Consider the following 60,151-nt stretch of genomic DNA (forward strand, 5'->3'; position numbering starts at 1 on the left):
TGGAGCAAAGTCAGACCTTTTTCCTTCTGTGGCTCTTCATAGAAGTTGTACTTCACACCGGTTTAAAAAGAATTTACAAAGAACACCTTCAATTCAATACCTTCCTTCCATCATGAGCAGCCATATCGACTGCTAAACAAAGCCATGGAGCTCATCTCTGCCTGTGGAATGAAGTCAAAAGCACAAGACCGAGTTGTGTCCATCTTAGTCAGCTGCCTGTAGTGTGACTTTCTCTAAGTCTGTCTGATTGTCTGCCAGCTCTCATGCCAGCTCTGGCCGCGCCTCCATTTCTCCACGAGATGCTGTACGTGCTCGAATGTATTCGCTGGTCTGAGTTGCTCCCTGACACCCGCTACCCCGGCGCCACCTCCGTACCGCCAGGAAGGTGTTTAAGCCGTACACACCTGTCACCAGGAAGCCAAAGATCTGCATACACATGGAAACAGGAAGCACAGTTACAATGTCTGAATAAGAATGGCAAACAAGGCAAACCAAATGCTACAAGAATACTCAGTTCCTGAACTTTAACAGGAGCCATTTTTCAAGTCTGATGTTGTAAAATCTGCTGTTGCAAAAAAAAAAAACCTTATCAGTATACCTATAGTAAATGGAATTAATCTGTTTTGTTTTTATGCAACTGGAGACCAAAGAGAAACACAAATATTGTCAATTGGTTCTTAGTACTCACCAGTGCTGCTATTTCAGCTCCGGTGTTGTGGTTGATGCAGGCCAGCACGACAGACGACAAGAAGAAGAACAAGGTGCTGGCAGCGGTGTTAACCAGGTCCTGCAAGAGGGAACAAAAACATGCAAGATGACATAGATGCTCAGGGGCATCTTACATGTAGATACATTTAAAACTAGTGAAATTCTAAAGCTTTCAAAATGACACTTTCATTACTTTTAATTGTCATTATATATATATATATATATATATATATATATATATATATATATATATATATATATATATATATATATATATATATATATATATATATATATATATATATGAATTAAATACACAGTAGTTACATTCCCCATATTTGGAAATTTATGTCTGATGGAATGTATCTTTTTGGCTCTGTGGTGTCAGCAACAGTTGCCCCATCCCCTGCTACTCCTATTGGTTAAATCAGGGGATGCTGCAACCAATTATCATGCAGCTGGAAACATTAAAATTCAGAGGCTTTGAATTTCAGGGTTTACAAAACACTTTTGCTTTCGTGCACCCGACGATGTGTGTTGAGTGCTATTTGATTTGGTCTTCATGTGTAGTTTTCAGGCATTGTCCACCTTCAAAGTCAGGTTATCAGTTTAATTTTTGCTCTTGTTTTCCTCTATGTTTATTATCTTGTTTAGCATCACTATCAAGAGTGTGTGGAGAATGAAAGACTTTACTGCACGGTGAAGAGGCAAGAAGTAAAAACAAAAAAAAGCTGATCCACAGGCAGGATAACAGGATAACATGATGAGTAACACAAGACTAAAAAGGCAAGAAAACAAAATTGAGAAACAAAATCATGATAATAAGGAATACAAGGTATCACAGTAATAAGAATAAACAAAATAACAGGGACTTGGCAAAGAACAACAAAAACTAATGGTATTTATGCTGAGGGGACTAATGACAATATGCAATATGTTAGCTAATGAAATATAGGTAAGCAGATAGTAAACTGAAGCAACAAAGTAACAGGCCCTACAAAACTAAAACAGGAAGTAAGGGGAACCACAACTAATCACACTGCACTGAGACACCCAGAATATTTTAAAAAATTCATTACACAAAACACAGGCATATGAAGCAACATAACTAACAAAAGGCAAATATAAAACCCATACCCACTGATCATGACAGTCTTAGCATCTTCTTGTGTTGTTTTAATTATATCTCCTTTTCTCCATTTTATGTTTTACTTATGTTGATGGAAATGAGGGTTATTACATCATTTGTTTTGGACCAAATAGCTACAGATTCAAATTGTATTCCTATTAAGGGTTTGATTCCTACTTAATCTGTGAACTGTACAAAAGGCTACTGAACAACTGCATGCTTGCATTACCCACACTTAGATAAACTTAAGTTCCTATAAACATATCAGTATATGGGCAAAGTATCTTTCCTTGCTTGGTTCAGCTGAATTATTGAAGCATCATTGTTGTAATTGCTGCCTCCTGCGTTCTGCAACACAACACACCAAAAATTTTTCCTCCAGTATGAAATGATTGTAATTCCAAAGCAGATCAAAGTATGAAAGTAACAGCATCTGAGTATTACATTACTAAAATGGACTGCTCCTGTTAGTACAGCAGAGCTGTAAGGATGCCTGCTGACACAGCTGCTGCAGATCTCCTCATACTTAAAATATCTGTGGTCTTTTGACACAAATCAAACTAAAACCTGCCTCAGAAACACATCCTGGATAATGCTGCGCCCTACTAAACAAATACAGCATTTGTTTACACCCTTCCAAGTAGCCCGTTTGCATCGTGGGGCTTCACCATAATACCACAGAGGGAAAAGAGCACCTCATATTACACACAAACACACACGCACCCTTCCTACAGACAAAACTCCATCCCCCACCTTTTAATGCATGAGAAGGAGAATGAAAGAGACACCCCTTTCTCATGTTTTACACTCCTTTCTAACAGTAGGGAAAGGGTTAAAAGGGAATTGCCCGTCATGGCCCTCGTGATCCGATGCATGATTGTAATCATTGCAGACATGGTCTCTCATATGACACACAGGGCACATACAATGGGGAAGTCACAAACACTGACCACACAAAAGTGCATGCATGCAGAACAAATGAAGCACACAACTCAGTATGGCACGAAAAGTCCGATAATATTCCACCAGTTCAGTTGTTTAATCACTAATCAATATGGAGCCATATTACCACATGCTAACTGGAACAATTGATCAACACCAGAATTATGTTAGCAACCTTTGGCCAACCTCAACATACAATTTCAGCTTCAAACACAACAAACAATGTTCACGTTGTGCATCCACCTCTATCTCTCTTGCCAAACTGGTTAAACAGCAAACTGTCTTCTATATATTAACCCTCCAGAGCCCTTTTTTCAGCACAAAAGCTTTGGCACAACTTTATGATTCCTGGTTCTCTCAGGATTTGGTAGGTTCAGCTCCACAGGGGATTCAGATGACCCTCAGCTTCTCTGCTTTACTTTCTATCACAAATCACATTTTAACCAGCCAGCAAAAACCTTAAATAACACAACCACATGCTGAACCAAACCACTGGTATGCTGGCTTACAACAAATCATTCTACCCTCCTCAAACTGCACACGTTTACAACACTAAGTGGCTCCGCTTTTAATACCATCGATTTCTGGAATTTCATAGATTATAATTCAAATTTTAACAAGAAATACATTTTTAAAAAAATGTGACAGATATTGATAGCTTGTTAGCTTATTATGCAACAACACAGCATGCAACAGGAGTTCAAAAGTGTCCGTTCAAACAAGACTAAAAAATAAAAAAAAAAATAAAAAAAAAACACCCAACACTGAAATGAAGGGCAGTATTTAGTCAGTCAAGTCTTCATTTAAATCATTTAAATCATCAGTTAGACCAAAGAAGGAAATGCGGCCAAACTAATTTGTGCAAAAAATAAAAATAGACCCAAAGGCTAAGTAAGGCTAAGGTCAGTCTACAGGTAACTCTGGTTGTGCTCAGCTGCAGATTTGAATGCAAACAACTACAGGACACAGTGCCTGTTTGGTGACTGCATGAAGGAAATGCTCCATACCGAAAGAAAAGAGGGAGACTGTGCATGCTAAACACAGATCAAGTTTGTGGACCAGTCGGGGAGGTCACAAGAAATCCTTGACTACGTCAATGTCTTTTACAGTACCTCCTGTACACACTTTCGTGTCACGTGGACCTTTCTACATGAGATAAGAGAGTACATACAAGGTGCAACACCAACATAAGCCACCGTTGGCATCTCTCTTTGCAAAATAAGCCTCACTGTTTTGAGTGCATACTTCTTGCTTGTACAGAAAAAAATGGAGATATTGCTTCTTCAGTGCTTGTTATCTGTTCCCTACTGCTCTGTTATTCTATATTTCTGCAGTGCTGTCTAGTTTGAAAGTGGAAATACTCATTGAAGTGTAACTATGGAAAACATAAAAGCAGTGACGCAACACTCACAATGAAATCTATTCTGTAGACAGTTGGCATTCACAGAGAGCTCCTGAGCTTTGCATAGACATAAAACATTTTCTCTACCTTCAACATTTATTCTAGGTTCACTGAGAGACACCTGAGAGAAAGTAGGTGAGTATTTTGCGTGGGTTGTCTGCTTGGGTGGCAAGCTGTCCACACCAAGAAATATATTGGATTGCACTTTTGGATAAAGTAAATAAAACTAGCTTAAGTGGTTTCTGGTCTGGACCAATGATAGATTAATGACTGAAGCTTATAATAATAACAACCACAACACTAAACTCTGAGCTTATCTAACAGAAACAACCTTTAATAGATAATATCCTTATATGTGTCTGTAATAGACAGTTTTAAATACATCATGTAGCTGTCCATTCCTCAAGCAATAAAATAAAAACATTTATGAAGAGGATACCTTTAAAATTTTGAGAAAACTTTACCAGTAGAATAACTTATTGTACTCAGCATCATAGCTATTGTAACGTTCTTATTGTATTAACCTATGTGTATGTAGGAACCATTTGTCAGTTTACAAATGAGATGACCTTATACTTAATATTCTTTATTATTGGCAAGCATTTCAAGGATACAAATTTTATTAACTCCACATACTCTGAACACTGTACATTGATTGTACCAAAGCATATAGAAATACACTGCTTTTACACAGGAGGTGAGTGGTCCTAACCTTGATATACGACAAACTAATATTAAGATTTTTACATGTAAAGGTTCCAGTCTGTTCTGACTTGTTGATGAAGACGGGACGTCTAGTTGACAATGTGGAAAGTAAAAATGTCTTTAAGCTCGTTATGTACCGCCGTTTCATCACATGGTAAATTGTGTCATCCTCTGCACTGTAAAACAACACTGTAAAACAAAACAAACAGTGTTTGCACGTATGTATTTAACTGGGCTACAACTACAGAGAAGGCAACATATAACTTCTGAGCTTGACCTTTATCACTTGGGATTTGTCCTTTGATAGCTTTTTTTCCCATTCTTTTTTGTGGCGCATTTAAAGGACTTCATATCTTATCTTTCAATGTTAAAGACGCATAATGTAACTTTTTGACCTTAAAACATCCCAGACTTCTTCAATGACACAGTGACATCGATCATGTGCATTTCTACAGCTGCTGCTACCCAGCGTCCCGAGGCTCAGACGCCACGCTACACAACCTTTACATCCAAGAAGCGACATGACATTTTGCTTTGAGGTAAAATAAGGAACTGGCAGTTTTGAAAATGGAATTTCACTGATTCAGCAAAGAAACACAAGAAGATTAAAAGAAAGAAAGGGACAAAAGAAGAGTCATTGTAGGATTGTCTTTTACTGGCTGGAGAGAGCTAACAGGTCAGGTAGGATACAAGATGGATGTCGAATTAGCTGTTGATAGAGGGCATGTGACGGGGAAAATGGCGAAAGTTCTGTAGTGTGTTTTTAAAATGTCTAACAATAACAAAGATCTACAAGAAAGAAGCTATTATGTTTTTATCACCTTAAAATGAATAATGTACACCAATTTCATGGGCACATATATGAAAGTTCAGTTCAAAGGGTGGACAATGGGCAAAACCAGCAATTATGAATTTGTGAAATGAAAGATTGTATTTATATGTAAAGGAAAATGGGACATAACTTGACATCATTTAATAAAAAAGAGGAAAACTACATTTAGGATATGAGAAAGCAGAAACTCATAATACACATTTGGTAACTTTTTCCAGATGGAAATCCGGAAAGCAAATAAATGTATTTAGAGTATTACAAGTTGCTTGTTTTCTCTTCTAAAAGTTACTTTGCCAACCAATAAAAATGCAACTGTTACTCAATAGTAGACGCTTACTTATTTAAGATGGTTGCTATCTCTTGACCACTAGATGGCAGTAACTGTTGCACATTGTCCCTTTAAGTCCTGAATTTAAACGTGAATAAAGAAAATAGTGCGGGATCCGGTTCAACCTTTCAGCCACTTGGGAACTTTACCAGGACTGAATTAATTTCCTTGTGGAAGAGGAGCAGTGGGTTCAAGGTACAAGTTTCCTGCTCTTTCCTGCCAAAGTCATTATAGAGGGTGAATTGGAGGCAATAGGATCATATGATTAAAAACTTCTCTGCTTCAACAACTCTGTACAAGCTGGGTTACTCTCAGTGTCAGTCCACAGTGTGTAGCTGGGGAACAGAGGAAGTCAGAAGAAGGGTTAACTATTGGTTAACATACTTAAATGTGTACTTGTGGTGAAATTCCCAGGGGCCCAGGGTGACTGGAGTAGCTTTGAACTTGATAGACACACACAGCATGACTTTGGGGCAATATTGTTGAGCACTAGCAAGCATTGTTGGCTTGTAAGCTACAGTTTGGAGCAGGAGCAAATGATACAGGATATGAAAAGTAACACCTATGGACTGAATACAATAGTAATAGAACAAAGAAAGCAAAATAAACTCTATGACATAAGAAAGAGCTCTCTGTTCTCACTCAGTAGCTTTCTAAAATATAAATAAACTAGTCCATAAAAAATTCTTTTCCATCAAATTCACACAACCAAACTACAACTTAGTGAAGTTTCACCTTATAGTCAGGGTAACACTGACAGTAACAATACACAAATTACAAATTACAAATAATAATGTATATAAGACACAAATAATTTTCAATGGGGCCCAATGAAATCATCAGAACTGTAAAGCAATGATTGAGGGAAAACCTGAGCAGGATGACTCAGTAGAAAATAAAAAGGATTTCATATTGTATTTGCTACTATTTTGTTCATAAACATCCATTAAAAGTTCCTAAATAAGCACTCTTTAACACACCCTGGATTCTTCAAGAGAATAAAACATTTTCATTTGGTGTTGTGCTGCCAAACATAGAAGCCGGAGCCCCGCCTTTCCTTCATGTTTGAGGTGCAATTCTGACATTACAGTAATCGGACGGCTGTGGTTGGAATCAGACTTGAGGCATATGTGAGCTATGTGTGTTAAGTCTAAACCCAATGTGGCCCATGGAAATATGGCTGGAGACATTTTTGCTACTTCTGCCTGTATAAAAAAACATAAAGATGCACACACATCCAAGCTGATGTTGGTGAGGATGCTTGTAGACAACTACAGGAAGCCAGGCAGCCATGCTTTTTTTTAACAGGTTTATGTAGAGCTCGGGTGGTTCAGTTTATGCCAGGATGCTAAAGCTATACTGACGCTCTTTGGTGAGTGTTGTTAAAGATGCTGACTGACTTTGATGTTTTCTTAAATGCACCTCTTCTGCTGACTTAAACAGTTAAAGGTTCATTATGGCGACATTTATCTCTTCGTGACTCAGAAACCTTTTCCCAACAAACCTCCAGCTGTCAATGACTTAGCCCGTCGCAGCTGATATCACATAGTGTCGTGCTAAACATCAACACTGCAGAATTTGGACATTGTAGAATCTTTCCCTTTCAGTTATTTAGCTAAAAGAAGATTTTTCTACATATATTTTTCTACATATTCTATGTCCTTTTTAGACATAGAAGATGGAAAGTGCATGGTTTGAATCTGTTAAAGCAGCAACATTTAGTCAGCTGTATTTTATTTATGTTGCTTGGGGTTTCATTCAGACATTCCCACTACAGTGATGGAGAGAGACAACGTGCAAATGCAGTACTTTTCATTTACACAAGATTGAATCACATGAGCACATGAGCCAGAACTTGAACTTGTCAGTTTCAACTTGTCAATACCTTGCTGTTCTTGCAATAATGAAGAAAGTCATTATAGTTGTGGCCACTCTAGAAAACATTAGAGCAAGGGACAGGAGATAATCTTGGATGCAACTTTGGCCTCTTTACAGATGCTGGGAAACAAAACCACTTTAGTTAAACCATCTAGTGCTGGAAGAAGAAACCATGGAGGAGGAAAGTAGGAATTGAGCTGTTATTCATTTACTTTATAATACACTCATTATTTAACACTGGACAGTAGATCATGAGCCATAACTTTTTGAGCATGTTAATCCATTGACTGCAGCCATACAGATAATTGCTGTGTTTAAATACTGCATATACATTTCAGCTTCAAGAGAAGCGATCACAGCATTTATTAGGGTTTAAGGTTGACGCATCATCTGATCACTGGAAATCTGTGACGTTTGAAGAGGTCTAAACATTTATCAAATTAAGTTAATAAGTCAACTTTGATACAGGAATGGGGCCATGCCTCAACCACACCTCTAGTCTCCGGAGTAGCCATATTTTACTCTCTTTACTTCTTCAACTCACTCTCTTTTGACCCTACGCTCTCCTCTCCCTGTTCTTCACCTCCTCCATTCCGCATTCAATATTTCATCCATTCCCTGTGTTTTCGTCCAGCCTTCCATTTTCCCACCTGCTCATCTCATAATTTCTCTATTGCTCCCCCATCCCCTACCCCCCTCCATCTTTCTTTTTTGCTTCCTCCTTCCATCTATCTTTGTTCATCTTTGATCTATCTTTTCTTTCTACCTCTACCGCAGCCATTTGTTTTGGTCTCACTCGTATTATCAGCACATTTTTCTTCCCCTTTTCTACCTGTCTTTTTACGGGATCATCTGTGGGGAAATGTTGTACTACTTTCTTTTTGATTTTAGTTGGCTTTTACACTGTACTTTACTCAAGCATACCAAACAGTCTGAACAATATCATATAGTTACAACTGCTTGCTAAACCATAAACCAAGAAGAAACTTGAAGAAAATCAAGCTCATTGGCTACGGTTCCATGATGTTTTTTAATTCAGTATTAATAATTCGGAATCAACGTATTCTCCTACGAGTTTAAATGAAAATACTAATTCGGAATGGAGGTTCTTGTGAAACGCGTCCTCACTTAATTCCTCTTTAGATCGACGAGTTTGGAAGGGGTTCTAATTGGACAGAGGGCGCACGTGACATATCCCGGAAATAAACAAAGTCGGCTCCCTGCTTCTCATCTTTTCAGTTGTAACTTGTAAAAACTACATAATAAGTACAAGTTTTGCCACTATTTTTATTATAAATTTGAAGTACCAGCTCAACACGAGCATACTACTTCACTTTTTGCAGCAACTGAGAAGAAGAAGAAAGACAGACCACCGAACACAGGAGGCAAAACAACGCGAGGCATCGGGACAGGACAAGGTAACGAGCATGTGCAGAACGACTAGAATCAACTTTGAGCAGAATTAAGGTTTACATGACAGAGGAATTAAATAGTTGCAGTGCCTTTGTTCAGAATTAAAATGCAAATAAATCAGCCACTTACATCAGAATTAAGTTTAATTCCAAATAGAAACTTGCATTACAGTATGTTCAGACCAAACGCGTTTAGAGCGTCAAGAGCGGCAAGTTTCCATGTAAAGTCTATGTGGAGGCGTGGCAAGTGGGCGTCGAGCTTTCTCGCATCACGTTTTGAGCGTTTTGGGCGTTCCGTGCGTCAAAAGCCAGAGATGGGCAAAGCTGAACTTTTGCCGCTTGAGACGGGGCGTCAACCAATCAGAGCGATCAGCTCGCAGCTCCTGGAGGATTTCTGTGGTGAATCCAGACACGGGGCTGAGACGCCATTACTCCACGCAATATTTGGGATAACCATTCCTTGCTAAAAAGCTGAATGTTACTGATTTGGCAACGTAGCAGGATACGTTGCCTAGCAACGCTTTGTTTGGGGGGGGGGGGGGGGGGGGTTGGCGGCTCTTGTTGCATTAACAGTGACTATCACTGCCCTACGACAATGTTCTCTAGCTTTATTTATTAAATAAAACCAAGCCATTGCTCTACTGAATCCACCATCATTCAAACTGACCAGAAGGAAAGCGCCGCCTCCCTCCTCTCTTTTCCTCTCTTTGCCGCTCCCTCCAGATAAGCGGCAAACACGGCAGGAGCGTTGGGAGCGTTTTGGGCGTCAGACACAAAAGTGGCACTTTAGTGACCAGTGTCGAGCGTTCAGCGTTTTGAGCGTTTTCGACGCTCAAAATGCGTTTGGTCTGAACACACTGTTAGGAATTGAGTGTTTACATGGTCATTTTTCATCAGATTAAAGCAGAATTAACTTTTATTCAGAATTAAACAGGAATTAAAAGTCCCATGTAAACTGTTTGGCCAGTACTGTCAACAGTTCATTCACTGCAAAAAAACAACGGAGCAACAATAAATTTATGCAGTCTTCGGATTTCTTTTTTTTACTTTGATGTTTAAACTGTACCAGGGTTAGTTTAAAATGGATCAGCCATGTAAAATCAGAATGTAAAAAGCTGTAAAATTAGACCTGCAAAATGAGTGCAAACGGACTAGGATTTGATTAAAAAAGGCTGATATGAACATGCGTTTATTATTATGCCTCAATGCATAAAATGTTGCTTTAAAAGCAAGTGTCCTTGTTTTCTCCACATGACTGTGAGTTATCTTGTACATACCGTGAGGTTCCAGTTGATCTGAGGAACCTTGGTGTGGATGTTGAGACTGAAGATCAGCAGGAGAACTCCTGTGACCACAAAGGCACTGCAGCTGGCAAACTCGAAGAAGTAGACCCCTCCACAGGGAGAGCACATCATAATGGTTTCAATGCAGATGAATCCAATGAGTGACAGCACCTGAAGGGAGAGGGAAAAATGACAAGATAAACAATGTTTGAGTGTGAAAAGTAGGACATATTGGGTGTACTGTGTCTAGTACAGCATTTGCCAGAAAAGTTACATAATCAGCTTGATTAGTGAATTGTCTCTCTTGGCTGGAAAAGTAGGTCAACATGAGAAGCATACATTATCCAGGAGTAGAGCCCATTATTCAAATCAGACCAGTCGTGATCAGTCAGATCAGACTAACTCCCAACGTGTCGGGACTTATTTTTGCAGCGTAATCTCTTTTAGATAATGTCTGCTAAATTCAGCTTAATACAGAATGAGCTTTGTTCGTTTTAATTTTTTTCTTTTTAGAAAATAAAATCACAATCTAAAACTGCTCTGTGGTTAAACTGCTTTGAAGGGAAAAGGTCAATGTAAGTGAAGTCACTTCTGCAATTCAGTGAGTGTGGTACAATTCCTAACTTTCCATATTACAAAGTAATTGTCCAATGAATAGACCGGAGGCCATGAGCACTCATGAGCCCTGCTCTTGGCAGGCTATGATGATGCTTGCCTTCAACCAACATCCATCAAAAAACCACAGAATGGGAGGAATTTTGCTTTTGAGGTGGTCTTCTGCCATTGAGATCTCCAAAAAAAACCACACAGAAACGTCCAATTAGCTTTAAGCTGTCCAAAACCTGGAGACATAACAGAACTAAGAGGATGCCACTGACCTAAAGCAGCTCAAGTCATATCAGTTTACTAATATTCATGCAGGATGCAAGGCCCAGTTTCGACTGAACAAATAATATCGAGATACCAGAGGTTTCATGTAATGTGTATGTGTAATTGCACATGCATGCACTAAATCTTGTGTTGCGCAAACATTAAAGGAAGAAATGGTACATAATAATAGCCCAAACACTGAGACTGAGAACTGGAACTCAAGGTTTTTTGTTGACACACCACATTTTTTTCTCTGAAAATTGCAGCCATATTGCAAATATTTGTTACAGCCTCTGTTGAACTCATCAAGGTACAGCATTTATAGTCCAGCGCATACTCATCGCACAAACAGGAAAATCGTACTAAAATGAGAAAGATTTTCACAGAGACTACGATGGCAAACAATACATTTATAAATAAAAAAAAAAGATGTTTCTTCACCTACAGTTCAAAAAATGAGAAGAAACTAAGCACGGTGCCTATTTTTTCCAACTGTAAATGTAAAGCAGTATTAAACAAGAGAAAAAAAAACAAAAAATGTCACATTACACTACTACCTGAATAAAGCATCACTGAATAAGCAGAGTACGCACAAAGAAAGCTGGTGTACAAAACATCACAGTAAACTTTAAGTTTTGATCCCAGACACTCCACCGTGATCTGCAGAGCACTTTCTACACTGGGTCCTGTGATGGACTGGTGACTTGTCCAGTGCGAACACTATCTCTCAGCTGGTATTTGCTGGGATAGGCTCCAGCCCCCTGCAACCCTGTATTGGATGGATGAATGAGCGCTACACTTGGGCCAGCATGAGTGAGCCCACCCTTGAAGTGAGTTTTAAAACCACTCATTCCCAACATAAGTCTGTATTAAATAACCAACATAACATAAAATAACAGAAGGGCAAATTTACAAGAAGCCACCGCCCATAGGCTAATCAAAAACAATCCCTTCTTATGGATATCCCTGGAAGCAATAAATTTAAGGTATGGTACCAAATATGCAAATTTAAATGGTATCAGTAGAAGTCTGTCCTTATAAACACATTTAATTAGATGGTAAATAACATTCTTCTGCTGAATTAGCCATCTTTTTCGGAGCTTCAACTAGTAGCCACTGCGACAACATAACTGGAAATTAAATTTCAAGTCAATGGAGACAAATAGTCCTAACCTACAGGCATCACCCCATAAAAATTATGCTCCCTCTGTTGTGCCCTTACACTTCAGCACTAGGAAGTTGACTTTACGTTGGTGTGTCTTTTTACTTTCTTTTCATCAGCAAAAAAATTATTTACGTCAGTATTACGTCAGTAGGTGTTTGCAGTTTTTTTTCATTGGGAAAGTCAATAATGGGAACCCACAGTGACATAAGTGAGCTGTATTTATACCACACATGCTGCACAAATACCTAAGCTGAAGCAGGTGAGCTAGAATGGCCCAGAAATTGTTTAAGAACTTGTCCTGCAGTGAATAGAGACACTTGTTGGAGGTTTAATCCAAGGCTTCCCTTATTTTTATTAGCATCACAGTTAAGATTAAATTTATGGCCATATGTACAAATTAAAAACAGGCACATTGGAATATGATATAGTTAGGTTATCCAGGATCACATGGTTATTCAAAATCATATGCAAAATACAAACACTGCAGCGTCAAAGCTGTGGACTGAGCTGTTCCAAGTAGGGGGCCTAATGCTATGTCATTTTATTTATTCTCTGAATAAACACGGAGCTAACTCATAAACACTCTTCAGTTTTTTTTGCAAGTTTTTGCTTTCATGAAAAATAACCTTCGCAGATCTGCTCTGCATGCAAAGCTGTGATCAAGGAGCTATTACAATGGAGATGTAGTAAAAAATTGTCAGCTACTGTTCTTTTGATGCTTTTTCTTTCTGTGTCAGCATGTCAAAGAAGGCTCCATTTATAGCAGGTGAAAGGAGAACAATGACTTTCACAGTCAGTTCATGCAACTATGCAGGCTGCTTATAAATGACAAAAACTCCATCTCTGAACAGGAAAAAACATGAAAACTAACTTAGATGCTTCAGTTTTTGTCGATAAATTGAAAATACTGGCGCGAAATTTCAAAACCGCATCAGTGGATTTATATTATCGAGTAACATTTATTCTAAATATGGAACATTTGTACATTTTCTTTTAAAAACTCTGAATTAGCATTTGACTCAGAACGAGTTTGGTTTGGGTAAAGTTTAACTGAAATTTGTGAACAAGCCAAATACAACACATTAAATGTCGTGCTTTTACACATAAAAGGATTAAAAACACTGTTATAGTTGCTCCCAAACAAAGGATTATCAAGCAAGTGATTTACATACAACTTGGAACGATGACGTAAACTGCAAACTCTAGACAACTATCCACATGTCTTCTATTTGTTTTCAAAAAGATATTGAAATTTGTGAAGGATTGTTGTAAAATACTTTGCTTTGGAAGTAGCAAGTAGTCACACATACAGGAAATACTAAGTCCTACAAGTAAAAGATGCATTACTATCATTTTTATAATTGCAATTCAGCTCTCGAAACGTGAGTTACTAACAAGCCAAAATTAATCTGATACCAATAGTTCAGCACATTACAAGTGTAAATAATCTTAACACTTGCATTCATTAATACAATTTAATAAGTATATCTGTCTCATGTTGAACTGTTTTTATCTCATTGGTTGATGCTGCTGAATAAACCCAAACAAAAGAACCCTCCTCCTCTCCGCTTGCTCTCAGCAGCTCAAAAGGCAAGCATACAATCCGTTTTAATGAGCAGGGTGTGCTCTGTTCCTAACAAACAGAGTATTGTCTTTTGACTGGCATTAATTAAGCCTGAGTGGAGGAAAAACTCCTTTTTATGACAATCAACTGTCCATTCACGCAAATGTTTGGCTAAAAATACAAGAATTCAGTATGGCCAGCCGGCCCATTAAGAGTGACACTCTTACACAAGGGGAAGAGAAAGCAAAGCTCCTGATCCAGCTATCGTTGGGACAAAGGTTTCATAGTACAGCTGTTTAGGCTTCAATCGATGGTGCAGTTGGACAGCAGCCTGTCTCTGACAGCAACATACCTAAAAGGGTTACACCCAAAAGAGGAGGGCTGTTTGAGCTGAAAGATGATGTCATGTCTCTAGAGAAAAGCATATTGCTTCCACAAGGTCCCTGTGTAGCAGGTGTTAGGCAGTCATAGAGAAGGAGGAGGGGGATCACAAGCGCCTTGCTGGATCATCTTGTAAGCAATGATTTGATGTCAACCTTCGGCCCAATGTAACCTGTTCCGTGTGTGTGCACATGCATCGTCATGCACATCTACACTCTTTTTCTTGCCTGACCTACATGATGGCACATTCTAATCTTTGGGATTTAACACACTATTAGTTGCCTTTAGAGGCATATTGGGACTCTGATCCCCTTCCTATGCACCATCTGTTGTGGATAGAGAATTCAAGAGGGAGAAAAGAGGCCTTGCTGTGAAGGCTACGCAACATTATATGTTGCCGTTCTATAGAACTTCCAGTGAGAAAAAAAAACCTAAAAATATTGAATGTGTGTTAGCAGGAGCCCACAGTTATCTATTAGATGGAAAAATGCAACCTGAATGAGGGTTAAAGTTCTACTCAAAAGGTAAGTTAAGTGTGTTTTTGCACACACGCACACACACACACACACACAACAATATGCATGCCTCCTTGTGTACACACAGAGGATCTTTGTTGTCTTTAGGAGTTGTTTCAAGCTCTGAATAAGTAACGCTTCAACCACATGAGAATGAAGCATGTGGCCCTTCTCTCAGTGGAGGAAGTCTGTGCTGACATTTGGAAGCATCTGGTAACTTCATTACACAACATCCCCAGAAAACGCCATCACTACCCTAATGTTGTTAGAAGAATATTTCTTTTCTTAAAAGAAAAAGATGGGAACTACAATTTTACAATAACATTTCATTATGAAAGCAGAAAGCTTGCTGTAAACAAAGCAAGTTCGAAGGGATTTTTCTAAGGCCTATAAAGGCTTCAAATAGTTGTTGGTGTGCAGAGGGACACGAGGTGTAACACACAGACACAAACCTGCTGTTAGGACAGACACACCTCACTCAGATTACACCTGCTGGGGGTAGCTTCTGATCCGTGTGGGGCCAGGGTCACTGCATTCATCCGACGAATTGTGTAACTCTGAAAGCCAGTGTGCTGATGCATTTTAGTGCTCCAGCCTGACACAACTACACAGTAACTCCATTAGCACTTAGTCCTCCTCACCTTGGGAACCATTACAGTTTTTCTATCTATCTATCTATCTATCTATCTATATATCTATATATACATCCATCAAGAGATAACGGACATGTTGCAGTATGTCGAGTCACATATTACTTGCTTTTTTGACCCCCTGGACCAGAGACTCCTAGTTTTCAAGAGAACTACAGTCCAAATGTGCTTCAAACAGACCAGACTATCTGTGGAAGTGGAGCAAGGTGCTTAAGGCAAACCAAACAGTGCCAGTGTGAATGCACCTTCCAACCAGAAATGTAAGAGTTACACAGCTCTGTGTTGACTGCCTGAAATACTACAAATGCTGCTCAAATCAGCCTCAGTGAGAGAAAAGTGTCAGTTTCTCTATAATAGCTAGTCTAGTGCAAATGTCTTTTTGTCATAGTGTGACTTTCAGTGTTCCACGCCAAAGGAGTGAAAGAACGCTGCCAAAATCATGAAATCGCAACCTCGTATGGGTGTGGACAAAACTCTGAAAACGTGAAGGTGACCTGGAGCTATGAAACTCTGCAAAAACAAACAGCAGTTTTGCACTCAGAGCTCACATACAAAATAATGTTTGGAAAAGATTTAAACATTTTAAAAAAACTCAAGTTTCAAAACTTTTTTGCAGTTTTCAGATCTCATACAAGGTTTCAGAAGTTTTTGCAAACTAATGTGGGAGAACGACGCCATACTCTGAAAATGTATTACATGAAAAACAGCAAGGGTGCAACAAAAGGTTTGAATCTCTGAAAATGCGAGGCGGAATTTCTGTAATATGCAGGTTGCACTTGTGAAAAATAAAAATTCTAGTACAAAATTAAGCTTGCTGAGATTCAGACTTTTAAAATACTTTCCGTGGTTTCAAAACTTATTTTCAGACACTAGAATTTCAGGTTTTCAATTTTCAAACACTGACTTTTAAGGTTTCAAAACATTTTCTTTTGGTCTCAGATTATGGCAAGATTCTAATCCTATACTGTAGAATATGGTGGTGTTTCATTCACTATATAAACCCAGCAGTACTTAACAACTTTGATAAAAAAAAATTTAAAAAAAATAGAATTTAAGTTTTTCATATCTGTAGACACTCTTAAAACATAAATTGTATGTTTAAAAAAAAGGTTAAACACAAACTGCTGGTGGAAGAAAGCAGCATGGTTTGTGTCAGTCCATTTGCACTAAAAGTAATCAATCAGTTATAAATCTGAAATCTGTAAAAAGCTTATATATTAACGAGATACAACAACCAACCACAGCACAACCATCCATTAACCCTGTGTTATAAATGAATGAAAGAAAGTATCCTTGCCACGAGGTGTTTATTCAGAAACTGTTGTGCATTAGGTACTTTAATAACCCAACGCATGTCGTCAGCTCTTGTTTTTTATCTGTTGGTTCTACATTGTCATTACACTGCCTTGGCTGGCACATACTGAAATAATGAGAGGACCGAGCAGTAAAAATGAAAGCCAGTGGAGCTATTAAAGTCTGGCAGGAAGTCTTGTAGTCTCCTCAGAGATCCTGAGTGTAAGCTTGGATGACTTTCATTGGTCCTCTCCTTGTCAGCAGAGAAGAAATATAACGATCTCAACTGGAAAATCGCTATCAGAGGGGAACAAAGCATTGACACGAATGAGACAGTATAAACAAAAGATTAGTAATAGGATATAAGATAAGCTTGCTCAATCTATTTTCTGAGCTGTGCCATGACTAACACATTTAACTGCACATTTAAGAAATATTTAGAAAGTTCCAGCAACAAAGATGGCTTATTCAAGGGTTGAACTTAATTTAATAGTATTGGTGGCAGTTTAAAGGTTAACTGGATATTAAACCTTTTAATCCAGAGAAAAAAATCTCCATGACAATGACAATAGTGATGCTTTGTTTACACATTTAAGGATTAAATATTCTGTCAAATAAATCCCTAACAAAATCCAGTTTGATTTTTTGTTTTGTTTTGCTTTGTGTGTTGCTGCTTAAGTTAAGACAATGCTTAACATGTACGGACTTTGGCTGATATTGTTCAATGAGAAATGTGTTTATCTATCTTGTAGCATTCAGTAGCGCACAGTGTTGAATTATCCGTACTGGTGACACAAGAATTTACTACTTTAAAATGCTAACTTGCTTTACTTGTAGATTCACATCATGTGATGCTGCAAAGCATGAGCTGCCAAGATAATGTCAGTGAGTATGAGTCTTAGTAACAACCTGATCCAAACTTTTCCCATGCTGATGACAGGTGGCTTCCTATTCTTCCCTTTCCACATGCACATAGGTAAATATCACAGACGTGTACAGCAGCTCAGGCATACTGGGCCTGACTAAGCAACTAAACATTTGTAACAGCCTTTAAAAAACTTTTTCTCGGCCAAAGCAAGTGGCTATAAGGCTATAACAAGGTTTCTTAGGTTGCTTGCATTGTCCATAAACACTGATGGAGGTAATTACTACTCCATGTTTCCTGTTGCGGATACACACTACTTCATGTTCATGAGTGTGTAGCCCTGTGTTGCGCTTATTTGGCACAATAAGATGACAAATAGCCTAAGCTTAATAGATATTTCCTCCTCTGGTGACTTATCAGATCTTTGTTAGCCCTCTCTTTTTTTTTTTTTTTTTGCTTTGTTCATTATCCCACTTGATACATCTGGTAGGCATATACTGATTTATAATAGAAGCAATATGTTTGCCTGGCACAACTTAATGTTGTGCCTGGACAGTACATAACATATAGCAAATATATACAGAGGCAGTGCACCAATGGTATATGTAAGGACTGAAATGGCCAATAGCTGCTTACTAGTGAAAAAGTACAACCAAAGGAAATACTAGCTCAATTATATAAGAATATCTTACATCAGAAAGGATAGGCAGAACAAAATAGAGCATAAAATACTACCCATGTTTGTTAAAGAGAGTTAAACGGTTGGTAATGGACTAAGGTGTGAGCTGATGCTTCATGTCCTCACCTCTTTATCTTCATATGACATGTGAGACACTTGGGCTTATTACATATGAATAATAAATAAGATAATATTTCTAAATATGACAGCTCTTTCAGCCCTTTCCCTGGAAACATATTTAGTCCATGTTATTGACCATCTGCATAAGTTCTTAACCCAAACTGTGCGTCGTGGTTTGTTTTACTTTCTCTGCTTTCCTACAGCTGCGCGTCTTTCAGCGTTGTTTTGATATGTGCTTAAACTTACCACTTCGACCACCTTTAAAATCCCAAAGTACGACCTAAGGTACTCCAAATCGCACCTCATTCCTCCCAAAACGTTCCGGGAATAGACGGGCTCCGTGGTGGGCTGATAAGGACTGCTGGCCCCGGAGATCATGGAAGTGTTGGAGGCCTCGCCGTCAAAGCCCTCCGTTTCCTCTGTGGTCCTCATGATTTCTGGAGAAGCTGGACTCTTTAGACTACCAAGTGTTACAGGATAAAAACGCACGCTGACAACGCGCCAGGATTTACCTTAAGGGCTCAGGTTATGTGACGGAAAGCACACTTTTGTTTCCTCCAAGCTGTGAAGAGAAAACAACCCAGGCAGTCCACTTTTCATAGCCGCCCCGCGGTGAAACGGCAGCGGGCGATGCTCTCAAACATGACCGGCGTGGAAAATATAAGGCTGGTTTCTGCTGTTACGCCTCTCTTCCAGGGAGCCTCTTATGACTGCCGTATGTTCGGCGGGTCACTTGTTCGATTCCCCACCTCTGTTTTACCTTTCATTTACGATTCTTGGGTTATTTAGGCCACAGCAAAACAGACGCCTGTCGAGCTGTGCGACTCGTCCATACGACTGGAAAACCGTCCAGCTACTGCAGCCTGGAAGAGTCCGGAGAGGTCCTTGTTGTCTGCTATTGTAAACTTAATGAGAGCAGCGTACAGTGAGGCAGCCTGTAGACGCTGCTTTGCTCTCTGTGGATGGAAAGCTGGCTTGTCCCCGCCCCTTTATAAAACTGCACATTCTTGAGAAGGCTCAGCGCCTGTTTTATTCCCTTACAGCCTGTAAAACGAACCCAGCTGGAACCACGCCGACAGAACCGAGCTCAGCTGCCTTTTTCTGGATCTTCTTTGTTTTCAGCCATCATTGCGCTTCAGCAATATTTTGCCACCAATTATTATATGTATGTATGTACACACACACACATATATATATATATATATATATATATATATATATATATGTTTATTATTTTCCAGAGGATTATATGTGAATGTTACTCTTGTTAGTTTGTATACAATTATGTTGCTGTAATCGATTTAAGTTTTGTTACGCAATAACCTACTTGCCTATAATGAAAATAACCAAAACAGTAACCAGAAAAATATTAAAAACACCTATTTATGAATGTCTCTCATTGTTATTGTAAACGTATTCGCCAAAGATAAGTAAAATCTCTCAAATTCAGGATTTTGCTTAGCTTTGTCAGTGAACTGGGCTTACCTGTTCATAGGTGCCCTCTTGTGGTCATTAGTGATATTAAAGGTTGTCACGGTGACGGATGAGACGAGATGCTGTAGGAGTCAGACGCCCAGTAATCATGCACCTAAATCTATTATTTATTTCTAAAGATTTCAACAGGGACGCCTGTGGGAAACATACGCTGAGGAACATCAACATTTGAACACAGCAGTATTTAAATCAAGCATGACTATTTGAAAGACAAGTTCAGATGATTTTAACTATTATCTTAGGTCAGTGTTTTTCCAATATTAAATGAAACTAGTTACAAGTCTTGTAACTAGTTTCATTTAACTAGTTGTATGTAGGAGACTACCTTAATATTTCGACTTTTAATTTAGATCTTTATTAAATGAATGAATGGACAGAAAAAACAATATCCACAAAGTTTGGATTCTTGGTTTTATTGAAGCCAGGGGTCTGAAAGACATTTTCCTTATCTTTGTCGGCATAAGAAGCTTGAATCCACATGGCAGCTTAGAGGTTACAGAAATGTGTTAAAAACATACAATCACATTTCTTAATTAATCCAGGACACAAAAATGCAGCCAGCCATGTGCTTAAAATGTATTGATATCCTGAATACAAAAAGACTGGAAGCAGAAGCTTAAAGTCTGAGATAGGTGAAGACCGTCAATAGTGGTTGAAGGCATTTCAGATAAGGTGTAAAGAGGCAGTTGCTTTCAATTAATATTTAAGAACAAAGTTATCAATGAAGAGGAAAAACATCCAATCTCTAAAATGAGCAAGTGCACACACCAAGCAGCATGAGGGCACTTCATTCCACTCAAGATAAATGCCTAATTTAACAAATGTGGGCAACCTATCCAACACACACCAGAGGGGGACATTTAAAATAATTTTAAATCAAATTTAGAGACCAAAACCATAACGTCATAAAGAGATGCTTTGTTTGAATGTCTACACAAACAAGGGGGGCAGCTCATAGTTAAATAGAAAAAAAAAATTATGTATATATATTTTTTTTTACCTACTTCAAAATGTCCCATAACATCCGGAGGAAAAGTGATTACTAGAACACTTACATATATATGTCACTAACAGAAATGGGTTTATCCATAGTTAACCACCCAGGGGTGTCTTTCATAACAACCGTGGCTAATATAGATACTTTTTTTTAAAATTTGATTTCCTTCCATTATTACATGTTTTAAAAAAGGTAAGGCAAAATAAACCTGTATCTTTAACTGTAGCAAAATGGAACAGAGTGTCCAAGGAAAAGTGCTTGCTTCAACATGTGGCATTTCTGCTTGTGGTTGCTCTTAAATTGTGCTTCGTCCACTTTGACAGACCTTCAGGTGCACATTCCACCCAATCAAAAAACAAAAACTACAAAATATTAAGAGCTTAATTTTGATCTAAGTACAAAATAACAGTAAGTAGCATTATCTGATGATGCATAAAGCAGATTATACACCAACAAGGTCTTGTTTTTGCTTACAGAAAAAGTTTTTACAACCTTTAGGCAATGCTTTTCTTTACCAGTTTTTTAAATGCAAGAAGTTTGTCATAGTATTTTCTTCATTCTGTAGAAAGTACAGACATATTTGGCCAGATAAAGCCTTTTCTAAAAGTTTATAGGGTGTCATTACAGTTTATAGGCAGGTCTGATGTGTGGAATGCAGGAACTCCATGCAAGAGCAGGATAAAGAAAATGGCCACAGGTTAATCTTATGGAAGACTAAAAATACAAATGCAGAAAATAGTGACTAATATGCATCTTTGGTTCAGTGTTCCAATTCACACGTTTATTTTTTGCTATTATTTAAATAGCAAAAAGCTGCTTTCTTCACACTTGCCATCAAATCTGTAAAAGCCACTCTACAACGTATCCATAGGATTAAGTAGGGCCTTTTTATATGGAGTTAACATTGAAAGTTTACACTAAATTAATCCCGGTTATGATGTCAAAATAAAAACCTAACAGATTATTTGATATGGTACAGTATAACCTTTGTAATTAAAACAAAACAGAAATTACATAAGACATTCAAGCAACCCCTTAAAGACACAAATTAGGAGCATTCCTGTGAAGGCAGGGCACCTAGTGTGACAAACTGTAAGCTGTACATTGAAGGCAAGGTTGTCATTTTAATAGGGCACTAAAGCAAAAAAGAGACCTGACTGGACAAAGGGTTCCTCTACTGGGATGTTTCTACAGCTACTTCACGTAGAAACTGGGAATGTTTTAACTGACATGCGAAGTACAGTGTTGATAAAAACAGGAAACTGAAGGAGGAAAAGTGCTGTTGAACACTGCAGGATATAATTACTTGTTTTGTTCAAACCACAGCAAAGAATTGTGTGTATTTTGGCTGCAAATGAGTGGTTTCAACCCATTAGTCTAGGGGACAAAAGCGCTCCAACTTTTTTTTTTTTTAAATCTATATCAGCACAGTTTCTATGAAGGCATTCAATCCATTAAACCCTATTAACTGGGCCACAGAAATCTCATTTCTGAAAGACAGACCACAGGCTTGTTGTACATTAACAAAAATGCAAAATAAAATAAATTATTTGGATGACGAGAAGTGAACAAAAAACCTTTTAAGCGGCAGTGCTACAGTGCATTTCCTCTAGTGTAGACAAGCACCTCTACTATGACACAAACAGCTAACCTGTACGAGGCACTTAGGAGTTATAGTAGAAAAGATGCTGCCCAACCTCCTCCCTAAATGTACACGTGTAGCTAAAGAAGCAATTCACATGCAGCCTCTAAGCCTGTCAAATCCCAACTAGTCTCATTTAGCAAAGAAGTCCTTTTCACTATTTGGACAGTTATGCGTTTCATACAAAATCAAGTTAACCTGAATAGTTTTTTTTTTTCTTTTTTGCATTTATATTTACATAATCCTTCGAGATGACTAGGGCAATGATATGCTATCAGCGATCTGGACATGTCATATTAGTGTCATGATGTCAGAGGCTTTTTAACATGTTACGTGATACAGATAAATGTTTCCTTAAACCAAGAAATGGTGCACAAAATAAAAGGAGGACCTTTGTATAAATACACAAGTATCATCTCAATATTTAAATGTTTAAATACCTTTCCAATTACAACCAAATTCCTTCCATGAGATGAGCTGAAGCAGAGGCTACAGGACCAGTATGTAACAACTCCTGAAATCCACGAGGAGAGTGTTTTACCCCAGAAACGGGGGGCCTGCAGTTCAGCGCATCAGGCCGACTGTCAGGGAGTGTGCACACATTTCCATAAACTGACATCTCTCAGAAAATAACATTTACAGTGGAAGAGAAGACAGAAATACACACATCTCATTAACACCTCCATGTCTGTTATCTCTACGCACCTTACCGAAAACATCCGATAGCATCAGAAACTCGTTCAGTGAAACCACTGTGCTGACTGATAAAAGTGTTGGGAATTTGGTCTTTTTTATGCTCACATGTACATATATATATATATATTTCCAGAGTATTAACACAGAGGACGATGCAGCTGTTTTTGTTGCCTTCACGCTTCGTTCTCTGTCTGCTGTATGTTGTTAGCTGAAACCATTGAGTCTTGCTTGCGAGTCATCCTGTCCAACTCAGCCTGGACGTCAGTCAAACCCGGCTTCTGCCCTTGAAAAAGAGAGGAGACAAAGCCCAAAAGTAATCTCCTGTAGCTTCTGTGTGTGATAATAACAGATTTTTGTGGCCAGCAAGCAGATGACAGGAGTTTGGATGGTGATGCGCTCCCATGCTGGTTATTGGCAGTTTGCTTCTGAGGCTGACACATGCAAAACTCATTAGATAAAACAACATGTACGCATGCATTATTCTTTCAACTTGGTCAGAGATATTCACAGTGCTAAGTGCTGAAACGAAAGGTACATGTCAGTGGTCTCAAGCAGAGATGAGTTATGCAACAACTTCTTCAGCCGGGTGCATCCAGACATTGCAGCATTTGATTTTGTTATATCAGTTATAACAAAATGAAAAGCAAATAGGTTAAAGATGAAAATATGAACTGCTGATGCCAATAATGGATTAAAAATAAAAAAAATAAAATAAAATAAAAAAAACTTGAGCAACAGAGCGGTGGGATATGAAATGGTGTGAGACTGTTTACATGCGTGTGCGTTCAGTATATACAGGCCTGTCAAAAGTTGCTTCATCTGTAAGATGTTCAGTCAAAGAAGACACATTTTCTTTCCCCCTTGCTTTAACGTTCTTAACCAGACTGTAGAGATAAAACTCCAGACAGCAAAATGTTCCCAAGTTTCCATTTGGCACAGTTTGCTTTCTTCTGCTAGCTTTAGCTTTCCTTCTTCCTTAATGACAGGACATGGCTGAAATCCTAGTGCTGTCACCAACCATCAGCAATTTCTGAGCAAAACTCTCACCCAAAATGAAAAATTGAAATGTTTCACTGAGTCAGCAGACCCAGAAAGTAAAATTAAAGAGCAACAGGCTAACTAATGTGATAAATATGTAACTAAATTATGACTGCTCTTAAATGACGGTAAAGCATGAGACGACAACACGGTTTTGCAAAAAGCAACAAGGCATTTGAAAAAACTAAGATTTGAATATCTTTTTGTTTTTTGTCCTTTTGCCAACACAGACACACGATCAACTTTATGTAAATTTAAGCTGAAATCAACCCTGACAAAAACAGTAACTTGTTTTTATGGCCAAACTGCATAATCCAACTATCTGCTGTCGTTTTGTTCATTTCTGATGTCTAAAGACAAAACAGAGCGTAGGTATTGCTTAGTTCTGCACTGATTTTCCTTATACAACTACTCCACACAATACTCACACTCTACCTGGTATCTTTGGTTCACAACAGGCTCATTAATATAAGGTTGTTGTCTCCCATTTACATTTTTAACCATTTACTCTCAAAACACCTGTGTGGATCCATTTGCTATAGAACTTCCTTATGTCACATTGATGCAAGTGTACAAATTTGCTACCTAAACTATTTTAATTACTCACAGGCACATATATAAACAGAAAATCAGAGAAAAACAACATCAACAAAAAACTTCTTTCAATATCATCCAGGTTTGAGAACATTTAGAAAGGGAATGCAGTCCTAATTTTGGTCAGGTGTTAATGTTATTTGTATCTGCATTAAACCGCTGACCTGCAATAAAAAAAGGTTAACACAACAACAAAAAGAAAAAGGACAGAGGCTCAGTGCTGTGTGGGTTGTACCTGTTTTCTTGGCGGACCCTTGGACTCCAGCCCCAACTGCTCCTGATCCTGGGCTTCCAGGGGCCCCGGTCTTTTTACTCAACAGACTGTTGAAGAAGTTGGCCAGCACTCCCTCATTTGCAGCCGCAGCTGTGGAAAAATAATATACATCAATAAAATATTATATTTTTTGTACGGGATTATATTTATTGACTCTTTTATAAGTTATTTTCTCAAAATCAAAGTTAATGATGAATAAAACTGTTTAAGATCTTAATACCCATCTATAATTCCAAATTGGCGCCTCTGCATAGCTTCACTGACTTCCTTTCACATTTATAGATTTGTATGTTGCATCTGTCTGATAATGATTTCTTTCTGAAATGAATAAATGGACAATCTACAAATGGATCTTCAGCAAGAATGAAAAATTCCTGCAAGGAGACTATTCCTTCTGAGATCAGATCTACTTTCACAACATTATTGGACATCAAAAATAAAAACTATGATAGTCTAACTCCAAAACCCACGTAAAATGACAAATTACACAGTAAAGAAGGATGAACATTTCCATGTCTGTTTTTAAGTGCTCTGTTTGTGCCCTGCCTATATTTAATCATAAAAAATATCCAACAAACAGGACACCTTTGAATTAAAAGTTTTCATGTGACCACTTGGAGGCAGTACACTGCCAATTTAGGGAAACCATGTTAAAGCAATTTCCTAACAATTTAACATAAATAAAAACGTACAGGAATCTAATCTATAATCAGACACTAATGTTACATCGTATTTGTTTGGGACAAAACTTCAAAACAATAAGATGTGAAAAAAATACTCCTAACCTTTCATGTTGGGGTCAGGCTTTTTGACAGCAGCCATTGGTGAGCTGGTGATGGTTGGTTGGCCAGCACGACCTGCAGGCCTTGGAGACCCAGAGGTTGTCCGTCCAGGGGACTCCTGAAACACACATGTACAGTTTAGTTTGTGAAAAGGAAGAAGAGGTGGGGGGTTCTTACACTGAAGAGACATTGGAACACTTACTGTTGCTCCTCTTGTTGGCGTTGCTGGCTGCTTTGCTAACAAAGACTGCCAAAAACAGAAAAGAAAGAAAAACATTTTTAAAAAAAAGAAAGAAAAAAAAAAGTCTCTTTCAGAAACAGGCTTCTTTGATCTCTTTAGTTTTACATTTTTTAGACCTAACACCTTAACAAAATCTTGTTAATGACTGCATGTTGCTTGTAAGATGTGGGAGGGAAACTGGCTATAAGTCTGTATTAAAAAAGGAATTAAACTTTGAAGAAAGAAACCTGTTTTAAACCCCACTTCACAGTTCATTTGCCCATAAAAAATAGTAGAGGTAATGTTATTAATGTTCTTGAAATGATTTGAATAGAATGTAACAAACTAAACATGTAACAGGGATTTAAAGAAACAATGCCTACCTGACAATTTCATATAGAATGTAAAGTTGGGATTTTGCCTCTGAATTTGTCTTTTGCATCCACACACCGAATTTTAACTTCAGGATAGAGTTTTAAACACTCAAACTTTAGGATGTGCCTATAAAATGTCAAAGTATTTATCATACCTTCATTTTTTCACCACTGTCAGAATAAATTCTGATTTAGCAGAATTTGCTTTATGAAGTGGCATTCAGTTACACCCCACCCCCCCTCTAATCCCAGCATGAAACAATATAATTAATTTTCATATTCTCTATTTGCTTCCAATAGCAACAATTACCTTACAATCTTCTTTTTAACACTATGTAGTTTGATCAGGTAATGACAATTCGGTTTGTTTTAGAGTAAAAAATGAAGACTAAAATCTGGTGAGTGGCTGACATTTACCTGCTGCTTCATCAGGAAAACCTGCTCATCCTCAGCATTTATCTCTTTGTCATGAACCAGCTGATGAGAAGCAAATAATTTCAAGTGTGAATAGCACTGCTTTAATGTTGCATTGTAAACGTAACTGTGTTGTCTTAACGTAACTGTGTTCTTAAGTATTTACCTTTCGTACTGGTGGCTTTGTGACAAAATCTTCAAATGGGTCTTCTGGTCTGATCGTTGTGAGATTTTCATGCAAAATCCCAATTTTCTTCTCATTATCCCATCCTGATGGACTGAAGAGGATGGAGACAACTGTTCAAGTGCAGTTTAAGTGCTGCATGTTGTTGTAGAATATTTTTAACATTTTATCAAAGTAAAACCTGGAATTACTTAAGGAAATTTGAGATTAGAATATGACTTGGCACAAAAACAAGATTAATATTTACATTTCGGAGTAGCCATGAATGAAAAAAAAAAAGCCCTTATTTAGATTTACTTACATGAACACTGCATCCTTCTCCACCACCAAGGCAGGTGTGACAAACTGAAAGTCATACATCTTGTGTACAATATATTTGTATAGCAGATCCAAGTTTTTCTCTTCTTTAACTGAAGTATAGATCAGGCCAGCTCCATCTGTTGTAGTTAGTTAAGGAAGTAATTGGTTTAATGTCACAGAGGGCAAACACAGCCATGGGGGAGAAGTGCTCAATTACAAGCAATACCTGTTAAATAGGTCTGTTTAAACATTTTATGTTTCTTATTAAATGACAAAACAACATATTAAAAAGGATACATTGTAAGCAAAATCGCCTGATGTAGGACTGAATGAAATCAAAGTGCTCTTCTCTGAAGTCATGCTCCTTCTCTAGTACACTGACAGCATCACACTACAGGAATCACAGTTAAAGAGATGAAAAAAGTTATTTTGTAAAACAGACAATACAACATCTTAGAGAGCCAAAAGTACATGAATACACCAACACTTGAAGGCATTTATACTCAAAATGATTGTTGCATTTTGGTGTTAAAAGTTCTCCACATATTCTCTACTTGGGAAAGTTAAGGGCCACAGGTGGTACTGTTTGTACCATTTTCTCTTCTCCCATAGGCATGCTTTTGTAATCTGTGTAGAATGTGGGTTTGTATCATCCTGTTAAAATGAATGAATGTTTCTGGAAAAGACATCATATTGAAGACAGTATATGTTTCTGTCTCTGCACAATTAACTTTTCTACATTATACTGTTTATATTGTACTGCTTGGCACAGGTTTACCACAGTAATCCTTTGCCAATGTGGTTACAACAGCTATTGAAGAACGGCAGTTCTTGATAGATTTTCTAAGAAATCAAAGATCACAGAGGTCAAACAGAGGCTCATAAATACTTTTTCACAGATTTGCTGACAAGCTGGACATCTTCTGCCCAGTTTGTTTCCTCAAAGACTCATACTTTAATGGCGCTGCTTTTGTTCCAAATAACAGAAATCACGTACTGATAACGAGTGACTGAAATCATGTAATTAATTTTTTTTTTCATTACTACATCCTATTTCTTTTTATTTGTTAATGAAAAGATTAACAAATAAAAGTAGGTTGGCAGAAAAAGCATGAAATATTTATTTGAAGTAATTTGCACTGTCTGTGACTAGAAAAACTTGCCAGATTCACAGAATCATACAATTTTGCAAATTCTTCCATCTTATTTTGATTTGTGGTTGCAATTGATTTAAGTTTTTTTTTTTTTTTTTTTTTAAATGTTTTCTGGCTGTTTCTGTGTACCTGGCAGGGACTATTTGGAGGTTCTGCAGTGCAGAGCCATTCTTCCTATGACAAGACAGACAAAATCAATAATAAAAAAGATGCATTCTCCGTTCTCTAGTCACAGATAGCATGTGACACTGTTGATGACTTTTCAGCACTAGGTTTTGCCTGGGAGGTTAAATAGCAAATATAAATCCAACATTTTTTTCAGAACATACTGCCTCATGAAGCGTTGAGTTACATTAAAACATCAGCTGGATGGTACAAACCTAAATGGGCTTGCCACAGGGACAAATCAGATCAGTTAAAACCAACAAGAGCAGCTGCCAGTGTCTTCATGAAATCTTTCTCTGCTTGACTAAAAAGGTTTTGACTAAAGATTTGTTGTAAAGTGGAGATTATGAAAACGTGAAATAAATAAGAGGTTCTGTAAAAGTTGATAAACTAAAAAGAGGTAGGTCCAATCATTTTATTATGAAATTTGAAGCAAAGAATTACAATCTGAACCCCCATGTAGATGTAACTTTACTGCCAGTAATATATCCACTTGAAAAGTGCAAATTATAATGTGCAACAATGTATGAAAGAAAATAAAATCCTATAATACAGCTCCATAAACTTGGAATTTTTATGCTTCTTTCTTTACGTCACTTCCCCTTTTTGGTGTTTTTGTTAAAAAGACAGAATTGGTCACACAACAGAAACGGCTTTGTCAGACTGGTAAAAGCCATCAAAAACGACCTGTTGTACTTTAAAGTTATTTACCTTTGTGCAAACTATTAGCACTGGAATGCCCAGGTTGTGTGTGAGTACGTTGTCTCCAAGCGGTAGAACGATGGCCTCGTCTTCCCCCGATGTCAAGGCTCGTCGTGGTGAGGATGGAGTGGCATCCTCTGGTTCTGCGTACTCTTGGAAAGCTTTTACCACTGGATGGGAGGGAGTGGGGGTAAAATTAGAGAGTGCAGTTAAAAAAAGACCAGACAAAACTGAATATTTTTCCATTTTCCTTTGAAATCAATGTTATCTTCAAATTTTTATGATTAAAAGTCATGTTTAGTGGAACAGTTTAAAGGATTTTTTGTAATTTTTTCTGGCAATTGTAGGTTATATTCCTATTTTAGGTCATATTCTTTACTGACTATAAAAAAAAATGACATGTGGTTTGTTTGGTTTACAGAAGCACAAATAAGAACAGGTAAATAGTTTTCATAAAAACTTTAATAAAGCTGGTATATTTTCCCAAATACTTTAGAAACCTGCCAGACAGATCTAAATTATATAACAGAACATGTCTAACAAATCACAGCTTATATGTCCTCTGTACAGCAGTCACTTTTGACTTGGATATCCTCTTTGCCGAGTCCTCTGAGCCGCCTACAGTATTTAACGACTGCATGCAGTACTAAAAAATAAAAATAAATAAATAAATTAAAAAAACAGTACATTTTAACTGGGTGTAGTCTCAAACTGTGTCCCATCTGGTCCCCGACTGATGAAACATCCCATAACCCTGCAGAAGCAGTTTTAATTCATACACTGAAATAAGCAGCTTCTTCCAGCTGACTTCCAAGTCACTGACATATTTAATGTAGAACCAAAGAGAGCAAATAGAACTACGCTACACTTCCACAGTTAAGTAATGAGTTTTAGGTGAAAAGGTGGGGAAAAAAGATAAATAAATTGCATTCCTAACTCTCTTGTAGTGCTGGCCCAGCTGTCCTGCTGTTTTCAAAGCTGCTGTGGAAAGTTGGGGGTGGGAGGTTAGAAGCAGGAAGCATTGGCCTACTTCCTCAGGAGCATTAAGAATGCATTTGGAGAAAGCCCACAAAACCAGATTGGCTTCTCAATTTAAGTCAAACCCTTTACTTTCAAATAAGGAATTTTGTACACAGGGCTAGAACTGGTGTAAAACTTCAGCTAAAAGAGAATCCGTCATAGAATACAGGGTTACACAAATTCTGCAAACATGCATAAAAATGTTAAAGAATGTATTTTACAGAAAAGAATACAATATTTAACACTGTCTGCAAAAAAACAGACTCATGTTGATAGGTCTGCATGTTAGGTGTTTGAGGTTGTTTTAATAGTGAGAAGTCATGTAGTTCTTTCTTGCTCATGCTGGACCTTCATTTGGAAAACAAGAAAGTCTTATTGAACAAAATCAAAAACAAGAATCCAGTCCAGTTAGGAAGTAAATAAAAACAGCATTCACCTAATTTAATACATGCATGTAAATTTCTTTTTTTTCATGAGTCAAGAAAAAAGAAGGAAGGGGAAAAAAGAAGTAGCAAGGGCAAGAAACCCCCAAAATGTATGTGTGACTTTCATAATGGTGTGACGTTTACACTGTAGCAGTGTCTGAGGAAGCTGGGAGCCGTGTCAGTTATCAGAGCAGCTAGTATAGATGCTTTAATGTTTGTAGTGTATGAACACCTAAATCTGACAACAGAGTTTGGATTTGGAAAGTGACAACACCAGATAGGGCAAAGTCTATCAAGACCTACTTATCTGTTCTATAAACAAGGGTGAGGCCAAAAGGCATCAGTGTTGACCCTTCTTCAAATATAATATACTCAACTACTGAAACTGTACCTCAAATATTTCATGTAAAAATATGATAAATGTTAGGAAATAGTTAAAGCCCAACTCAAACCGTTATTAAAAGAATCTTTTCAGACCAGCTATAGGTCAAAAGAGCAACTTTAATCTACTTGCTGATTCAACAGAAGTCAAACAGTTGGCTATTAAATAATGCTAGCTTAAAACTGCCAAAATAATCCCTGTATCGTCACTATGAAGAAGTCAGTTAAATATTTCTCTTTATAGCAGCAGTATGTTGATCCTGTAATTTGACTAAAGTCGACTTCAGACACCCAACCTACTTTTAGTTCCAGCATGCAGCAGACAGAATGTCCGGCCCACTGACTGAATTCAGACCAATTGAGTTTGCTTCCTTTGCGTTCTACAGCGCTCTTATTGGAAGGGAGGAAACCATGATGCAAGACGCCTGCAAGACTTCCTGGACAAAAGCCATTCACACAGACACACAGCTAGACTGTCTTCTTTCACTCAAACACTATGTAATCCAAGTCAAATCATTGTGCTATAGATATTGTAGTAGACATTCTGAAAGGTGCTCAATCTGGCTGACATGCCTCAATTAAGCTTAAAGTTTGACCCTGGAGATCAGACTTTATGTACACATAAACACGATGATTACAATTTTTAATTTACAACTGGCCTTAGGTAAAATCCAAAGTTTAGTTTTCCAGCTGAATTGTGCAGGTTATGTGAAAAAAATGGCTACCAACATGTCTACAAGAGACAATGAGATCAATAAATCCAGGTTAAAATATGAACCACTTCTTGCCAACAATGCTCATTTAGAATATGTTGAGAACCTTTCTAAACATATAAATTAACTTATTATATGAACTTATCAAATTAACTTAAAAAGTAGCCTCTGCAAAAATGTTTTCAGATCTAAGAGCAATAACAGCAACTTGGGGAGAATAGAGGAATCATTTAAAAAAAAAAAAAAAAAGACCCTGCAGGCTGAACTAAGCAGTTTGAAAAGCAAATATGTTTCCAAACACAAAAGATCAGTTCATAAGCAAGAGATGACTATGTTCTAATATTAACGGAAAAACATCTGAGTGCATCACACTCATTGATCTGCAGAACTTGCCTCCAGCCAGTACACACAGCTGAGGATCATGGGCCTCTCTGATGATGACCTCCATGACAATGTGTAATGTTGTACAGTGCTTGCCTTCTATACTGTGCACTAACCAAGCTCTTCTATTTCCCCCAGTAGCCAGTCAGCAAGGAGCCTTGGTTTCATTATGTAAGACTCACATTGCTTCCACCATGGGATGCTTCAGGCATCTTTAGTGTTGGCAGTTTATTTAAGCCATCTCCCGACAGAGCAGTGAACACCATGTATGTACACTACCAGTCTGGACACATGTTCCTTTTTGACTTAAGTGTCTCATAAGATTTGACTGGTACTGTATGTAAAGTTTAACGAGTTAAGCACAACAGAAAACAGACTTACACAAGCGCTTCAGTTTCAAAAAGAAAGGCTTGTCCGTTGTCCACATGTATATAAGCTATGATCTTTTAGGTGAATGTTAATTTCACCACTACTGACTTGTTCAAAAACAGGCAAAGTGAATTATTACTTACTCCTCTGTTCCATTTCTCTCATGTCCTCTGGGGAAATTTTGAGCTTGTCCACGTGATCACGAAGCACACTTGCCCACTTCTGCAATGACTCCATAATGGTCCACGGCCGTGACATGTCCGCAACAAACACAGCTAGGCAGTCAGGTAGTGACTTAGCTGTGACAGCAAACTTAAGAAGGCCTTTGTGGTATAAGTCTCCATCCAGGATCCAGACATTGCAGCGGGTAAGGTCTACATTGCAACAAAAAGAAAAAACACACAAACAAATAAAAACAACAAAAAAAGAACAGAAGAAAAAACAATGTAGAAAATGTAGCTGCAAATTACAGTTTTGTTTTTTTTTTTTCCTTTTAGAAAGCTGTTGCAGCAGGCAAACTCACCATCTCGGTCTTCATCATGGACATTTAAGTAAAGATACTCCAGTCCCCTTCCCTTCTTGTTGTGTTCAGCTCCTTGAAGTTTGGCCATGAGTGTTGTTTTTCCTGATCCATCCTCACCTGCAGGACATTTATAGCGTGTCATTCTGAAGTAGTCATGGCATTTCAACCCAAAATATATTCATAGCCAATTTATAATGCTAAATAAAGAAAACTGGATTTACATAAAACAAATACCTATAATATTAGTTCTTGAGTTTCTCAAATGACCAAGAACAAAATGGTAAAAGTTGTGTTTTCAAGGCAAGGTTCAGAACAATATCTGCTAGAAGGCTTTAAATTTAAGTGATCATTCCCATAAAAATTTAAAAGCAACCAAACATATCAAGTGCAGAGAGGACTACAATATCTCATTCACATGTTCCTGATTAATAAAAAGCATAGATTCTTACAGTTTAAAAAAGCTTATCCAAAATATTATGACCCAATCAAAATTACTTCTGAGGACTAATTTGTTTATCAAGCTTTGATAGCAAAGGTTTGAGGTTAAGAAGCCAATATTACATTGACAATAAACATTAGAAAGTATCACATGTGCAGACATTCGATTTTGACAGCTCAGAATGGTCTTAAAGTATGCCATCCTCTCTCTTCGGGGAGAATTATCACAAATACACCCCAGAAGCAGTTTTACAGATGTAAGAAGCCAACAAATACTCACCAAATACCAAGATGTTTTTTCCTGATGGCAACTTTGAACTCGATCTAGTTGAAACTTCACTCAGTATTGAAGACCTATAAGAAATAACACAACATAAGCAATAGGCATCTGATCTATGGAAGTCAGATTGGTAGTTAAGAGGCATCCATTGCAGCTCCCAATCCTTGAACTGAAGTTGCTGTGGAAACGTTTCAAGCTGCATATTCTACTGATGGCAATATTCCTCAAACTAGCCCAGAGATGAGCCCACGACAACACATACAAAAACAGGAAATGATCATTCAACAACGGTCCAGTTTTTATTTGAAAGATTATGATCATCTGAATTGATATAATCTGCCAAGTTAAGACTTTCTTAATAGCGAGATCCCAGTTGACATACTTTATGAAATGTATTTAAAAATCATTTTTTTGTATCTTCCTGTTAGCTTAAAGTAACCCCCATAGAAGCTACCTAATGTTTAGCTCTTGTGTCTACATGAACTGCCAAAGCTTTTAGTATTATGAACTACTACTTAAAACCTTGCTGACCCCAAAATTAGACGCTTTAAAAGAAAATAAAAAACAGGAATGAATTATCCAGGCTTGTTAAATGAAACGTAGCGAAAGGGAGTCAGCAGTTGACCAGTTAGCTGGCTAGCTAGCATAAGTAACATTAGCACACTGACCGCTCGGCTTCAGTTAGTGCTAACGTTACTGCTAGCCGGGCAGGCGGTGCTTGATAGGAAACAACCGGCAGTGACAAAGCAGAACTACGGCGTCTCTGCTTTTCCTGCAGCTGCCTCGGCTGACAAAAAGTCATTAAAAGAATAGCACAACTTGCCAAAGGTTTTGTCCTTCTTCGTCTTCGTTGTTATTGTCGCCGGACCCGGCTGCACCCGGGAGCTGTTTCTCCAGAACGGGAGCCATCTTCTCTTTCTACACCCACAAAGGCAAGGCCCTGCTGCTTGGGCACCACTAGCACCGCCTTCATTCAAGTAGTCAAGGGTGCGTTACATTCATTGACAGCGAATTCGCGTCGGGACTCCGCACCTATAGCTTCTCTTTGAATAATATGCTTGTTGCAGTTATTTTTATTTCGTTGGTCATCATTTATCGAATTGGAATGATAATTACATATATCAAATATGTATGCTTTTCACACATGGACTTTTTTATTGTATAAATTTGAGGTCAAACTACCAAACAACTGTTCTGGCGTCATCCCAATAACTGATGTCATAGCAAGTTAAACAGCTGATGGCGAATAACAGAGTGATCTAATTTATTACCTCGTGCCTGTTAGCTTTTCACACAGTAAATGACAAGAAGACCGAGTTTTGGTAAAACATGTCTTTACAGATAAAGAATTTACTTATTTTAAATTGCTGTCCCCTATATTGATGTAACCGGTTTGTGTGCAGTTTAGTGGGTCAAAGTTTAGCTACATAACCATAAATGTTGTTTCTTACAATTCATTTTGAAACCATAACTAATTTTACCATAAAATGTGAAGATGATGAAAACAGATTGTTGTAATTGACCTAAATATATTTCAAACAGTTCCAAAAGAAAGCAGATTGGGTGCCCTGTAGTGTCCTGTTAACACATTTTAATTGACTAAATTTTCTTGTGATATATTCATTAATTTGCAATAAAATCACAGAAACTGGAAAAGTGAATGCAGAACTAAAAGGCAGTTTAACTTGTATGAAGTTAGTACAGTAATAGTTTTTACATAAACCATTTGGAGCGACTTTCAGTGTGCACACCTGTGCATATTTAAATAGATGAAGAAGCCCAGCAGGATTGCTTTATTCTGCTGAATGAATTCAAGCTTACAGTTGACTGTGTTCCTGGACTTCATTTTCTATTGGTCAGGTTGGGCGTAATGTTACATGATTGTGTTAAACTATGCCACAAGGTTTTCACCAGATGAAAAACACAATACAGAATTTTTATGGAGAATTTGATGGTCAACTGTTTCTGCATTTATTTGTGTACATTGTACAATGAAAAGTGTACAGGTAGGCTCATATCTTCTACACTGAACTGAACTGACTTGAGTTGAGTTGAGATGAGATGAAATAAATTGAATTTAATTGAACCGAATAGAAATTAATCAAATTTATGAGACAAAAATTACATCAAATAATCCAGGAGACTGTCCAGCAGATGATGCTATTGGTCCTTTTTAAAAGCTTATTTTGAAAAAGACTTAATTTGCTCTGTTAATGTTAAAAATTCACATATGTATACTATTTCTATTAGAAAGTCAGATATTAGGTAATAAGTTTTACCGGGAGGAAAAAAAAAAAAAAACTTAGTTGTTATCTAAAAGGCTAAATGACCTAAATAGGCACATTTTCATCTCAGGCATTTACTGTAAAGTATGAAGTTCTTGCAAATAAGATACCCCACACCCTAGTATTTTGTAATTGAATTGACACAGGGTCAAAATTTACTTTACTGGCATCAATACATTGCCATGCCAATAAAGTGCTGTGTTAATACAGTGCATTGCTTTCAATGGAAAACCATCCAGTGACTAGTTTGGCCTTTAATTACACTAGACATTTTGACCTGTTCTTTGCCTTTGAAAGAAAAAGCATGGCAATTATGCACACCACAAATATTTCTTAACTTTCCTAAATAAATCATAGATTTAAACGAATCCCTCTATGTGTGCCCTCCCCTGTCTCTGGGAACTGTGCATAGACCATGCAGTTTGTCACATTCCTGCATACCCTCACTGTGGTGGTGAACTATAGACCCTTAGTGTGCAATGTAGCACAAAACACCTGTTTCTTTATCTTGCTTTGTTTCCTTCATTATGTCAGTCTGGGTCATCTGGACCAGGAGTTGCAGACAAATGAGCTTTAGACATTAACCATTACTTAGGGGGATTTTCCAAGGCTTACCCTCATGTCTTTGGTTCTTGTCTATGTGGAGCAGAGTGGTTGGCTGGGATGGTGGTTACACTCCTGGGAGTACATTCCACAGCTTTTGCATCATGTGAAAGTCAGCCTTCCCTTCTCTTTTGTCACTGTTTGGCCCTGCTGTCAGCAGGCAAAACAAACAATATGGAGCTTATGTCTTGGTTTTTACACCAGTTTAAAAGGAACCGCTTTCTTTATATTGAATAGAATATAGTTAATTATTAAAATACATCACTAGATTAAAATATTTCTATATAGATATGATTCATAATATTTCTATCACATATATATTCAGTATCAGTCAAAGATTTGGACACATTTTCCCATATAATCCATTCAGAAAGTGAGTCCAAACTTTTCACTGGTACTGTATGTGTAGATATACAGTATGAGAGTTGTTTGTAAGTTCACATGGATGAAAACATGCATCATTCAGATTAGCATTTTGTAAATGAGACACACTTTCTCTTAACACAACTAGATAAATGAATTAAACATATTAGTTTGATAAATTTGATCTTAAAGGCCAACAGGTTTTCTCCATCTCAATAGTGGATGTCTTGTGCTATCAACTTTAATAACAGGAGAGGGCGCTGTCTCTTCAATAATACAGGATTTTCAAGTGGAACATTTTTTTTTTTTATATTATAAAGGTTCCATACTCATTTTTTCACTCACTATATGTATGAAACACATGTTTATTTAAAAAGGAACAACATATTTGGTGAAAATGGAACACAAAACATTTATGAACCAAAGAAAACATCAGAAAAACCCACCTAAACAACCTGAAACTTTTGTATCTGGAGATTTCTGAGTTATGTCAAATCAAAAAGGCAAACATTAACACTGCTCTAATGCATCCTTTCTTTTAATCTGTAGTAACTGCTCCTCATCTAAGTGAAACTGAAAATCACCCATGATTGAGTCAAAAAGCAGGAAGATCTACTTGTCGGGTTTCATACCAACTCATTTGTGATTAAATGCAGGCTTGGTGATTTTGAGTGATCCAATCAAATAGCTTTTTGCAGTTATATCGATTCTGTGTTTTCTCGCAGAAAGAAACCATGAAGACAAATAAATCCAATCTTTAATCTTTATACTGAAAGGCAGGGCTGCTAACAGCTTTTTTGATTATGTGCGTTTTAACAGTTTTTCATGAGATTACGCAAGTTATTTACATGTACAATCACTTTACCGTTGTTGCAGATATGGTTTCAGAAAGTATTCTTAAAACATGTGTTAGTTATCAACAGTTTTCGGACACCTCTTGCCTGTGAAGTCTCTAGTGACATTCAGCTTGGATCAAATTCTTAAAAGCTGACAACATGATTATCTGGAAAGGTCGTCTGTTGAATTTCATAAAGTCTCACTCAGACCTGACTTGTCCCATTAACACCTAGAAGGCAAATAGCAAAGAGGTGCAATGCTTCAGATTACTTTGCAGTAGTTGTGGTGAACATGTACCCATTTTAATGTGACTGACTGGCGACCTTATATCAATATCAAGCTATGCACATACATATTCGAGACAGACTGTCCTTGTATGTTCAAAATGTCATGACATCTGTAAATTATAGCAGCTCCATAAATTTGGTAATTACTGATTTTAGCAGTTTTAAGCCAAAAAAACAACAAAAAAAAAAACAAAACCCAAAAATGTTTTTAAAAAAATTGTTTAAAATTTCCTTTGTGAATTTTTAACTCTTTGTAACTCTAGGAAGAATAAGTATGCATGTTATTCTGCTGACATGTTTGTGTTATGTAGTCTGTTGTGCTCAAGTGGTTTTACTGACATAATGTCTCTTATGCATAATTTATATTGCACCATTACTCCCGGAGAGACCACTAACGCGATTTACCAAAGAATTTCTTTCTGACAGATTGAGAGAAAAAGAAATATGCAATTTTTTTTTTTTTTTCCAACGAAGTGTAATAACTGGTGGTTCGTACATGACCCCCTCCCTACTCCCTCCAATGAATATTTCTGTTGCAACAGGGAAACAAACGTGCGCTGTAGTGGGTGTGTGAGGGAGAGGAGGGGTTATAGATACTGGGAGGGTATAGATTGCAGACAGAGCAGTCGTCGGGTTGGCTGGATTGTGATAGCGACAGATGTCCAGAAAACTACGACAGGGCACTCCTCAGTTACACACACTGCACCTCGGAGAGCAGGGGCGGAATCTGCAGCTGTCACTCCAAAGGGTTACCTCCATTATTCCATCCAGACTGGAAAAGAAGACCTACTGAGTTCTTATAAAAAGAAAAAAGTACAGGTCAGTAAAAAAAAAAAAAAAAAGTCGTTTTTTATTTGGTTGTACATTTGAAGAAGGAAAGAGAAAAAGAAAGAAAGAAAAAGATTTTACTTTACCATTGTTTCATCCTCCTGCAAATATAGCCTATGTTTAAAAGTTAGTATAATAAGAGTGTTTTATTATTTGATTTACTTTAATCATGTTGAGAATAAAACATCGTAGAATAAAGTTAATAGAAAAAAAGACCTTTTGTCCTACAAACATGTCATTTTACATTTCACATTTTTAACTGTTCGTGAACAAAAAAAAGGGCTGAGCAGTAGTTGAGGGAAGCAGCGATGGGTGGCCTGAGATGGGGGGATGGAGCACCGCTTTCAATGCTCCTGCTCGTGTATAGTTTAATTCCGCTGTGTAGAAACCTGCTGCAGTCCTCCATAAAGCAGCTACATCTCAGCGTCAGTGTTTTCTGCCAACTTTGCCCAACCCGTTGCTTTTGTAAGTGAAATCAGCTCTTGGTGAGGAGTCCCCCATCCTTTGTTAGGGGCCGGCACATTCCGGAGACTCCATTTGCATTTGCATGTGTTTGTCCTTCATCTTTCAAATATCAGCGTCTAGAAATGAGTCTACTTTTTAAATTTCACTTTGTCTGAAATGGCTCTGACGTCACTGTGAATTAAAAACAAGACTGCCAATATTTTGATTTAAAAAATATGAAGTTTTCTTTCTTTCTTTCTTTTGGCTTTGTCTTGAAGCTGGAGACATACAGAGAGGTATGGGGAAAAGAAAAAAGCAGGAAAGGGAGGAAAACTATTAGAAATGAACATAAAGTATGCTGTAATCATTTAGAAGGATACACTTCCAATGAAATGAATGCGATGAAAGCAGGTATGACGACTTTTTCAAACGGGTGTCTTGGGTGTATCCAGATTAATCCAGCCAGGTTTTATGGCGCATCCAGGTTTTATGGCTCTATTGCAGCACTACGGACAGTTCCCGATTGGTCATACCTGTATCCTCTTCTACCATGCAGGTTAAAAGTCCTATATGGACATAACACTGAAACATACACAAATGTTGGCAAGTAGGTCTAATCAAGATGTTTCACACAATCAGTCTGCGGGAATTTAAACAGATGTAATGCCTCCTAACCAGTGCAAAAGTGACCCATTTTTTATAGTTTGTGTTCAACCAGACTTATTTGTTCATTCTTTGCTGAAATTTAATCCTCAACACAAAGATAAACTTCCCGTTCTTTATTTTGTCACTGCTGCATTCTGTGGCAATCACTGCAGTATGTACTTCCTCCACAGCCACAACAGTGTTGGGAAATTAAGTCAAAGAACTTATGTCAGCAGCACATAGGCCTATTTGCACCACTAAGTGTCATATTACTGTGACAATTCTAAATGAGTTTACAGAAGAACCACCTTAACAATTAAGACAATGAATGTGAGTCAGCTCTGAATTGTTTCTGTGTTTGTTGAAGGACCCTTTACATTAAATAATTGTAGTTTGTTATACTAAAAGAGAAATAGTTGAGTATGTACATCATTGAGTTTTAACTTGGACTTTTGGGCTCATTTGGCATTGAGCCTCTCAGACATTCCTGAAAGGATCGAGTCTGCGGGGCTGCCTGACCTCAGTAAAGTTCCCATGCATTAACATTTGTATTCCAGCCAAAGTGTGTTTGACAGGGAGCAAGTTCTTAATTGAACTTCCCGTTCTCTTTCAGACAAAGGGACTTCTCTATGGAAGTGAAAGCTCTAAGTCAAAGTCACAGAACATTTCTGGATAAAACTGCAATCAATATTTATATTGTCACTACACAGTTGAATATGATTTGTTATGTCTAGATCAGATTTGCATAGGCAGTGAAAGAAATCCCAAGATAAATAGATGGGCAGCTATCTTGATTTTATCTTTTTTTTTTTTTTTTTTTTTTTTAAACAGAAAAAAACAAACCAAAGGGATTAGACTCTTGACAAATTCACTTGTATGACACATACCAATTGACAACATGATTAAGTTTTAGGTCTGTAGTAGTAAGTCAGACTGGTTCAGGAGTTTTTTAAAGTAGTAGTATCCTCACATCAAGGATATTCTTGCTCAAAAGCTTTAAAGATGTTTTTGGTTTTTTTTTTACTAAGTTCTGAGCTATGTAAGTCAGGTGAATTAGAATTACATGGAAAATGTATTTTGTCTTCATACAGGAGCCATCATGGGAGGCAGACTGAGCAAGAAAAGAAAAGCATATGATGTGAGTGACCCCAAAGACAAAAAAGAAGAGACTGCTGCAGGGGATGCTGGTGCAGAAGAGTCTGCTAAAGTGGAAGATGGAGCCCCACCCACTGGAGCTGAGTCAACAGCTGGGGCAGACAAAGTGGTAGAGGAGACTACTGTGGCAGCAGTGGCTGCCATTACTGAAGCAAAGGCAGCCGTAAACGTAGCTTCAGAATCTGCACCATCAGAAGAACAAACCCCTGCAGTTAAAGAGGAAGCTTCTCCAGAACTGGCATCAGCAGTAGCTGAACAATCAGCTGCAGCAACAGAAGAGCCAGCTCCTGTTGTAGAGGAAAAAGCTGTAGCAGCAGCTGAAGCGGATCCAGTATTAGCAGAGCCAGTTGCAGCAGAAGTGGAAGCAGTTCCAGTAGCAGAGACTGTAGAAGCTCCAGAAGAGCCTAAAACTGTGTCAGAGGAACCAGCTCCTGCTGCTACAGAGGAAATTGCTCTAGAACAGCAATCAGTGGCAATGGAAGTAGCTCCAGTGCCAGAAGCACCAGCTACAGCAGAAGTGGAAGCAGCACCAGTGGAACCAGCTGCAGCTGCAGAGGTAGTAGCACTGGTAGAGCTATCGGTAGCTGCATTACCAGAGAAAGCAGTTCCTGTAGAAGAACCAGCTGCACCAGCAGAAGACGTGGCTCCAGTAGAACAGGAAGAAGTTGTGGCAGTAGAGAAACCAGGTCCAGAAACAGAGGAGCAAGTAGCAGATGAACCGGCTCTAGCAGCAGAAGAACCTGTGCAGGCTGAAGCAGAGCCTGAGTCTGCCGCTGAACCCGAAGAACCCCTAGTTAAAGAACCTCCAGCAGATGTAGAAAAAGTACCAGAGCCAGATACTGGTCTAGCCAGCAAAGAGGCAGTGCCCGATGTTCAAGAGCCAGATCCCATCCCAGAAACTACTACTGAGCCAGAAGTCACTGTGGAAGAAACAGTTGTTCTTGCTGCTGTCCGTGACCCAGAGCCAGAAGTTGAGCAAGTGACAGAGCCAGTGCTAGAATCAGAAGCAACACCAGAACAAACCCAAGAGGCAGAGCCAACACAAGACGCAGATCAAGCAACAGAGACTGTGGCAGAGCCCGAGCAGAAAGTAGAGCAGGAATCAGTACCAGAGCCAGAACTTGAACAACTACCAGAGTCAGAGTCTGTGAAAGCACCTGAGATAGAACCTGAACCAGAGCAAGCCACAAAGCCAGAGGAAGCCCAATCACCAGAACCAGAACCTGAAGTTGAGGACGTGAAGCCTGAAGCAGTAGAACAAGTAGAAGAAAGTGAACCAAAACCAACTGTAGCCACATCTGACACTACTGAACCTGAGACTGTGAAGGTAGAATCTTCTGAGGTCTTGTCAGCTGACGCAGCAATAACCGCTGCTGAAAATCAGCCTGCTGAAGAGGAATCTGTTTCAACAGAAGCCTCTGGCTCCGAGGCAGCTGCTGAGCCAGAGGCAGCAGAGCCCGTCCCTGAGATAGTCATCTCGGAGTCTGTCTCTGCCAGCGACGTTACTGTTGAAACCGCAAAGGCAGCTGAAGACCCTGTTCAAGAAGTGCCTTGTCCAGAGTCTGAGGTGGAAAGCAAGATGGAAAATGGAGATTTAGAGAACTCTTCTGTTCCAGAGGATGTGGCAGATGCAGTTCCAGCGGTGAATGGGGAGTGCAAAGATGACACTGCCACTATGGTCACAGATGCAGAGGAATGTGTTAATGGGGATGAAAAGCTAGAGGAGACACCTACCCAAGAGCAGAGTGACTTTGAACTGAAAAAGGACGTGAACCTGTGTGGGGACGTCCAGGAGGTTCCCGATGCAGTCACAGAAATGGTGGAGGGTCTCAGCACTGAGGTCACCCAGGCAGTCTGAACAGAAGCCGTCTTTTACGTCACTGAGAATTCAGTTCAACCCCCTTGATGGTGACAGAAAGCTATCAAGGTATCACAAACACAGCTAGGCTTTCTGAAATTCTGTAACCACTGCAATGTCTTTAGTGGTAACTCAGGACAAGGGTGTTTTCTCTTGAGTAACCAAAAATGAAATTCAACCACTTGAAGATATAGTGTGACAGACAGACAGACAACTAGTGAGATGGGAGTGCAGAGAAGAGATTTGCATCGATAGTTTAAAGCTGGACAGCATGAAAAAAAATACTGAAAAGAAAATCTGGTAATAATGAATATATAAATCTGTTTGTATGTTTGAGACTGATAAATGCAAAGTGGGTCATTGGAAAAACATTAATTACTAGCATAGTATTGGATTTAGAATTTCATATAACCTTTCTATTACTATATGAAGCATCATGACATAAATGTTTGGCCTTTTATAATATTGGTACCTGTAAGGACTGTTCATTTTACAATGATTGTTCAGAATAGAGAATAAAGAGAGATTGCTGTAGCCCACACTGATCTTCTTTTCGTGCATCTTCTCAAGAGGAAAAGGAAGGGGGGGGGGGGGGGGGGGGGGGCACTAATGTTTTTTTTGGAGGTTGTGGCTCAAAATGTTATGAGAACCATTGGCCTCAGTTATTGATTTATTACTACTTGAACTTTGAGTTTAACCCAAAATAACTCAAAACATGAGCATTTTAGGTTTTACAAAGATCATTCAGCTTCAGTTATCAAACCGATGCACTTGAGTCACCATTTTCAAATAAATCACGCACATTTTCACATGAAAATGTAGAGCATGCTATCACGTTGAAATCGTCTAGATATTTTGTATACCTTCCACAAACATCAACCATCTGATAAACTTTTGGACATGCGCTTGAATCTTTTGACTTGTATAAGTTTGCAGTTGAGCACCTGCTGCAGGGAGTTAACTCACTTCCAAACCATAAAATCCATCATGTGCATACTTACAGATTGTTGCTGCATTTGCAAGAGAAACACATCTGGTTTATTTAATTTCAAGGCTCTTTTGATTTCAAACATGTTAGCATTTATTTCCTCTACAGTTTACAGCTGGTGAAAGTTAAGGTGATTTTTTGTGTCGACATAGACCATCAAGTTGGCAGAACAATAAAAAAAAAAAAAAAAAAGTCACTGTGTCCAGATAACATTTAACCATTTTTTAGAGTTAACCCTTGCTTCTGTCATTGTCATGCCATCCATCTCTATGCCTGTTGCGGAGGCTTGATGCCATGGCAGCACGCTCTGCTAACATTTCACAGATCCATACCGTCAAGGGAAGCTCAAGGAGGGGGAGGGGCAGGAATGCAGGCACGAGGCAGAGAAAAGGAAGAGGGGGCTGGGGAAGTGTTGTGGGATCAAAGCCTTTGATGCTGCATTGAAAAAAAGAAGAAAAAATAAACCAAGACACTCTTCTCTATCTTTGGACATTTTCAGATGGTTTCACAGAGCAATATTAGACTATCTCTGGATCACAGTTAGATGGTATTTTTTGCAGGCGACAAACATGTTTTGACATTTACCTGAGGCCCCTGTGCAGAATGTTGCCACGCCTGCTGCTGACACGAATGTCATAGTAGATGAACTTTTCCAAGCAAGTGCAAATGCGTACACATTAACAGGGGGGAGTTACTTTTTGTTTTTTCTCTTTTGTTTCCACTAATCAACACTTGTGGATTGAGGGGAGGGGTTGTATTTGAATGTATGTGTGTATATATGTGTGTATGAGGTAAAAGGGCATATTAGCTGCGTATAGTCACCCAACCAGGAAAAAACTACTGGACCATGGATCAGAGCATAAGAAGAGATTTAGTGGTGATAATGGAAACCTCTCATAGAAGAAGCTCCATAATAGATCCAGCATACCAACTTTTTTTTTAGTTTCTTACAAAAATATTCTAGCACTACATATTTATGACAGGAATGTTGTGGAGAGGCTTTTAGGGCAGAGACAAGGAGCTTTCTGGCAAGTTTTTCTTCGTTTTTGTGGATGTCACTGGTTTGCTGGTTTGGGAGCAGTTTTATACTAAAGTGAAATATTTAAAGAGTTGCCTCAACACAGTGGCTTCGAGAGAATTACTTGTTTTTCCTCCATATAATCATCCATTTTCTGTACTTGCTTATTCCAGACAAGTCCAGGGTGGGGTGGGGTGCGTGCGTGTGTGTGTGTGACACCCATGCATGTCTTTTGGACTGTGGGAGGAAGCTGGAGTTCCCAGAGAAAGCCCATGCGCACGAATATGCAAACTCCACACAAAAAGGCCCGTTCCCACCCAGGAACCATCTTGCCGTGAGGTGTCAGTTGTAACCAGCACACCGCCATACAGCTCCATATAATAATCAAAGCAAATGTCAGTGTTTTATGGAGTTAAAGCAACTCATTTAAGTAGTTTAGGTTCAGTGACATCAGCAGGCTAGTGTTGGTTTTAAAATCACAAAGATAACAGTTTCTGTCCAAGGGGCGTTTATCTTTTATTAAAGTATATTACTGAAAAGCCTGTCTCCAAGGAAATATATCCAATATCAGTTTTCTTTTTGAGTGGGTGGGACAATGAATAAAAGACCAACAGGTTAAGCAGATTGGCAATGATTTATTTAAAGTACTTGTTCATATTTCCTAGTAATTATTACCAGATTTGTCACAGGTTTATAGAAACTGCTGAAATCTAATACTGGAAGCTCATCATTTCAGCATTGTCTCAGTTAACTTTGTGCATCTTTATTTCACTTGTATGTGTATGTGTTTGTGTAAGAGAACAGGGTCCTTGTGCTTTGGATCTTGATTTACACACTGCCTTAAAGTTGCATGTTTGTGAAAGGCCAGCTGCACTGCCTGGTTACCCTAACACTATGTGCTCTATATGCAAGCTCCTGCACAAAGCTCAGACTGTGTTTCAGTCTCTTTTTCCTTATATCAAGACTAGCCAAAGGTTTTGCTTTCCCCGACTGTTGCCCCTGAGAAGGAAAAGGAATTGTGAAACACTGAGCTACCAGAACAAACATGATTTCCTTTATTTTCTATGCAGAGCATTATCAAAACTCATTTACTAATAACTCATTTACAAATAACTGATGTTCATAAACTCTGGCATATGCTGCAGAAACCTTAATGAATATTTGTCGATGTGTGCATGTGTATGAAAGAGAGGCAGTGAAGCAGGCGTGGCTCAAAAACCAAATGTATCTCACACAAACCTACAGTTTAGGAAACAGCACTTTCTTTATAGTCCTTTGAGCATATTTGAAGAACAGCCACATAGAGACACAGAGTTCAACTGTTCATCAACTGTGCTCAAACTTAACAGAAACAGTAAAACCACAGGATTGTGGTGATATAGTCAATGAAATGATGTTAGTGATTTATCTTTCATAAGGTAAAAGCTGCTCATTATGTTTTCTGTTTACACCTTCCACAAACTCCAGTTCACTTCTTTAGTATGTCTCTACTGCTGTGGTGAAAGAAGCATTCAGATCTTTCAGTGTAGTAGCTGTCAGAGTTTTTATAGCAAACTAGTAATAGGAAATAATATATAAAACATGCTTTGAAGAATTGCGAGGCAGTCTGACGGATTTGGACAACTTTTTAACATTTCCTGTCCTAGCGTGGCTTAATCTTTAACTGTATGCAGCATTTTACGTGCCTCACATTTGTTTGTTTAGTAAAACTTGAATAAGCAGTAACCAGAGCTGCAAGGTAAATGAATAGTAATTAAAACCAAGTCTTTCTGGAATGTGGGTTAGAATTATTAAAACAAGTTCAAAATTTTGGCATTTAACTCACACAAATACTTTGATTTTAGTACAATATTATTCTGTCATATTTTGAGTGTAAAAACACAAATCCACATATTTTATTTTAAAATTTACAAAGGTAAAATTACTTTTGTGTATCAACAACATGTTTGACAATTAAAATAAAGGAAAATGTGGTTTTCAGAGTCTGAAGAGAAATTTAGCGCAGGTCTAATAGGATGCCTGTTTCTTTATAGAGGTCAGAAATGATTAAAACGCTCCAAAGCCCTCTGCGCTTCTGTGAATTATTTGTTAGTTTCGCCTATCCTGTTATTTAGATAGCAATCATGGGATGACACGAGGGTGTGAGGGAAGACTGGCCAGACGGAAATGCTCTCTGATCTGAGATACTCGTTCCATCCAGTTTGCTTGCTGTGAAGATAATAAGACTCAGGTGGCTAAATCACAGCAACAGCTGATCATTATTTATTTTTTAAACAGGAGGGTGGCAGAGCAGAAGTACAGGCAGGAACACACACACGCACAACCAAAAACAAACAAGTCGCTCTTCCCTTTTCACCCTTTCTCATCTCCGACAGACTTAGAGAAACACAGGCACTCCACTGATGCCTGATGCTTTTATTATCACTACTGCACAGACTTCCTCTCTTTTCCTTTCTAAAAGATTCAGAGGCAGGTGCTCTGAAGGACTGAAAGGCTGCAAGATCAACAGAGGGTTTCTCATTGATTACTCTCCTGCTTTAAACGGTGCTGATGAGAGCAAACTGATTTTTCTACTACTCCTGCCTCTTTCTTGTTGTCTCTATTTCACACATTATTAGAGTGAGAGACTCTTAAGTTTTCTCTTCTGGACCTGTAAATCCGCAAACTAGCCGCTTTATTGCTTATCGACTCTCTGCTACTGATCGTGGTGCATCAATCCAGCACTGAATCCATCCATCCGGGCATGTGCACTAATGCTGTCATTGTATCAGTGAGACCAGAAGCCTATTAGATGGAGCTCAGCGGTGGTAAGGATCAATATTGATCCACTGGGTTGGTGTAATGGATGCTGAGAGTACAAATGATTCCTCTTTGTCTGCTCAGAGATCCCATCTCCCTTACCGCCTTACACATGCGCACTTTCACCCAGCATGTACATACACGCACACACAAACGACTGCTTTCTATTCTGTCTCACTCTGCTGATGCAGCTGCTGCACTGACTGAGCACTTTAAGTGTGTGTGTGTGTGTGTGTGTGTGCTTGTGTGTATGTGTGTGTGTGGTGGTGGGGTGATTATGAACTGTGTAGACTAGATATCTTTCTAAGATGCGCCTACATTAGAGACTACTTAGACAAGAATAATTACACAGAGGAGCACATCACACTTGCACACAGTGGACCGCTGCTGTTTTACAGTGCCCTCGTGTTTGATAAAAGAAGCCCAGAAACTGATTTTGTCCTTCGTAGAAACCTAGGTAAGCCTTGACATCCCTAAATGATGCAAGGGTTAGTGTGGAGGCCATCTCAGCTTTTACTTTGGCTCAGCCCCTGCTGACATTTTCAGTGTCCAGGCTGTTGTATCAGCAGCTATTCAATGTTGCTGTGTTTGCAGGGCAGCACCAAAATGAAAGTTGAGGTGGCATCCCTCTGCTACACCCATCCGTTTAATAAGAAATGCAGAGATGTAATGGAGAGCATGGTTTTCACTTTTCTTTTCTGATTTCCCCTCCATCACATTTAGCTCCTCCTTGTTTTGGTAATCCTTTCATCCCCGTCTTTTTGAGGCAGCTATAAATGTAAACATATTCACCAAACTAAGTTTTTTTTACAGACTATCTAAGTTTATTATCATCACATACAATACATCTTTTAAATATTGGCCCTGTAAAAAACCAACATCTACAAATTGCTGATTTGATTAAGCAGGTGGTCATAGTCTTTGTTACATCAACTGCAGATTTGTGTAGATCTATGAAAAGATGATGCAATCCAGTTCAGATGTGAGAATACTTCTGGTCACAGCTGGAATACATGGAATCAGACATCTAACTTCATGCATATCCTGACTTTAGGAATATGGTGATGTTGTATTCATAGACAAAACAGACAAAAAAGCCTCATATGAGGGTGCAGAACAAATAAGCATACACACATTAATGCATGCATATGTTTATGTAGAACGGACAGTTATTTGGTTGCACTTGCAGAGCAATGCACATTAAAAAGCAAATAGACTTCTTGTTAATATTAAATGGATCAGATCAGCAGTTTTTGAGAAACATTCATACCCACTGATATATAGAGATTCTGTGAATTAGAAGGAAGATATTCACAAATAGATCTAAGGTGAGAAAAAAGCTATTTCTACTGATTACAAGCAAACTTCTTTTTACAGGTACAGGTGTAAACCAGACCAGATCCATCTTATTTTATGTCAGCACTAACAAAAGACAGATTTTGTATTCACTGTTTTCAAGATTTATATGTTGAAACATTCATAGCATGTCCTTATCATTTTCTGATTTAGAAATCCAACCTGTGATTACTTTTACAGTTAAAATTTCCAAAACTTAGATCTTAAATTCTATAATCCAAGACTGGATTATAGAATTCTCTCCACAACTCTCCACAACTGGAAAGTTGTTTCAAATTTGAAGTGAGTCCATTATTTATTTATTTTCTTATTTTAAATTGTACACAGATGATCTGTACAGACAGTGTTGAGTTCTTTATGACTTATGCATAAATAATTTTTGTTGTGTTATTGGGTGTTTGATTAGGTTTAAGCACCTGAACCTACTGGTCACAAAAAGAAAAAGAAAATACTAGTTTAACATAGAATTTCCGTAAAATAGCCATTATGAGACAAACTTACTGTCAGAGAAAACTCGATGGGATTTTTGAGAAGAACTAAAGTGAGACAGCAGGAACAGAGCATTATATTGACTTTCCTCCTTGTGAAACACTGGATCCCATCACCCTCAAAGTAACACCAACAGCTGAACTGTAGCTAAGTTTGCTGAACAGTTTTAAGAGTTTCAACTCATGTTGACCCAGGGAGTTGAATTTATTACTTTTTTCTCATCCCTGTTTGAGCTACTGGAAGCTTTGCAGCTTTTACAATAGAAAAAGGCATTATTTCTACTAATGATCCTTAATATCTGTAACAATCGGGTGAATTGAATACATTTTCTCTGTGTTCTCTGGTTTTTCCTTAAACAATTTCCAAAAAACAAAAGAAAAACCCCTAAAAAAAACAGTTTTATACTGAAAACTCTTATACTTGTATATCACTGTCATTGAAAGAGAGGTTGTTGACAATGAGTGTTGTAGATTAGATGTGGAAACTCAGTCTGTGTGCAGTCACCTTGATTCGTCTTTCTGTGGGCTACAGGAGGCACAAAGTGAGAAGTTCAGTCCTCTATTTAACCTTTTAAGCATTTTGTGCAGACAGTTAATTGGAAATGATATTCTTTTACAGTAACATTGACATCAGTGCTCTTTATTCAATATGTAAAGGCATAAAAATAAGAATGCAAAGAGTAATCCATGCTTTTCTGTTTTTTTTTTTTTTGTTTTTTTTTTAATAATTTGAAATCATATACTGATGCTGTTTCTGCCTTTCTAATCAAATTCCTGTTGTTAATCTCTTCAGCACCAGCCAGTAAGGCTGCAGAGGAATGTCCACTGGGGAGACATGACCTTCACTCTGCCTTTGTTGGCAGACAAAACTAAATCAAAGCTACTTCTTGTTTGGGGCAGTGCCTGTATGCTGGCTGCATTGCCCCTGGTGAATTATTTATATGTGAATTGAAATGACCCCCAGCATTTTTAAGCTAACACAGATTTGGAAAGGACAAAATGAGCTGAGAGACATTTACTGGAGAAGGTAACTGCAGAGAAAGCTGCAGGGGAAGCATAAGGGTTTTCTAGGTTGTGTGCATTCAGTTAATTAAAATTACAGCAGATAGAAAAGACAGAAACAGAAAGTTGGAGACAAAGTGATTGGTCATCTTTCAGAAAGAACTTTTGAGGTATTTCCCAAAGGGCTGGAGAAGTTACTTGCTTTCTGACAGCACATGTTTTGTTTTTACCTTTTTTGTGAAGTGCAATGTGACCTACACCTTGAAATAGATCAAATCAGTTCTGGAATCTTACAAAAGCTTTTTGGGAGGTTTAAAAAAAATTAAAGCAATTTGGGACACGGACCCAACCTAATTGCAGCCCCAAAAATAAGGTACTAGCAAAAATTATCATGATAACGTGATAACATCCATCTTGAAACTATTCAAGAAGGATAACATGATTTAAAACACACACACATGCAAACATATAGGTTCAAATATAGACCAGCCCTACTTCTTACAATTATGTTCACATAATACGATTAATATGTAATTTACTTTGATCACAGCACTGAGCGTAAAGACTGGTTGAAGTTCATGTTCCACTGTAAAAGTAAAGAGATGGGTCAGGGAAGTTGGTAGATCTTTTTGGTTTTTGTTTATACCTCGTCCTACTAATCAGCCTTTTAACCATAGTTGTTTTAAACTTTCCCTCACTTTAATGAGACAGCTTTGGTTTCTGGACAATTCAATCTTCAAGCATTTCAAGTAAAACTAGCCTACACACTCTTAGAGTATTGGATTGGATAGTTAGTGCAGCTCCGTAATCCAAGCTGCACTTAATTTCCCCAAGTTAATGTCCTGCACATGCACACTGAGTATCACTTGGTGTGGGTTTTAAAGCTGATTAGAGTACTGGCAAGTTGCAGGAACCCACTATTTCAATTGCCTGCTAACCCTCTGAATGACTGACAGTTTGACAGATGACAACGTGTCAACTGTTTGATTTATGGAGCTGAAAGAGAGGCTAACTGCCTGTGTAGCTGGTCTCATGGCCCTTATATGGCTTATGTTCAGCTGAACAGATTCTGACATAGGAATGTGTTACTCAAGTTTGCTATCACATCGTTGCCAACAATGTAAATCTGAAAACTACATAATTGCACAAATAATGGGGTTCACAGGTGATAATCATGGTAGCAGGTATTTGTCATAACAGGAAGTTAGCCTTGAAAAGGAGAGGTAGTGCTGCAATGTAAAGACAACATGATTAAAGGCCAGCTGAAACGGGAATTGATTGACTGGTATGGTGGTTTGAAATGCTTAATTTTCCTAATTCCCACTCACAGCAGACACACTAATGTTTGTGGATGCAAGCTGAGAAATAATAATACATGCTTTCTGTTTCTAAGGTGCAAATTGGTAAATCTCTATGAAATGTAGCAGTCACCCTTGCTACACTTAATTTTACTCTAAAGAGTATATCACATTTGTTAGAGATTGCTCTGTGACAGGTAGACGTTAAAAGCACTTATCTGAGGAGACAACTGGAAATAGCAACTCAAGGTATTTATCACATACAGTCGAGCTTCCCCAGACACGTGGACTGCAGTCACAGACCTGCTCCTGAAGAATGTGCCAGAATACTTTGAGTAATACATTTTTCTGTACATTTGTTTTTACAAACACTGAACACGACTTCCCACTATATTTTAACGGTTGGGAATTCTGGAGTAATGCTCCAGACAGGCCTCATGCACACATTCCAGAAAAATGACAACTTTGCTGGCAAAAAACACATCACTAGTAAACTGAATGCATCTATGCGCTGATTAAAGTTAGCATTATTTTACTTCAGCTTGGAGGGTCCTTTGTGTTTCTTGTGTTTTGGCATGTCAGCATTTGTTTAACTGTGGAGAACTCTAAAAGAGTTGTGACAGTTCATCGTCCCAGCTTTTCAAAAACTGTTATGGCAACAGAGGAGAGGAGAGCATGCAAAGTAAGGTCAAATTCTATCTGTATTGTGTTAGTGGGGGTTTTAAGCTATAACAAAGACTATAGACATGTTTTAAAATAGAGTTTTTTGGAAATGTTCTCTTTTATTATTCTGTCTTTTATTGTCTTGTGAAGAAAACAATGACCATTTGTCAGAAGACAAAATAAAATAAAACCCATTTTGCTTGTCAAGGCTCCAGATGAATGATTTCATGCAGACTTAGCCACAAAAGCACTTTCCTTTATTCTTGGTAAAGATGACCACTCTGACTATGCTTATTTAGTTGCAAAGATTCAAGCTGATGTTTTCAGCATGAAGCAGGAAGAACTCATAAAACAGGAATCCCTCCACCCTGGATACACAGCACATACACACATAAACACACCCCACCCCTTAAAATCCAAAACAAAATTGGGTCCTATCACCCTCATACTGATCATTGTAGTTATTGTTCAAACCTGAAAACTGAATCAAGCATTAACCAGTTAACTGAAGTATTTTTCGTGTCTGCATCAGTGTATGTGTTTCCATGAAAGACAAAATGGAGTGAAATGATAAGTGTGAACTGGGTGCGGTTTCATTGTTTTAAATAAACAAGGACTTCAAAATGGCCCCTTTGTTACAACGGATCAGATTGTAAGTGCTGGTGTCTCTTTTTGTCAATGACCCCTTACACGCTTCATTAAATTCTTTAACTTTGTCATTGATCCATTCCAATACACATATACTCAAATATAATAAGGACAGTGCCCTATGCCTCCATCCCCCCATGATGCCCCAGGCCCAGACCAAAGCCATATGTCCACAACACAGACTCTGGCAGCTCCACACTGCTTTGTTCTATAAGCACATACGCTTAAACCTCTTTCAGCATGTGAGGGAGACTGAAGAATGACTGGAAGGCAAATGTAAAACACCCCAGGCATTTTCAAAAGCTGCTGATCTCCCTGTTGCTTCAAACAGTTGGTTTTGGTTTCGGTGGCATAGCATAGTATTGCATCACTTCACAAGAATGTCATCTTAGAGCATTTTACAGACACGTCAATTCAAGCCAATTCATAATAACTAGACTGGCTAAGGAAAACCAACAGACTGGATATCACAAACGGATGTTATCACCACTAATCATAGAAAAACTGAATGTCACAAAGGTTTTTGACCCCAGTTAATGGATTACTTATTTACTACAAGTTTCAGGTTTTCTGCACTCATTTTCCCTTCAGTGTTCATTCCTTTGGTAACTTTACAAAAGGGAAAATATTAAGATTCATATAAGTGAAGAGCTTGCCTGGTATAAATCTTTCTGCCTTTTGTGATATGGGGAAAATATATAGCACACATATGTAAGGCAATCTAAATTATTATACATGACCATATATAAAAAAAGGAAAAGGAAATACATACACTGAGTAATATATAACAAATACATCATAATCATCATCAGTGTACATATTCAAGGAAATAGAGTCAAAGAGAAAACAAACTTCTCAGCTTCATTACAGGTCATAGCGAATTCATGGATTTAACACCTAATTTAAAAGAACTAAGGCTTTTAACAGGTTCTGTTTTTTCAGATATAAAACTAATTACCTTTTCATCTTGTTTAGTTTTAACTTTTCAGACTCAGCAGACAGTCTCTGTGTTCTCTTTGTGGCTTTTATGGCTCAAGCATCAGCAGATCTAGTAGGTATTTTAGTCATATCTCGACTTTTAAATGGGAAAATAAAAAAAATAAAAAAACAAAACCAAACAGTATATATTTGCAGGATGAGTAAGCAAAATCTTTGCCTCAATTTTCAAGCAATGTTGGTGTAGGGCTGCACAGTGGCAAAGTGGTTTACACTGTGGCCTCCAGAAGGTTGCTGGTTCAAGCCTGGCTGGGTGGAAGCTTGAATGGTGGCGTTTGCATGTTCTCAATGAATATGTGTGGGTTATTTCTGGCTTCCTCCCACTGTCCAAAGCCATGCATGTTAGGTTAACTGGTTACTCTAAATTGTCCCTGTGAGTGTGAATAATTGTTTGTCTCTCTGGCAAATTGTCCAGGGTGTTCCCTGTCTCTCGCCCAGTGGTTGCTGGGATTGGCTCCAGCTTCCCTATGACCCTTAACTGGACTAAGCAGTTCAGAAAATGACTGACTGAACTCTGGTGTTGAAGTGGTCTTGATTCACTTTTGTGGTTTGAATTGTTTTGAAGTTGAAATACTGAAATAGGCAGCCCGCCATTCAGCATATTGGTCTGTCCATATGATTTATGATACCTTGATATCTAAAGTCTTTTCAACACTATTTGCAGTTATGCAGCTGCTATAATCCCACTTCTTCCTTTTTACTCCATGTAAATTCATTGCAGTTGTTCTTGCATGTTTTTTATGTAAACCAGCAAAGTGAAGACATATGGAAGTACTGGACAGTCACCTTCCTTCTGAAGTGTTTTTTTTTTTTTTTTACTGTGATCAAATAAATTGATACGCTTCTATCAGTGTAATTAAGATGAGTACATGAAACATGGTGATGGAGGAGAGCTGAGATTCCCACAAAGCTGTTCACTTTCAGTAACAACATATTAAAGGCAACATGTTGTATGAAACTTAACAGTTTTACCTTTGGAAGCTTATTGGTAGTTTAATTGCAATTTCAACTGAATTAATTAAATAAATTAACAAATTAAATTACCCAGTACTTTTTGAAAGCCCTCTTTTTGTGTGCCTTTTTAATTTTTCATTTGGTTGATCAAAAATTCAAATGACACAAAAAAGTTTCTGTTGATTTCAGTTGGTGGTAACAGAAATAATGATAATAATGCTTGACCATTTTCCAATTATCCAGACTAAAGTGACAAAACCTTTAGAATAATTGGTTTTCTTTTACCTTCTTGTTTTGCTTTATGTAGACATAATTAACTGTTTCAGAAAAATAAAACATCATCACATATCATACTTGATATGTTTTCTGTTGTCAACTAAACAGATATTTGCTGCAATAAATCCTACAACTAAAACATACTTGAGTTTGTTAATTACTTCAGGTGAAGTGAACTTGAAATCATTTATATGTTGAAAATAAAACCACAGTCTTTTAGATGAGATTGATCAAGTTCAGAGAAGTTCTTCAAACTTGAATCATTTTTGTTAATATTACCCAGTACTCAAGTTAACAAAAACATAATTTTTTAAGGCAATGCGTTTTTTTTTTAAACCTGACTTGTTAGATTCTACAGTAAAGTTTTAGTTTGGAGCTTATTGTGGACACTTGTGGATTCTGTTTGGTTGTAGGTTCTCATCCAAGGACAATCTTCTGAGGGGAGACTAATTTCAGATTAAACATTGGCAAGTAATACTGTACAGTCATGCACTCTGCTATTGAAATATGAAGATGGATTTCCTTCGGCTGCAGTGGACTGTTCTGTCTGGTGTGTAACCTGACATTGGCTCGAGCAGGTAGAGTTGGAGGAATGACTCAGCACAAGCCACTGGGAAATGACCCAGATCCACCACTGCTTTGGTTCGCTGACGAAGAAGTGTCAAACAAAGCAGGTCAGGTGGTGCCGTCACCCCAAACTACTCCTGACATTCAGAAGAAAGGATAGAACAGCTTCCTTGGCATTATTTAACAAGACAGCCAACTCAGCTGATGCTCCAAGGAATCCAGACAGAGAAGGAGGCGGGGGAGCTATGGTGCATTTGTTCAGGTGTGTGTGTCAATCTATGTGTGTATCTCTGCATAGGTAACCTCCCAGAAAGTTTTTCCAATAAGTCGTCCCCCTCAACCCCTTCCAAAAAAATCCTTCCTAGGCTTGCTTCCTTTCCAGAGTTACATGCTTTACTTTACTCTGCCCCTCACCGTGTTGCTTAGTGAACATGGAGGCTTAGGGGAAATGATAAGATTACTTGCATGCTGTGCAAAACATTTCAATGAGTAGCATTAAACTTAGATTACTTAAAGTCACATAAACAGGATCACAATAAATTTACCTTCTTAACTTAGAGTTAGATCTCAGTGGAGAAAGCTTTTCTTCTGTTCAAAGTGATGAACACCAGCTTCAGTAACAATGGAATGTAAAACACTCCTTTGAGATGAGATGTCTTGTGTTTTCTTTTTTCAAAGTATGCTTGTAAGGGGTGAAGGGGTGAGGAGGAGGAGGAGGGAGGAAGATTAGTGTAGAAATGAAAGCAGACAAAGATTGTAGAGACAAGAGAAAGAGAGAACTTCAGAAAATCATCTTTTCTTTGCCGAACACAAATTACAACAGAACAACACACTCCTTGAGGGGAGGTTCTTGTCTACTCAACCCCTAAGGGGGCTTTTAAAGTTAGCTTTTCCGTGTATTTCCTTTGAGTTGGATGAGCAATTGGCTTGATAAAAAAGGCAATAAAGTGTCTGAAGGCAACTCTAAACTAACTGTTGAGCTGCCATTGAAGAAAATGAAAAAGATGTACATATTGCAAACTAGAAGAGGAGCTCAGCTCCTAATCATACAGTTCTGTCTAGATTCTGTGCAAGATTCCTGCACACTGACTTGGCATTTTTGCCTAAATACAGTTGAGTTGGTGTGTGTTTGTCTGTGCCTGCATTAGATAATGTTCTTACAGATGTAGACATCTTCTCCCTGTGCTCTGCCAGGCCTCAAACTCCCAACATGGCAGCAAAACTCTCTGCTTGAATCTGATTGCACTGCACCCCCCTGCTGTCTAATGAGAGGATTAAACTCCACATATTTGTTTCAATCCCTTGTTGAGGTTACCCCTTCCTTTCCCTCTTCCTTCTGTCTCCTCCTCCTCCTCCTCCCCCCCCCTTCTGCAAAGCCACACTGGCTGCTGTTTTTATGGGCCTCTGTAGTTTTTCTGTGGTCTATCTCCTGGTCTGCTGACACATGCAAGAAATAAACATTTACACACAAACAAACCTTTAAGCACCTACATACATACGTGGGCACATTATCTTATACTGCATGTATACACACACGCAAACCTAAAGAAAAGTGTTTTGCTTTTAAATAGCCACAGCACATCTTATGGAGGCACTTTTTTTCCCTTTCCCAGACTGATTGTTCATATGTCTAGTGATTTTGAACATGTTTGTGTGGGGAAAAGAGGTTGTGTTTTTTTAGGATGATCACAGCCATCTTCCCAGTGTGTACATAAAAAATATAAAGCTGAATCAGGCTTCTTGGTATAATTACAGATAGGAATCTGAACAATGCTGTGATCTGAACTGAGCCTGACACCACATATAGGGCCCCTTGAAGCTGAGCTACCCACTCCCAGTGTGTTTCTGTGTGTGTGTTTTCTGACCTTGGTCTTATTGATTCTCTTTGTCATAAATGACACGTTATTCATAGTCTTTCTAGTCTCCTCTAACATATAAAATCAAATGGCAGAACACTAAACATGTAGTTGAGTATTTTAACCTTCGTGTTGTACTTTCTCACAGAACGCTCTGCGCTCATGGGCTCCAAGCTGTGCATGAATGTGTCTGTGAGGTTAATCATATTCAGCCTGGAGCGTACTCTGCTCTCCATCCAGGACAGCAAGAGGCTGTGTCACTTATCTGAGGAATTCACCCTGACCATCTCCTCTTCATAAACACCCCCCTGTGGAGCACATCCCTCTCTCTCACACTGCCTTTGTCTTTCTCACACACACCCCTCTGAATCTACCCGCTGTGCAGCCAGTTTGCTTTAAGAACATCTGAAACCAAAACCTAAACAAGAGAGGGTACAACTACAACAGATTCTGTTGAACAAAATCGATACAATTCTACAGACTCTACAGACCAGGAACATCCATAGAGGGCTCATTTTTCTGTCTTTGTCTTTCATGTCATGGCCCCATCTGAAGAGTGCTGCTCATTAACAGTTACCATGAAATATGAGTAAAGTTAAAGAGTAACACAGAGTGTTTGTATGGCTCATGCCGATGGAATGCTTTTGCTTTATGATTCAAGTCACGAGTAAGAGATCAAATCTGTAGAAAATACTTAAAGGCCACCTCAAACAGGATCAAGCTTCTCAGGAACTGATAATGGTCGGAAAGTATTTGTCTCTACCTCCAGCAGGTTAGATTTGCATCTGACGAAACACAAATACATGTGGCTGCACAGAGAAACACTGTGTTTTCCTCCACGGTGGAATTTCAGCTGCCTTGTTTCCGACTGATCTCAGTGATGAGAAGAATGTCGGAGTGAGGCGACCGAGATAGGAATGGCACCTGGAGAATGTACTCTGTGGAACGTTTGTGCACCTCCGAAGTAAATGATATGTAAAAACAAAAAGAAAAGGAAATATTCTTCCTCCAGCTACACTGTTACAGACTTTTCCACGTAGCCATGTCAAAGATGAGAAGATAGGAGCATTGACTGAATAGAAACACTTTTATATTGTTCAGTCTGAGGTAGGAGGTTTGGGAGGTGGGATGATTAATCACTTGAGCATTCTTCATGTTATGATTCAGTTATCTGTCTCTCTCATTCGTCTCCTGTGTGTATGCATTCATTTATATCAGTGAGTGTGTGGGTGTATGTGTGTGAGTGTGCATTTTTTGGAGGATAATGAAAAATAGGTTTTCCATGGGGAGATTGAATCTCTGACTCTATCTGGACCTGCCTCTAGGCTCTCTGACAACCTAACTGCGAAGGGAACAAAAATCCAGACAAAATTACAGTAGATCAGCACATGCAAGGATGAATAACAATGGCTGTGTGTCCCAGCTGAACCACTGGTGACCCAGCAAATACAGGACCCGAACAACAAAAGCAAAATATCTCCTCATGTGTCTTAAATATTACAAAAAAGGAGAATATTTAATCTAAAAAAAACTGTACTCTGTCTCCTGTTGAGTCTCTTTCAAATACCTGTGTAGCCTATCCAGATCAACCAGTCATGATGTCAGATATGTTGCATAGTTGCCCATCTGATACACACTGGTTGGAGTTGTCATGTG

General features: G+C 38.3%; 3 protein-coding genes across 5 annotated transcripts; 1 reads left to right on the forward strand and 2 right to left on the reverse strand.

The window, feature by feature from the left end:
- Nucleotides 1–206: 206 nt before the first annotated feature.
- cmtm4 (CKLF-like MARVEL transmembrane domain containing 4) lies at nucleotides 207–19,592 on the reverse strand. The gene is made up of 4 exons (XM_079251620.1): nucleotides 18,968–19,592; nucleotides 10,614–10,790; nucleotides 689–787; nucleotides 207–426 (listed from the first exon to the last, which is right to left on the reverse strand). The coding sequence occupies exons 1-4, from the start codon at nucleotides 19,151–19,153 to the stop codon at nucleotides 262–264; spliced, it is 627 nt and encodes a 208-aa protein (XP_079107746.1). The 5' UTR covers nucleotides 19,154–19,592; the 3' UTR covers nucleotides 207–261.
- A 1,033-nt stretch (nucleotides 19,593–20,625) lies between these two features.
- Nucleotides 20,626–35,237, reverse strand: dync1li2 (dynein, cytoplasmic 1, light intermediate chain 2). 3 transcript variants are annotated; one of them, XM_079241334.1, is made up of 13 exons: nucleotides 35,105–35,237; nucleotides 34,282–34,355; nucleotides 33,564–33,680; nucleotides 33,184–33,414; nucleotides 29,761–29,921; nucleotides 28,028–28,121; nucleotides 27,732–27,867; nucleotides 27,413–27,524; nucleotides 27,250–27,309; nucleotides 26,441–26,485; nucleotides 26,242–26,356; nucleotides 25,418–25,546; nucleotides 20,626–23,828 (listed from the first exon to the last, which is right to left on the reverse strand). In XM_079241334.1, exons 1-13 carry the CDS (start codon nucleotides 35,188–35,190, stop codon nucleotides 23,812–23,814), a joined length of 1,377 nt encoding a protein of 458 aa, XP_079097460.1. In that variant the 5' UTR covers nucleotides 35,191–35,237; the 3' UTR covers nucleotides 20,626–23,811. The 3 variants fall into 3 exon arrangements, with proteins under 3 accessions (XP_079097460.1, XP_079097459.1, XP_079097458.1); XM_079241333.1 differs by having other exon boundaries at nucleotides 20,626–23,833; XM_079241332.1 differs by lacking the exon at nucleotides 20,626–23,828 and having other exon boundaries at nucleotides 23,990–25,546.
- A 4,096-nt stretch (nucleotides 35,238–39,333) lies between these two features.
- Nucleotides 39,334–44,110, forward strand: LOC306754890 (uncharacterized protein). Its single transcript, XM_079239031.1, has 2 exons — nucleotides 39,334–39,475; nucleotides 41,665–44,110. The coding sequence occupies exon 2, from the start codon at nucleotides 41,673–41,675 to the stop codon at nucleotides 43,584–43,586; it is 1,914 nt and encodes a 637-aa protein (XP_079095157.1). The 5' UTR covers nucleotides 39,334–39,475; nucleotides 41,665–41,672; the 3' UTR covers nucleotides 43,587–44,110.
- The last annotated feature ends 16,041 nt before the right edge of the window (nucleotides 44,111–60,151 follow it).

The sequence above is a fragment of the Telmatherina bonti genome, assembly GCF_933228915.1.
Source record: "Telmatherina bonti genome assembly, chromosome: 1".
Taxonomy (NCBI): Eukaryota; Metazoa; Chordata; class Actinopteri; order Atheriniformes; family Telmatherinidae; genus Telmatherina; species Telmatherina bonti.

Coding starts and splice junctions, on each gene's coding strand:
- cmtm4 (XM_079251620.1), bottom strand. CDS start 19,153: ATGAGGACCACAGAGGAAACGGAGGGCTTTGACGGCGAGGCCTCCAAC. Junction 788..10,613: donor AGATCAACTGGAACCTCACG/GTATGTACAAGA, acceptor TCCCTCTTGCAG/GACCTGGTTAACACCGCTGC. Junction 427..688: donor GAGCTGAAATAGCAGCACTG/GTGAGTACTAAG, acceptor ATGTGTATGCAG/ATCTTTGGCTTCCTGGTGAC.
- dync1li2 (XM_079241332.1), bottom strand. CDS start 35,190: ATGGCTCCCGTTCTGGAGAAACAGCTCCCGGGTGCAGCCGGGTCCGGC. Junction 26,486..27,249: donor TTTTCCTGATGAAGCAGCAG/GTAAATGTCAGC, acceptor TGTTTTTGGCAG/TCTTTGTTAGCAAAGCAGCC. Junction 25,547..26,241: donor GCCTGACCCCAACATGAAAG/GTTAGGAGTATT, acceptor ATTTTTCCACAG/CTGCGGCTGCAAATGAGGGA.
- LOC306754890 (XM_079239031.1), top strand. CDS start 41,673: ATGGGAGGCAGACTGAGCAAGAAAAGAAAAGCATATGATGTGAGTGAC.